Source organism: Artibeus jamaicensis, unplaced genomic scaffold (genome assembly GCF_021234435.1).
Source record: "Artibeus jamaicensis isolate MK-2021 breed Jamaican fruit bat unplaced genomic scaffold, CSHL_Jam_final contig_781, whole genome shotgun sequence".
Lineage (NCBI taxonomy): Eukaryota > Metazoa > Chordata > Mammalia > Chiroptera > Phyllostomidae > Artibeus > Artibeus jamaicensis.
The window spans coordinates 4,981,810-5,053,367 of NW_026521968.1; the positions used below are offsets into that span (position 1 = coordinate 4,981,810).

The 71,558-nt window shown below is 41.3% G+C and overlaps 3 protein-coding genes across 7 annotated transcripts; 2 read left to right on the forward strand and 1 right to left on the reverse strand.

The window, feature by feature from the left end:
- The first annotated feature begins 975 nt into the window (after positions 1-975).
- On the forward strand, positions 976-15,362 carry TMEM220 (transmembrane protein 220). The gene is made up of 6 exons (XM_037155076.2): positions 976-1,101; positions 1,825-1,854; positions 5,679-5,739; positions 6,872-6,995; positions 8,169-8,228; positions 15,227-15,362. Exons 1-6 carry the CDS (start codon positions 1,009-1,011, stop codon positions 15,360-15,362), a joined length of 504 nt encoding a protein of 167 aa, XP_037010971.2. The 5' UTR covers positions 976-1,008.
- A 529-nt stretch (positions 15,363-15,891) lies between these two features.
- ADPRM (ADP-ribose/CDP-alcohol diphosphatase, manganese dependent) lies at positions 15,892-39,283 on the reverse strand. Of its 5 annotated transcripts, XR_008392885.1 has the most exons (8): positions 39,179-39,283; positions 38,177-38,372; positions 30,898-30,964; positions 22,956-23,573; positions 22,011-22,127; positions 18,609-19,129; positions 18,230-18,276; positions 15,892-17,832 (listed from the first exon to the last, which is right to left on the reverse strand). XR_008392885.1 is itself a non-coding variant. In XM_037155071.2 (6 exons), exons 4-6 carry the CDS (start codon positions 23,554-23,556, stop codon positions 18,813-18,815), a joined length of 1,035 nt encoding a protein of 344 aa, XP_037010966.1. In that variant the 5' UTR covers positions 23,557-23,573; positions 30,898-30,964; positions 38,303-38,372; positions 39,179-39,283; the 3' UTR covers positions 18,440-18,812. The 5 variants fall into 5 exon arrangements, 3 of the variants coding, with proteins under 3 accessions (XP_037010966.1, XP_053528615.1, XP_053528614.1); XR_008392884.1 differs by having other exon boundaries at positions 15,892-18,276; XM_037155071.2 differs by lacking the exons at positions 15,892-17,832; positions 18,230-18,276 and having other exon boundaries at positions 18,440-19,129; positions 38,303-38,372.
- Positions 39,284-39,296: 13 nt separating this feature from the next.
- Positions 39,297-52,758, forward strand: LOC119056603 (protein SCO1 homolog, mitochondrial). The gene is made up of 6 exons (XM_037155074.2): positions 39,297-39,623; positions 40,551-40,641; positions 42,912-43,109; positions 43,893-43,985; positions 47,877-47,992; positions 52,390-52,758. Exons 1-6 carry the CDS (start codon positions 39,339-39,341, stop codon positions 52,522-52,524), a joined length of 918 nt encoding a protein of 305 aa, XP_037010969.2. The 5' UTR covers positions 39,297-39,338; the 3' UTR covers positions 52,525-52,758.
- Positions 52,759-71,558: the final 18,800 nt, after the last annotated feature.

Below are 71,558 nucleotides of genomic sequence, written 5' to 3' on the forward strand. Positions count from 1 at the left end.
CCACCTGCGGCCAGAGGGCAGGCTCCCTTCCCTCAGAGCACACCACAAGGCCATCTTCCCTGTCCCTACCTGTCGCCTGGGGCTAGGCACCCAGCCAGTGTGTTCCTGAAATAAGTATTCCTGGAAAGAAATGAAACCAAGAGAAGAAATTTCTGAAGAGTTTCAGGAGATTAATGAAAAGGAGAGGAGGCTAGATCTGAAGTGATGAAAACTCTAGAACAGCAAAAATGATGAGGCCCATGGATATGTAAATGAGCCTGGGGGAGAACTAATCAGAAGAGTAAATTACACAACAGAAAGAGTATAAAGCAAGAGAAGAACAGTGAATATTTCAGTGTCTTTAGTTTATAAGAAATTCATGAGCAATGCATGTGAAAATTCTGTTGGTTTTGGTGATGGGGAAGAATTGTAAATATGTATATTATGTAAATACCTTTTATAATAAAAACCCATGGAATTAACCGAGCCTGCCTGCAGAAAAGCTGTGAACTGTTTAAGATGCTAATATAGCTGTCGCCCCTGTAAAAAAAAATTACCATAATGCTTAGTGGGCTTTGAAAATCCCTGAGCTTTGGAAAGAAATGCATAAATACTAACCAGAAAACACACCCGAACACCCATGCATCTGTCTCCTTCTCTTATCTCTCTTTTCTGTCTCTCTCTCTTTTTAACGTGAGAAAGGTAGCTTTACTGAAGACAAGCATTGGAGTTGGACCTCTCTGGGGTCAAATGCGACGTCCCTCCACCACCAGTGAGCTGCGGGGCCTATGCAAGTCGTCCAGTCCCCTGGGGGATCACTTTGGCCTTCTGCTATGGGGACAGCGACACCCGTTTCGGGGCAGAGCGAGCGGGCAAACTCACAGCGGCTCCAGCAGGGCTACAGCCCCGCCGGGCGCGCACCCGAGGGCGGGGCGGGGAAGAGCCAGGGCAGGGCAGGGCGGGCGTCCGGCGGAAGGGAGGGCTTTCCTTGCTGGACTCCGGCCGCCCAGTCCAGTGCTCACTGAGCCCATGGCCCCAGACGCCGGGCGCTGGTCGCGGGTTCTGTGGAGGGCGTGCAATGGGCTGATGGCCGCCTTCTTCACGCTGGCGGCCGTGGTGCAGGTCAGCGGCCTGGCCCCCGAGGCGGGCGGTGGGGAAGGGGCCCGCGGAACCACAGGTGCCGGGGCCCCATCTGCGTCCCTATCCCCAGCCCGGCTTGCAGTGGAGACCTGGGAGCTGGCAGGGTCTCAGAGGCAGGTAGTGTAGGTGGAGGACAGGGATTGGGTGGTGCTTCTGGAACCCCACCTGCTCCCCACCGGGGACACGAGTGTGTTCCTGGGACCGCCACGCCCCTCTCTTTGCTTCAAAGGCTAGAGGGATCTGGTTTACCGTGTGTCACTTGGAAAGGGACCTGAGCAGAAGCAGCCTGGGCACCTTTCTTAATATTCTGCCTGCGGATGAGACCAAACACAGTTCAAGGTCTAGGCCAGGAATCAGAACAAAACCCTTTATTGCACAATCAGGCTTTCAAGTTCACTTTCCGCCCTCTTCCCAATAGCTTTCCTCATTCCCTGAGACTGGAGCGCCCTTTTCAGAGTTCCTTGCAGTTCTTTACAAAAATATGTGGGCTGCACGTTCAAACCATCTGCTGTGTTCAGCTAGAAGCCCCTCCTCCCATCACGATCTGCTAGACTATGTCTCACTCCTGTTTCCTATCCGCCTTGCCTATGGGCGGCTGTTGCAGCGCCTGGAATGTACCCATGACTGTGATGAATCGCAGAGCAGACCAAATGTGGGAACAGAACCTGAGTGTGTCTGCTAACACCTGATGTTTTCGTACTGCAGGTAAATGACCCCGATGCAGAACTCTGGATGGTGAGTATGAGCTGCTCCCCCTGTGTCTGAAAGGAACGTGGGCTGCACCAAACACAACACTATCTACTTGCTACCACCCCATCCACTTGGTTTTACTTAAAGACTTAGAGATCAAGTCCTCTGTGAGCTCTTTCTCTAAAATATTAGGGGGAAATGGGTCAGAGTAATAAGGTAGTGTGTGTGTGTGTGTGTGTGTGTGTGTGTGTGTGAATTCACACACACAGAATTTTCCACAGACATGGAGTCTTTCAGCAGTATTCCTCTTAAATAAATGCTCCAACTGAGGACACTGTTTCCACTGAAGACACAGACAGAACTCCCAAAGTCAATGGAACCACTTCGCATGAGTCTCTACCCAGATACTCCAGCATATGCCTGAGCAGAAAAAAGTAGGCGAGTTAGAGAAAGTAACTGAAACCCATAAAACCTACAGTACACATTGAACCAGTGCTCTGATTAAACCATTTGGGGGAGTGAGGAGTCATGCCACACACTTTCTAGATTTTGCCCAGTTTCTTTCAATGCAGATACACAAGACTGTACAATATCACTAATGAGATGATTTTAGGCTATGAAACGTCAACCATGTACAGATGCAACAAGTGAAAGCATTTGGAGTTATAATGCAAAATTCTAGTCAGTTTTTTTTTGTACAGTAGAATTACATTCTCGTATTGTCTAGAGTCACATCCCTGAATCAAGTGAAATTGCCTCTTGTTCAGCACTCTAGTTTGTCACCTGAGTCCAAATATTACTTCCCTGCAGACAAGTCCCAAATATACAACTTCATGTTGAACGTACAAAGGACTGCTAGATAGATCTACCTGTATGTCACAGTGAGTCTCAAATACACCCAAGGTCCCACGCAGCACCTTTCCTTCCAGAACCCCCTCCTCCCGACTCACCAATTCCTGTCATGAGCAGAATCATTCTCTGTGTCACCCTTGCTCAAAACCCCAGTCATCTCTAACATCTCTCTGTTCTTTGCCATTGTCTTTGAGATCCCTTCAAAAAATCAAGTAATAATAAAACAGAGCAATCAAACAACAAAAAACACCCCACTGTAGGTCTAATTGCTTGTCTATATGGTACCTGTGCATATTACCCCTCACTTCATGCTTATGTGACATAATATAAATAATAAACAGCAGGTCCCTCACTCCCAGTTCGGCTCTCCATTACTTCCCACGTGGACCTTGTAATAGCTTCCTAACTCTTCTAGCTGCCTCACCTCTTCTGCTGAGAACACTTCCTTTATTTGCTTCCTACTGTGAAAATTTTCGACATTTTTCAAGATGTCCAAATTGAAATTCTCCAACGAGGCATTCGAGGCCCATCACAATATGGCTCCAACCCAGCTTTCCAGCTTGGTCTTGGAAGCCCAGTCCATCTACTATGGCGATGGCCTCGCCCCTAGAATTCCTGTATGTCATACTCCACTCAAGCTTCAGGGTCTAACTCAAATGCCATCTCACCCACAAAAATCCCTGCCTCTTTCCTCTAGGCTCCAACCGTCCTCCCTTTGAGCCATTTCTATAGCACTAACGCATTTTTCTTTGTATTAGAGTGGACTCTGTACGTACCAGCTCCCAGGGGCACAGGGGCCAGTACCTTCTTGGTGGTTCTCAGGCACCCTAACATAGTGCCTTCTCTTACCAACTCTTGAACAAATGAAAGAATGAATGAATGTGCAGATGAATGAGTCCTAGGTTACTGGGCCTTGGGGGCTTCTACTGCACCTTACTGATCTCTGAGTTCCCTACTTCATCTTACTCAGGAAGCATACTTGCATCAAGATGCATGCAGGCGCAAATAATAGAAAATCTGACTGGCATCAGGTTATAAAAATACAGATTATCTCACTTAACAAGAAGTTCAGAGGCAGCTGCATAATGGCCAATGGCACTGTCAAGGATCTTTCTTTCTCATCTGCTCCTCTCACATTTACAGCCTGGCTGCTGCAGCTCCCAACATCTCATCCCCAGACAAGAGCACCCCATGTAGGAAGAAGCAAGGCAAGAGCAAATGGGGTTTTCTCCTCTGCATCCTTCCCTTTTATCAGGGAAGGACTGCTTCTCAAGAATCCCTTCAAGCATGCTATTTAGTTTGTACACACAAATAGGCTTATGGGCTGGGCCCCATGTATGTTGGGTTAAGTACTCTGAGTATCAGCTTTGCCCCAAGAAGACTTTACATTTCATTGCTGAAACATGCTCATCCCTTGCTGCTAAAATAGGCTGGGAAAACAAACAGGCTTTTCAGTGGTGAAGGGAAGAGAGCGGTGTTAGGAAGTACTGTCATGAAACTCAACAGTTATGTGCCCCATTAAACTCACTATCATAAATAAACATTACGATACCCTTAGTTTAAGAGTCCACCAACAGAAAGATAAAGGACTATCAAAGTGGGTTCTACTGAATTCACTAATATTTATACTGTGCGTTTTTCATACTTGTTTTACCAGAAACAATTGTTTTCAGTCTCTGCCCTCAAAAAATGATCTCATTCAAGACGGAAATTTTAAGTTGGGATTAACATGGCATGATTGCCATGGGAAACCATTACTTAGTTTTAAGGGGTTTTTTGTTCATATGTTTACAACATACTGAGATAAGATCTCAGATCCTTTAACCAGTGGTCTGTGTGTGTGTAACTTCTCCCCCTCTCCCTCTCTCTCAGTGACTGAGTCAGGTAGCTTTCCCCAGGGTAGGGAGGGGGAGCTAACACTGAATGGCTCTGAGTGGGGTCCTTGGCACAGCAGCAGCCTCCCCAGGGAGCTTGGTAGAAAAGCAGAGGCTCGGGCCCTACCCCGGAACTCTGGAATCAGATCTGCATTCTAATCAGATCTCCAGGTAATTCACCTGCACAGTGAAGTAGGGGAAGCCCTGCTCTATCCTGCAGCTGTGAGAGAGGACCTGCCTTGCGAGTGTCCGAATGTCATATTGGCCAATAAACCAGTAATCATTAGGGGTGGAGTGGGAAAGATAAACAGAATCTGAAAAATCCAGATGCTGTCTCCCCTGGGTCAAGACAGCAAATCCCTTAACTCATACAACTTTGACAACATTCAAATACACTAAACTTTTCCAACATAGGGTCACAATTAATGTGGTTATTCAACTACATTTCTGGGAAAGCCCCACGTTTCTTATAAACCCACCGTCTCCTTACTTGACCTCTTCCCAAAACACATGCAACCACAGCAGGTTTGGCTGGAGTCTGTTTCCTGTGAATGAGGCTTGAAAATAGGGCTTCTTCAGGGCCAGTCTTCCGAACACCAAACCCCCTTACCAACAGTTTCCAAGATGAAAAGCCCTGTCTTCTCGGGCACATCTGATCCTTTGTTAGTAAGCACTCTGTGGTCTCACTTGCAGAGATGGAAAACTGGGCTGGATGGTGCATGGCGCCAGACCCAGCAGGGCTATGCAGCTGATTATGGCTACTCCTGCTCTACTGTTCAAAGAGTGTTTTCTTTTATGCAAGTGGGGAAAGGTCATTTGGGCATGGGTGTTGCTCAGGAGAGCTGAGGAGGTCAGTGAGTCTTGAGACCCAAACTCTGCTCAATGCTAGGTCTCGGAAAGGCATGAGCCTTTCCTGGAATAACTTATAGTCTAGGATGAAGGCAGATAAAGTTACAGCTTGACCCAGTTAGGTGCCATAAAAACAGGTTACCACTTCAACCGTTTTGAATCCTAAGGTAAGTCATGGAGAGTGATGCCCTTACCCTCCACTGTCATCTTTCCCTACTTCCTCAGTGCTTCTGAACATCTCCTATGTTGTACTCACTCCTTAACCCACACAGCTTCCTCTCTGTTTGCTAACAGGTTGTGTATATGATTCCTGCTGGGCTGACTTTGCTCGTTGGACTTGACCCTCTTGTCACAGGTATGGACATTGGATTCTGAATGGAGATAGTAAAAGAATGCTAGTCAATGAATGAATGGATGGTTGTAAAACAGAGGCTTTATCATATATTTATTTTATAACTTGCTTCATGGACTCCTTACTTATGCATCTATCCCAGGTGAGTACAAACGTAAAAAATTAACTCAAAATAGCTGGTTTGCATTGCCTGTAGGGCACCTACCTCAGTTATGAACAAAATACAGCTGCTTTGCCTTTTATGACCCTAGAGATGCTCAGCAAACCTTAAGTTGGACAGTTTTATACTATAAAACAGTGCCTTAGAAAAAATGTATTTAATATTATTTACTAATACTTTCCTATTAATGGGGAATATTAGTAATGCAAGTTATTCTTTAGTTTCCTTAAAACAGCTTCTACTAGTAGGACTTGAAAGTTCTCGAAGCCTTAGAAGAAAGACTGGTTCCCACATGGGTGGGGCACCCCTGTCCTCTAGGTGCTTGTATAGGCCCTTAGAACTCTGCCTACATCTTTAGTGTATAGATCAGGGCTCCATTCATTGCAAGCAAGGAAGAAAAAACTAAACTCAAATGGCTCTAAGCTAAAAAAGAGATGTAATGGGATACTTTGCTGAAAAGGCGACAGTGGTGCTGGCCCTAGGCCTGGTGGGTGAGACCTTGAACTTGTCTGTGCTCTCAGTTCCACCGTCTGTTGTGATGACTGCAGTCCCAGGCTCCACATGGTTCCGTGCAGCTCAGCTCACGTCTTCCCCACACTAAGTCCAGCACTATATAGAATGCACTCCCCTGATGCCTCCACAAAAGGATCAAGAATTGAGTCGTTGGCCCTGATTTGTCATGTGTCATCTTAAGCTAAACTGCTGTCTGGCAAGGACGAAACACACTGATTGGCCTCACTTAGGTCCACATGACTGGAGTGTGGGAACGTGGATTCCCCAAAAAGGGTAGTCTCAAAAATAATAAATGTCCACTAAAGTTTATGACTGGTGCTTTACTGTTTTAGGATGTCCCTCAAAACAAAACAAGGCAACATCCAGACTGTTCTGAATGCTTTGCCTGAAAACAGACTAGACCAAAGCCCATATGTATAAGACCATTCTTCTCCGGGATAATCCTGTGATTTTCACTTTTAGGTAACTTTATTTGGAAGAGTGTCTCAGCAGTACACATCTTCCTTTGCACGGCGTGGGCTGTCTGCTTGGCACACTACCTGGTGCTTCACACACAGTGGAACGTCCTACACGAGGAGGAAGGCAGGTGAGTGCTGACTCTGGCTCTCAGGAAGGGGTGGTAAGCACTGAAACCTGCTCCTTTTCCACACCTTATCTGTGCACAGTGATTTTGTAATGACACCATGAAAAGCAGGGAAGGCATTATCTCCTTCACAACCTGAACCTGAGAAATGATGGAACTGAGATCACTTCTGTAGGCAGCCATTGCATTATTATGTAATTTGGCCATCAGGCACTGGGACCATGACTCCCTTATGAGCAAGGATACTACACAGTAATAGTCCAGTTGACTAAGGTGAAAACTCCATTAGCATTGATTTCGTTATGGTTCAAGCCAAAATCTGATCTTCAGATGTGATCGGCCACCTCACGGGTCAATCTCCCTGTCATGGCCATTCATTCTTTTAAACTCTTGGCTTCCTCCCACCCAGGTCTCACACTAATAGCCCAATTCCTTTCCTTTTTATCTCATTGCTAACATCTGCTAATACCAAGATTTAGAGACCTGTAAGTTAAGCATTACTGGTGAGGCGCTGCTACAGCACAGGCCCCCGTCCTTGGGAAACAGGATCAGGTTGGGTCAGTCAGTGGGGATGCAAAGCGAACAGGTTGAATCACCTCCACCAACTTGAAGCTTACAAGGCATGGTGAACTCAAAGTGGGGCTTCCAGTGGCACTATGGCCCAATACAGTTGCTTCCTACTCTGGGTGAAAGATGAGTTGTTCTAACACATCTAGCAGAAACCCATTCCAAATCATCAGTCTGGCTCACACAGCAAATTGTTTCTCTCCGGGAAAATGTGACCCAATCTCTGCAACTTGTGCTCAAATTACTGATTGGCACTAGCACTGCCTACTGCTGAATACCTAAAACAATGTTAAAAGAATATCTGCTCAAATCGAAGGTGTTTTCTTGGTTGTAGTATTCCACCCAGTGACATAATTTAGCTGTTTTTTATTGGTTTCCCGTTCATTTTTAAGTTAGGGAAGTTATGGAGTCCGCATTTGCTTCACATAGTGCTTATTTTTATGTAGGGATTTAAGCTGAGAAAAGTAATTTATGACTTATGCCAGACTTGAGAATATCTTGAGGGAAGTCATCCAACAATCAGCAGAATCGAGTATCATGGGGGTAGTGGGGTGATGTGCATCTTACCTGTAGCCGCTTCAGAAACATGAAATGCACGCTATTTTACAGGGAGCTGACTGGCCTGGTGATTACTGCAGCATGGATGAGTCTGTGCCACAGTTCATCAAAGTAAGTTTTCAAATCAGATGTGTTCAAGGTTGATCAGGCCAAGGAGGTAAGTGAGCTTATTGCAACACAAATAAAAACAGGGATTTTTTTGAGAGATATGCCATTCCTTAAGGAAAGCTATGAGCTGGTTGAAAACTCCATGATCACAAGCATTTCCACGAGTGCCCAGTTTCCCACTGAGTGGCCCCATGTGATCACAGGGAGTGGCCAGTGGAAAGGTATTCTTCAGGGAGAAGGAAAGCAATCTCTTTCTGCAGCTTGGAGACTGAGGGAAGAAGCAAGTACAATTTTTTAAAAAATGTGTGAGTATATATAAAAGAATATTAACATTATAAAATGATGTTTTGTGGGGCTTAAACATATAAAGAATTTTAAAAATACATGACAAGAGTAGTTTATAAGTTGGAAGGGGATAAACAAAGGAACGGTGTTCTAAGATCCTTAAGTTGTCTGGGAAGAAGTCTGCCAACCTATATTAGACTTTGGTAAGTCACAGACTCATGTGGTAATCCTTAGAGTAAACAGTAAAAGAGAAGAATGAGTACAGACAGCAGAAAAGGAGAAGAGAAAAAGAACAGGTTAGGAAAACTAGGAAGCAGGTGTTTAGAAAATAAGCCCAAGTATGTGAGAAATTGCATTAAATGCAAATGTTCCAAATATTCCAACTAAGAATCAAGTATCTTCCATGTGGGTAAAGACATTAAAAACCCACTAAACAAATGCTTACAAAATATACCCCTTAATTATGTAATACAGAAAGATTAAAAGTCAAAAGATGGAAAACATATACTTTACAAACACCAACCAAATGATAGTATAGCAATTTTAATTTAAAAAAGCAGACTTTAAGGCTAACATTATAGAAAAAGGATGTTTTGTGATCGTTTTAATTTTTTATTTAAAATATTCAAACATATACAAAAGCAGGGAGACTAATATAATGAATCAGACATACCCATCACCTAGCTTAAACAATAATCACTATTTGTTCAACCATGTTTAATCTATATCACTGTCCTCTCCATACTTAGATTACTTTGAAATAAATCCATATTGTTTTATGTCTAAATGTTTCAGTATATATTAAAAGAGAAGCACTTAAAAAAATAGCTGCTTTATCATCATCACACACAGAAAAGAATAATTCTACAGAATTGAGTGTTCCAATCAATGTTTACCTTTCCCCAGTTGTCTTGTAAACACTTACTCCTCTGGGCTGTGTATTTCCAATAAACTGGTGGGCAGATCTAGAGGCCTGGCCAGATTCTGGCATCATTACTGTTACTAATAAGTAAAACTACTTCATGGGTGGTATTAGGTACTTCCACCATAATATACATAATGTGTAGCTGTTTCTTCGAGTTTCAAAACAGTGCTATTCTAATTATACCATTCCTTGATCATTAGCTGGAAAACTTCTATAAAGAGAAACTTCCACTTAACAGTTCTTTGAGATACAGATCTTAAAAGGAAAAAAAAAAGAGCTGATTCGTAATTTTCCAAGTTTTCAAAATAGGAAGTCTTTCACGCCTGGGAATCTTCCCAAAGTGACCAAGGAGTTCTGTTTCTGCTCTGTGAATGGGATCATTATGAAGTCATGGGTTTCAACAACATAGCTGATTTTTTCAGTCCATGGAAGTTGGTCACCTTTATTGATGCTGCCACTGTCCCTCCTCACCAGTGGCACATATTCAGGTTTGAATCCTGAATTCTTTCTGACACAACCCCAGTTATCTTTTACTGCTTTCTGGTGAGACAAAGTATTCCAGACAGCGCCGTACACTTCACACCCCAGACTTACAATCAACCACGTGCCCACACAGCCTGGCTGCTGCTAGTGGCTTGTGGTGCGCAGAGGTCGCAATCCAGGCGTGGCCAGCGCTCAGTGCTGCAGGACTGGCCACTGGTTCTTTTCAGTGGACAGAGCTAGGAAATTCACATACATCTGTAATATGTATATTATAATATAAAGATTATCATTTTACATGTGTACTTAAAAATGAGTTCATACTGATCCTAGCAATTCAAAGAACACAGACTTTCATGTAACTTTATCAGCAGTCTTGTATTTCCTTTTAATCGTGTCAAAAACCTCTAATCTCAATGTCCTCAAGACAACTCATTTGACTTAGCCCACAACACAAGCACGATCTCAGAGTAGCAATGATTACTGAGAACAGATTTTGGGGGGTTTTGCTTGTTGTTCTTAGGGAACATCCCTCTGAGGCAGAGGTCAGTACCACCTGAGCTCGGCCTCCTGCCCACCCCACCCCGCCAACCCTGTGCCAAAAAGGCTGGGGACCACTGCTCTAAGGGATGTATACTCAAATTACTTGGGATGGTTAGTCTGTGTGCTACACTAACAAGTGAATACAGTTTATTTTACTTTCATTTCTAGGGATAACTTTATTAAAAATACATTGTTTTCTAACTGTGTAAAATAGCTACATGGTCCCCAAATCAAGTCTACAAAACAGTATATTCAGAGCACTCTAGCTTCTTGATCCCCTCAACCCTATACTCCCATCGGTCTACAAACTGTTTTCAATTCTCTGGTTTATTTTTGCATGGTTTCTTAATGGAGCAAGTATGTGCATTTATTTGTATTACTGCTTATCTTATAAGTACAGGCACATTATACACAACTGTCCTCTGTTGTAGACCGCTCTGCCATGGTTTTAGGAATTAATTGTATCTCAGTCTTTGGTGGCTAAGGGCGAGAAACAATCTCTGGAATGCAAGCCTGCGAGCTGCAGGAGACAAAGCTTGTCTCTGGTAGCAAACTCTGCCTCAGTTCCTCTCCTTGTCCCCAAAGCTTGGTTGGAAGTCAATGACGGGTAAGACCCCTCAAAGCGGGGGGCGGCAACCTAAGTTAGTATAGCAATTTTAATTTTAAAAAGTAGACTTTAAGGCTAACATTATAGTAAAAGGATGTTTTGTGATTGTTTTAATTTTTTATTTAAAATATTCAAACATATACAAAAGCCCCCCCCAAGTGATCAATGGGGGGGGCACTGGGAGGGCTGCAACAAAGAGGGAGCAATGGACTCTCACCTCCCCCCCCCCCACTTTGTCAAAGCCCAAGTCCCCATGTTCTCTGGGAGAAGCACTTCCTGGCTCTAATCCCCTTAAGCCTGAATACCTGATGGAGAAGGGTGCAGCTCCTTGCCTTGCTAAAGCGTGTCCTGGGGGAAAATCTGGCATCACAAAGACTTGCTGATAAATCTGTGAAATCTGCTCTGCTAAGAGTGCTTTCATTCAGGTGATAAGGGTCGGAGAGGAAATGAGTATGTCTCCCAAAGTTTCTGCAACTCTCTTCCTGACAGACACTGACTGATATTAAGCCCTCAGCTTTCTTTGAAATGTTATCTACTGTTTGATCCTTGCCGCCCTGTATTCCTGTGTATTACAACCCAATAAAAGGCTACGGAGAAAGGGGCTGGGGGGGGGGCCTTTTTCTCCTCAGAAAAACTGGCCACTGCTGGCCTTTGTCTGCCCTGAGAAACTGGCCACAGCCCACTTCTCCTCCCTAAATAGGTCACAACACATCTCAGTCACATTCATTTTCGTCCGTGGCACTTGGGGGGACTCGTGATAAAGTCGCCCCCACAGTCCTCTCTCTGATTTTCCCCTCACTACACCCAGGAGATCATCCTGTACATAAAGACTTTCCTTATTCTGCTGATAGGTCCACAGTGTCTCCAGTCCTTGTTTAGACTATATCTAATCTTTCACTATTAATACTAATACCAATAGTATATTGTCAAAATTTTGAATATTTACTAATCAGATGGTTGAGAAATGGGTAGCTTTAATTTGCATTTTTCTTATTAGGATCAAAAGTGAGCATATTTTCATATGACTAAGAGCCATTTACAGTTCTTTTCACTGTAAAATGTTGGTTCATCTCTGAGATCCAGGTTTTACCTGTTTCTAAGGTTGTCAGTCTTCTCTATTTTTAGAAGCTCTTTATATACTCTATTAACCCTTTGTGACATAAGCTGAAAAAAATGTTTTTGCAGTTTCTTATCATTATTTTACTTTGCTCATGCAAAGTACACTTTCCTTTGCCATGAAAATTTTTTGTTTTTAATGTAACCAAATACATCAATCCTTTCCCTTATTGCTTCCAGATTTGGAATCACAGGAAATTTTTCTTTCCTCTCAGGGTGTACAGTAAAGTAAGTTTTCTTCTAGAACATGTATTTGTATTGAATCTTTGATCTCATTAGAATTTATCCCAGTGTGACACTATAAAGAACTGATCCGAAATTATCTTTTTTTCCTTTTCACTATGTAGTGGTCTCAACACCACTTAATCAAAAGTGGATACCAAAGAAAGACACTTTTTAAGGACTAAAGATTCATTAAATCAGGAAGGTAAAATAAACCATTGTATCAGACACATGATAACCATTCTAAATTTGTATACAAAAAACAGCTTCAAAATAGATAAAAATTGACAGAACTAAAGTTAGAAAATCTACAATCATCTTGGGAGACTTTATCAGAATTCTCTTAGTCACTAATAGTGCAAGAAAACAAACAAAAAACCCAATAATGATACAGATGATTTGAGCTAACCAGCACATACAGAACGTTGGCACCAAGAATGGCAGAATTCACAATCTTTTCATGTACGCACTGAAGATTCACAAAAAGACTGTACGTTGGGCCATGCAATAAGGCCTCAGAACTTTCGGAGGATGTTCTTTGACCATAGTGCAATTAAGTGAGAAATAGTTGACAAAAATAATAATCAGACAATCACTGTACATTTGAAAATTAGGAAATACACTTCCCAATAATATCTGGGTAAAAGAAATCACATGATTTTAGAGGATATTTTGAATACAATGATAATACTACATACTAAAATCTGGGGACTGCAGCTAAAAAACATGCTTAGAGGGATAATAATAGCCTTAAATACATATATTTTTAAAAAAACAAGGAAGGGCAAAAAACAGTGAGCTAATCTTCTAAGAACTTAGGAATTCTCCAATTCAAGAAGTTAAGAAAGAACATCAAATTAAAACCAAAGAAACAAGAAGAAAGTAAACCTAAATAAAGAAACCAATGAAATGAAAATTCAGCCAATGAAATAAAAATTAGAGGACTAAGTAGGTCAAATATTCATTCTCTGAAGTGATTTACAACACTGTTAAGTCCTGGCAAGACTAAAAACAGAAAATAATTTGAGTGAACACAGATGAGGAGGTACAAATAACCAATCTCAAGAATGAAAGATCATTATTATCTAGTAGATATTGCAAATTCGTAAGAAAGTATGGACAACTTTTTGCCAATAAATTTGAAAATGTAGACAAAAATGAACAATTCATTAAAAAGTACAATTTATCAAAACTGACGCAAGACATACTCAGAACAGTCCCATAAATATTAAAGTAACTGAGTCCATACTTTAAACTTTTCCTAACCACCCCCCCCCCCCAAAAAAAACCCCTCTAGACCAAATTGGTATGACTGGAGAATTCTACCTCATATTTAGAGAAAAATAATTTTAAGCTTCAGCAAATTCTTCCAGAGAACAAAAAAAGAAGAAACACTTTCCAATTCATTTTATTAGGGCAGAATACCCTTGATACCAAAACTTGAGAAGAACATTACCAAAAAAAAAAGAAGAAGTTACGTGGCAATCTCACCTATAACCACAGATGGAAAAGGAAAAATGTGTTTACCCTGGGAACACAGCTAGTTTAATGTTCAAAAAGCAACCAATGTTTCCTACTGCAGTGACAGAATGAAAGAAGAAACCAAACTATCTTCTTAATATGTACGAAAGGAGCATCTGATAAAATTCAACATCCATTCATGATAAAAGCTCGTAGAAAACAGGCTTGTAGAAAACAGGGAACGTGACCAGATGAAGGGCATCTATGCCAAAGCATGACACCGAACAGTGAGCAGGTGAAACTTTCCCTGAGGTCAGGAATGAGATGAGGTTGGTCACTACTGACACTTCTACTCAATGCTGTCCTAGCTATTGTCCTCACCAGTATGAGAAGGCAAGAAAAAGAAAAAAAAAAGGCCCAAAGATTGAAAAGGAAAAATTAAATTTTCCTTATTCATGTGTGACATGATTGCATACATAGAAAATCAAAAAGGATCTAAAAAGTTATTTGAATAAATGAGTTTAGCATGATGGCTGGATACTAGGTCAATTTACTAAAATGAACTGCACCCATATTAGCTAGCAAGTAATAGAAAATAGTAACAGAAAGTTACCATTTATAATAAAAAAAAATCAACTCCCTAGGAATAAATCTAGCAGAGACATGCAAAATATCACACACAAAACTATAAAATATTATGGGAGAAATTCAAGAAGACCTAAATATTAAAATAAGGAAGAACTAAATAACTGTCCTATGGCAGTATACACTAAACCTATTACTGGCAAAAGGATACACTAGTGAAACAAAACAGAATCTAGAAACAGACTGATCCACCCAGAGACCTATGACATAATGGCACTGCAGGGTAGAGAAGAAAGGCCATCTTTATAATAAATAATGCTGGAGCATTTGAATATCCATGGGGGAAAAGGGCAAAACAACCTCTACCTTACAACTTTTAAAAAAATGAATTCCCTGTGGATTATAGCTCTTGTGTGAAAGTGAAACAATACAACTTTTAGAGAAGATTTTCAAGACCTTTGGGAAGGAAAATTCTCTCGTACAGGACACAAAAATCATTATAAAAAGATCGGTTTTAACATTGCTTAGTCAACAACTTTAGTTCCTCAAAAGACATGATTGAGTAGGAAAAGCTATTTGTAACATATATAAACAACAAAGATTTGCCTTTAGAATAAAGAATTCACAGTAAGTTATATTTCAATAAAAAATGTTTTAAAAAGGGATCATATAAAAAATAATTATGTATTTTACGAAATTCTATCTTTATACTTGTTTCCAAAGCAATCTGTAATTTTAATGGGATTTTTATTTGTAACAATTTTTGTGTTTTCATAGGCATCCAGTCGGTGGAAGAATTCAGCTGGCTGTGGCCATCATAATCGCCCTTTTCCCATTTTTTGCCTGGGTCTACATATATGTTAACAAGGAGATGCGCTCCTCCTGGCCAACTCACTGCAAGACAGTAATTTAAATGAATCCTGTTCTTAAAATGAAAAATTTCCGTTTTTTATAAACGTGGATTACATTTTTAATCTTAAGAACTGTCTAAGGCTGACCACAATACAGCACAGGGTTGCATGGGACTAGTTAAGAGACGGGTCTGGCATGCCATGGTTTCGGAGTGCAGTAGAAAAGGCAGTCAGAACAAAACTAAGAAATACGGATTCTAACTCCGTGTCCCCGCTATACAAGTGACTTGGGCAAACATTAAAAAACCTCCTGGTGGATGTTTCTTTATCTATAGAACAGGATTAATACTACTGATACAGTTGCAAGGATTAAACCAGCAATTTGAGAGCACTCTGTAAATACAAAGTGCTCAGAGAACTGCACATGGCTAAAACAGAGGGAAGCAGGGTTCAGTTAACACGATGGCAACAGAGCTTCATTACATTTAACTGGTTCAGTGCCATGAGCTAAATGAGAATTCCAGCTGGACCAGCAAGTATGTCTTGAAAAAAAAAGAACATTAGATAGAATAAAAGAATTTGGAACCAAAAAAAAAAAGAGGAACATTTATTACAATGAAAGTGAAAAATTAAGACCAAAATCGATAAACATTTTTTAAAATTGCAAATTTTTTCAACTGCAGATTTTATATCTAAATACGGAGCAAGTGTTTCCAATGAAGTTAGTGCCCAAATGGATAAGTATAAAATATATACAAGATTTTAAAGACATATCAAAAATGTAAAATATTTGATTATATGTTGAAATACTTTAGATATACTGCAGTAAATAAATTATACTATTAAAGTTCACTTTTACTGTTCCTATTCACTTTTTAACGCAACTGCTAATCCATTTAAAATCACTGCCGGGCTCACCGTATTTCTGTTGGCCAGCGCTGCTACGGTGCATCTGGAGAGCAAGAACACCGTTTGCACACAGGCCGCCACCCGACCCCACAGCCCAGACACTGCTTCATGAAATTCAAGAAACAGTTCACTCAAAAAGTATGAGCACCAACCATATGTCAGGAGAGTGAAAATGAGCCTAAAAAAATTTGCCTATATTTCTATTAAGTGTTCCATTATAAATGTTTGGAGAAGGTATGCATGTGTTTTGTTTGTTTTATGCAATAGCCACTGGTCAGAAATCCTTGATCAAGATTTAGATGAGGTGAAATGATAAAAAATCTTGTCGATATTAAAGCAATTAAAGTAAAATTTATTTTAAGGGTCAATAAAGGATTTTAGTGTTCCAGTATATATTTAGCTTGTATAATAGGCTTTTATACATTTTAGTATAACTATTAAGGTCATGTATAAAGAAATGGACTTAATCGCATATTTTGTATAGGACCTACCCATTCTCCAAGTAATGCTTGATTCTGTGCTTAAAAGATGGTAAAGTTCCATTTTGAAAAACAGAAATACTGTCTGAGACACTTTCATCACACTGGCGTTGCCCACATCACACTGAATCCTGTGAATATACAGTTCAAGTCTCTGTAAGTGTATAAAAGGAGGGTACCGCCTTTAATAGTTTTTAAACTCTCCTTTTCAGGTGAATTTAGGTATTACAGTAAGTTTAATATTCTATTATCAAAGCCTGCTTCTCACCCCCAATCTTTTTCTGCCATTGTTACTCTTCTACACCAGCCTCACAGTAGCCACGGCCTGGACTGAGACACAAGTCTCATCACACAGTGCCCAGCGCAGGAGCCCGAGGGATTAATCCCAAACCTGGGCTGGTCATTCATGCCTTTTTTCCACGTAGCCCAAGCTTAACCTTTCCTGCTTTATTACTTTTGGAGATTCATCATAGCATTACTTGCCTCTCCTAAATTCTGCATATCCTTCCATGCCTCTGCTTATGCTACTCTGTCTACTTGAAATATACTTCCACACCCATTTAAACCATTCTTCTTTCTTCTTCAAGTCATCCCTAATCCCTGCAAACAGACTTAAATTACTGCTCCACATTCGCACAGTCCTGTCTTCACACATTTGTACCTAGGGATCTGTCTCCTCACCACCAAAGTTGGCGAGTGCAGGGAGCAGATTACACAGCCACCTCTCTGGTAAACTGAACAACAGCCCTCAAAGGTCCAGGCCCTAATCCCCAGAGTGTATGAATGTTACCTTATACAGCAAAATGGACTTCACAGATGTGATCAGGTTGAGGCTCTGGAGATGAGATGATCCTGGATCACCTGGTGGGCCCTCAATGTGATCAGAATTGTGGGAAAGAGAGAGGAGACACAAAGACGACTACACAGACAGAAGAGGAAAAGGTGATGTGACAACAAAGCAGAAAGAGGTTTGAAAACGCTACCTTGCTGGCTTTGACAACAGAAGAAGGGGCCAAGCAAGAAATGCAGCTCCAGAAGCTGGAAAAGGGAAGGAAACAGCCCCTGCCCAGCCCCGAGAGAGCACGCCCTAACACCACCTTGATCTCAGACCAGTGACAGTAATGTCCGACATCTGACTCCAGAACTGTAAGAGAACAAATATGTGTTACTTAAGCCACCAAGTGTGTGGTAATTTGTCACAGTAGCCAAGACAATGAATATGCCCATTATGCCTAGATACGCAGCAGGCACACTCACTCATGTTGACTAGTATCAATTTATCTCCTACTGTTTTTAAGCCCTAAATCAAACTTTCTCTATGCTTCAACAGTCCCCATTTGCCATCTAGTGTGTGTTTCTGAGAATAAGCCTTAGCACACATGGCAACAGCATTAACAGGTCCCATGCATCTACGAAGGAAGTCAGGTAAATTCACTTGGCTGCAGTCCTCACCAGCACTAGCTAGTGGCCCAAAGGGAGCAGGCACACAGCTACATGGCACTTGCTTCTGCTTTGGTTGGAGTCACAAAAGGACCACATACCTTCAAAGGTCCTTCTCACAGCCTCCCATGGGAGGGCGCACATTCACCTGCGTGAAGGAGAGCACCACTGAGTCACCTGTAAAGCAACTTGATAGCTTTGGTCTACAAAATAGGAACACAAGTCTATAAAAGTACAATATGATGGATGCTCTGAGCAAAAATATGTCCAAAGCTCATTTGCATAGCAGGGTTAAAAGGAAAAGCTTTACCTGAGCTTATTTTTTTATTATGAATTTTAAGTTATATAGCTAATACATGAGCATATTCTCCTTGTACAAAGTAAAAAAAAAAAAATTTTAAACTCAGGTAAGGCTAAAGTCAAGTCTGATTTGAGGACTATATCTCACCCCCGCCCCCCAGGGTCTCCTCCCTGGCTCACGTTCATTCATCTTTTCCAATTTCAGCACTGGATTTACGGTCGAGAGATGACATTCAGATGTCTCACAAGCTGATACACACTGAAGTTGTGAACATGCTTTGGTATGCCGATGGGATAATAAAGAAGGACACTGAGGATTTCAGGGTAGGAAAGGGGAACAAAAACACAACCAAAGTCATCCTCTTCCTATAATGATAAAATGAATCAGACAGAAAATGGAAAAGGTTTTTCGCTCTTGTAATTCATAATCCTGTCTGTGACTCGGCCACTCCCTCTCAACACCATCCTGTCTGGATAGACATAAACGGTGCCGAAAGCCTGGCTGTCCGGGGCTGTCTCAATGACTCCTTCCACATTGACGTGGTGCACACCGAAAGGGTCCTCGGAGTAGCCGCCATCGTGAGTGTGACCGGCGAAGAAACACACCACACACTTGTGAGACCAAATGACTGCGAGGGCGTCTCTGTAATTCCAGGCCAGGCACACGGTGTCAGAGGCATTTGGGTAAATGGGAAGATGACCTGTTCATTAAGGAGAAGAAGAGTTATAGGCCAATTAGGATATACCCCTTTCACCAAAATTAGTGTCTAAAAACTAGCATTCAGAAACACAGTGTATGTTGTTCCCTCATGGACTGAGACCAGCCAGAATTGACTGGTCAGGTTGAGGGGGAGAAGAACCAGGTCATCTACAGCCACATCTCTGGAGTGTAAAGGCCGAGACAGTTCACACACAAGGGCAGAGAGGCCCCAGGAGAGACAGAAGCCCCGAGGGTCTCAATATGTACAAACATCAAGGGAGACTGAGGGCATCCTATACAGGGCAGTCTGCAAAGGCAGCCAGAGTCAGGCAAACGTGGTGCTAGAGTCCAGTCTTGTGGATTTCCTTAAATTACATACACATAAAGAGAGGCTCTTAGGTAAAAAACACACTAGGGATGGGCCAGTGAGTTATGCCATTTTTATAAACACTCAATGTTTTAATAAAAAACTGATTAATGCCACTTTAAACATCTCCAGGAGAACAAGGTAGCCACAGCCATTTTACAGATGAGGAAACTGAGCTAACGTGGGAAACACTCACACTAGGTCCCACAGGACGCATGTGGAAGTAGAGCCAGGAGACTTTCAAATTCTTGCTGCCAAGACATGAATGAGGCCCCGTCATAGATCAGGCCACACTTTCACTCTGAACTACAGGTACAGCAGCTCGTTGGGCTTTGCTTCCTCCCACTAAATCACTTTTCTCTGTTACCATGTATTTTTATTCTGCTTAATATCTACTCGTTTACATTACAAGTAAAAAAAGAAGGGGGCTAACAGTTTATATCTGCACGTGCACACACTCAAGTCACTCAAGCTGCGGCAGAGCTAAGTGTCCAAAGAGGCCATGTAACTTTCCAGATCTAGATGCCAGAATAGAATTATCTATCAAATCTCAGTTGCTCCCTTTTCCTTGAAACCCTGGACTTCCAGAACAGAATCAGCCCTCCAAACTTTCCTCCAACCTCAATGGCAACTAACTCTCACTCTCTTTTGCTTATTACTCATTTCCCCAGTATCTTATATGCTTGAATGTTCGGCTCTTGGACCTCACTTCTCTGATCTACACATAGCAACTTGGTGATCTCTTAAAAGTGTACATACATAGTTTTAAGTACCATCTGTAGTCTTTCAACTTTTACATTTATACATCCAGTCCAAACTTCTATTCTGAATTTCAGATTCATTATGTCCAAACTGCTTATTCGACATCTCCACTGATGTGAAACAGGCACCTGAAAGTTCATATTTTCAAACTTGAACTCCTGAGCCCTCCACCGAAAACCTCCTCCTGTTGCAGTGTTCCCTACTCAGCTCACAGCAAGTCTGTCCTTCCAACTTCATGGCCAGAAGTTTAGATATAGCCAAAATGGTATCTGAGTAGCCAAAAGGAAAGTGAAAAAGCAAATGAAAAATAGGTTTCTATTAAGTCATTTTATACTTTGCTAAAGAAAACCTGGGACACTCAGTTATTAAAGATTTGTTCATACAGTGTCTAAGGTTACAGAAAACAGAAGAAATTTAAGAAACTGATACTGCAGATAAGAGCACTGACATAAAAAAATAAGAATATGGGACAGAGTGGGAAAGGGGTGGGATACAAAACATGGACTCTTTAGTCTTGGTTCTGTCAGTAGCTGTGTGCTTTCAGTTTAAATCTCTTTTGGTTCAGTTTCCTCATCTTTAGAACTAAAGGTTTGCTACATGATCTCAAGGCCCCTTGTAGTTCCAGGGCTCTCTAAAGTAACAAGTACAAGCTAGCAGTAAAGAGCTACAAAGCATAGACAAGTCAGGAAGTGTCCCAGTTTTTGAGACACTCACTGTATCACACCATGCCAATAACCCCTGACAGTACCTTACACTTACCAAGCCTTGAATGACATTTGATACACCAGTGGTGGCAGAAACACCCCTAACTCCATCTACGTGTTCTTACTGTATCAGTGGGAGATAGTAAGTAAAAGACTACATATGTAGATAGAAACCTACTTTTATATCATCAACTATCTGGACAGCCTGTCATTTCCAAACAGTTTTCATGTTCACAATTTCATTGGTGCAATACTGAGAAAACCACAGTTTGTATGTTGGACATTTGCCCAGAGTCACACAGATCATAGATATAAGAGCCAGAATGGCATTCCATCCTTGGGACTCAGTCCAGTGTTCTCATCCATTACACTACATCAGTTAGAGCCCTGAAACAAGGAATCTAATCTCAGCCCTCAGAGCAAGCACACCAGCCACAATGCAAATTCAAGTCTTTGTGTATACAGGCATGTGCACACACTCACACCTGGGTGTATTTTAAGCACCTGCAGATTCCTACAATCTCTAATGGCAGCATGTCTGTAAAAATGATTCTGAATGAAAACAGTAATTAGGTCTGTTCCCGCTGCCAGCTGTGTCTGTAACACTCACTCCTGTTACATCTGCTTGGCTTTCATCCAGGCAGCAGGATCTGTCTGGTGGCCACTGCACTGCCAGGTACTTCTTCTAAGATTAAGATTTGGGATGGGGCCTGAACTGAATTTTTCATTCAAATTTTACTATGTAAATTGATCCCATTTGGGGAAATTCTACTATGAAACCTAAAAGGCCAACTCACAGGCTCTAGTGTCTGGCAAAATGCTTTTGTATTTTACAATTCAATTCTTCCTTTACTCAACTCAGAGTAAATCTCATACTCAGATTGTTTTTCTTGATAAAAAATCAAATTTTTTTCAATAAAAAACTTAAACCGAGCATTCATTTTATAGAAAGAGGCTATCACAATATAATAAATGTTTAGTATGTTTTAAAATTTAACTTTTTCTATTTTGTAAAATGCTAGTATTTAACAAATCATTTAAATACTTACTCACGATCACCACCTTCTCTTGGTTTCTGTCCGAGAATGTAAGGACTTCATTCAACCAGTTCAACTGTTCTTGGCTGAATCCTCCATTAAACTGGACAAACTGAGGCTCAGAAAGCCCTAAAATGAATTCTGCACGTTAGAGCCATCAAACATTATTTTCTTGTCATGAGGGCATTCGAACTTAGCTAACATGGGTACACTTCTCTTTAGGAACATTAGGCAGCAACTGAGTTAAAATAGGAAACCACCAGAATTTAGAGCAATATTCAAATAAATCATATTGTATCTTTTTTCTAGTCTTTGACATTCCTCTGCTTACTTCATTAGCTTATTACACTGAAAATAAAATAGGACTCTTTACTGTGTCCACTGAACTACTCTGACATCCTCCTGCACACTGGCTCTTTTCTGCATTCAAGAACGCTAGTCTTACTGTTTAGTGCCTCTGCATTTGTTTCTCCTCTGTCACAAGTATTCTTCCCAAGGTGGACTCCCTTGTCATTTAGGTTTCAGCTTCAATGTTTTTCTCCTTGGAGCAGCTAGCTCTGACCACCTGAACTAAAATGGTCCCTCCTTATATTTTCTTGGTAGCATGTATCACTGTGAAAATAATCTTGTTACTGTGTCATTAATAAACAGGCCTGCCTGCCTACTTTTGTTTCTTCTATGTGTTAAAAGAGTGATATTGCCAATACTGCTTACAGTTGTAAACAGCTAAGCTCTAGAAAGAGTGCTCAGCCCAGAGAAGGAATTCGGATATCTGTTAAAAGAAATTTTGAACCAAGTGCAACCAATCCATATACCACGAGGCTTGTGAGAAATCCTGACCCTGAACAACAGCGACAATATACTTTTACCTTAGTCATCCATCTTCCTGCTGAATAATAGGTAGCTGAAGAATTTAAAGACAATGTATTAGATTCTCAGCTCAAAGGAATAATTCACCTTGAGGACTATTCAATTCCATATTTGGATTGTGCTCCTTCAGCATCTTCAGACACTGCTGGTATTTTGGAGAAGTCTGATCCACGCCCAAGACACTCAAGTCATAAGCATCAAGTAAAATGAACCGGAATTTAGGGAACGGAGCAAAATGGTAAGCATAATAACTCCCTGTAGGCACAGTCTCAGGATGATGTACAATCTGGTCTTCTAGAAACTTTGTGTTCAGTTTAGAGTTTGTTAAATACTCTCTGCTGAAGTTATAGAATTCATGATTTCCCCATGTGTGATGAACTGGGACTTGAAGCATTTGAAACACATTCATAACAAGTTCTAGTGACTTCTCTGATGCTTTATACTGCGCATTATAGCCGTCAATGATATCTCCCAGCTGAAGCACACAACAGGGCCGGCTGCTTTCTTTATTCCAGTGTTCAATAGCATCCTGTAAGTGAACAAGACTATGTCTGTAGTATCTTCTTCTGTTTCCTTGGTAATTATAGCCGTCTTCTAAATTAGCATACTGAATATCTGCTATAACTCCGAAGGAGAAAAGAAGTTCTGAACTCTCACTTATGGTTCCAGAACTGGGCTTATCATCCATAACCTCCAAACAGGTTTCTAAATAAAGTAAAAAAGATAACTAAGTTATTAACACCTTAACTTTCTAGTGGTAAAGTGGATATTAAATGTAACAGTTAATCCACTAGGCAGTTTGGCAGAGAGGAGAGTACAGGGGCTTAACAAGGCTGACCGTCTTAGGTCCAATTACCAAGCCCTTGAAGTGCTTCCGTTTTATCTGTGAAATATGCAATAACCTGTATTTTTTAGAAGAGTAATAATTTACAAGAATATTATCCTACTAATGAATAGGCATTTTAATTCTAGTAAAGTCAATTTCGAATCTGGAATAATTTGTAACTTTTAAGAAATACACACAAGTTTTACACACACACACACACACACACACACACACACAGGCACCTTCTTCCACAAACACCAATAATTCTATCAAAACTTCAAGAATTTTTTTTGAAAGTCATACATTACACTCACTCATTGTACTTTATACATTAGACCCCCACTGTGGGTTATTTTGTATCTGGATGAATCCTTTCTCTTTGTTGATGTGTAAGTCACCTGAAATAAATTTCTCCTATTTTTATGTGGAATAACAGGGTAAAGATAGGAGAATAATTTTAAACAAACAAAAAAATCTGGCACAAAAACTATGTTATGATTATTTTCATTTCTGAGAGTTCCTGGTTCTTCAACAGTTGGATATTAATCTAAACCAGCTTTTTAAAACCTGAATATTAACTCTCCCTCCTTACAACCAAAAGCCATCTGTGCATCCTTAACAGAAGAGTGTCCTACCCCGGGGGTGTGTGTGTGTGGGGGGGGGTGACAGCTCCACAGCCCACAGAGAAGGCCAGGCTTCCGTTTGACTCAGTGGAGGAGGGGCTTCCTTCCTTTCTACAACTGTTGACTCTAAGGATACACTTTCCACCAGATCTACACAATTACAAGCTTCAGCTACTTTTCTTTCTTCCTTAATCTGGTTGGGTATAGTCATCCCTGAAACAGGTAAAACAGCACCATAGAGATACTAAAAAATGGCTTGGTGTTCTTATACTCGTTTTTTGTTTTTTTCACTTGCTCATTTTTTCCCCCTGTGGACCCTATTTGAAAAGCTCACTGGTATCAAGTCAGTCTACATACAGGAGGGGTAGTTTAGATGCGATCATCTGATTTGGAAGGTAAAGAACTCAGATGCAATTACAATAAATACAAAACTCACCTAAATCGGCTGAAAATCTCTAGTTCTATTAGATTTCAAGTATTTGCCAATTCCAAGTACAGATTAATAGAAGAACCAAACCAGAAGATAACTTAGCAAGGGTATCAGTGGAATGTTATTTCCAAAGCCTAAAAGAAAACTGTTTCTGCAAGTGCTTTTATCCCGGGTCAAATGAGCTTGTTTATCTTTAAACTCAGAGACTTTAGGGCAATAGTACATACCGTGGAGCTCTTGGAGAGCACTTAATCCCAGTTAATTACATCTTCTCTCCAGTAGAGGGTTACTTTTGCCTAACACAGTATCCATTCCTTATTCTGCTGGTAACAGCACCCCAGTGTCTCTTTAGGTACCTATCCACTGCCTCACTCTTACTTCATGTGATTTGAGAGGAAGAGAAACATGACCCAGGCTTGGTTTATACAAACCCAGTTTCTGGTCTGGTCAATTAAGGGAAGGCATATAACCTAAGATAGGCCAGGTCAGCCCTGGGACTTTTACAGGAACTACCAGCAAAATCCTTGGAACTATCTCTGCTAAGCTGATAACTAAGAGTAGAACCAGTTGGGGAAATTAAATGAGAAGAAATCTGACCAATGGAAAGTAGAGTTCTCAGAATTTGCTTTTGAAAAGAAAGGCAAATATCAATTTTTGTTCTGAAAGTTTTGCCTGTACCATTTACAACATGCTAAGCTATCAAAGTTTTAGTTAAGAGGAATTATAATGAACTGCTGAAGGCTTTTGAAACTGAAGACCTGGAATTGAACTGGGATCCCAGTTTTTCCTAAAGCAAAATAATTCTCATCAGATGCCGTGAGAAGTCAACTGAGTTATAACACAGTAATACATTTTGTAAATCATAAAGCACTGCATGTTAAGAATATTATTTTTTGACTACGTATCTGAAGAGATATCTGCCTGGTGAACCTCAAAATACATGAAAAGTTTTTATGGAACAGAATAATGTAGACAATTTTTCAAGTTCTCAAAAATTCCTGTAAGATGTCATGGTGCAGGATAAGCAACCAGAATGTTGTGAAAATCACCTGAGGCATCAATGATTCTTTAAGAACAGGAGAAAATACTTAGGGATGCTTAATTGCTGAAACCTTGCTCCAAAATGATACTAATAAAATGTCTGAATAATCAGGACTGGCCAGAAGGCTGAAGTTCCTTAAGCATCTATGATGAACTTGTGAGGACAGCCCTACACTGAAAAGAATATTTCCTTTAAACCATTATCAAAGAAATTGGTGGGGGTGACAAATACAAAAATGAGGAAGGGGGGACGTTGTTAAGGGGAACTACTGCAAGAGAGATGCTCTAGGTTACTGTGGGAAGAGGGCAGGGAGCGGGGTAGGCCTTGAAACCTGAGTTACACACTCCAGTAACGGAGTCTCACTGTGGTGGAAAATTTCTGTGGCTAGGTACATGGGGTGGATGTCTGAACTTGAGATGCAGTAAAAAAGTTACAATGCCAGGAAGGTTTTCTGAAAATAAGGCCTAACTTTCCCAGTCAAAATAGCCTAAAGTAAGCATATTAAATTTGACTGGCCTTGTTAGATGATAGGATGTGTCCTATCTCTTTCAAGAATCTTGGTGGTTTGATAGTAGTAATAAAAGTGATAGGTTTACACTCATGTTTTAGGTAATTCTTAACACTAAAAGTTTCACAGATCCATGAAATCAGGCTCAGAGAGGGTTACTAGCAATTCAATCCAATGCATAGTGAAAAACACCTGCTTTGAGTCAGGGACTGTTTTAGATACTATTTTAGTATTCTATTTAACATTATAAACTTGACATGAAGAGGTTGGACTAAAATGCTCTGGTAAACAAATAACGTTAAAGGTATTAAAAGAATCTCTCCAGTAAACAAATTTAACAGACCAGCTAAAAACACCACTGAATTCAATTTTAATTTATGATGTGTATTGATTAACCTGCAACTGAAAAGGATAAACAATTATTTTATATGCTCACTGCCTGAATAAGCAAGGTGCTTTTCTGGCTGTCAACTGGAGGAAAAATTTCTCCCTGGGCAAATACAGAAATATGAAGGTCAAAAACACCTACTACCCAAAGGCAACTCCAGAAAGAAAATTTAGTTTGATTAAAAACAATCTGAAGTGCTCAGCAAGCATTCACTTTGAGTAGAAATTCCAGAAATTTCAACTATGGAATCAAGAAGTATGGCTGACACCGGACTATAGCCTGAGAGTGTCCAAGAGGAGCACTCTTAGCTAGTCACACCAGCTCACTGAGAACACCTCCCACAGTCACAAACGCTGACTCTTCCGGTCTCATATCCTGGTGACTCTTGTGGGGACCTTCGGGACACTCCAGGAAGCCTGGTTTTGGTGAAGTCCAGTTAGCTACCTGGACTGGGAAGCTTTGGGGTGCAGATTTGGAGACTCCCTAGCAAATGCCAAGTGATTTCACTTGGGGACTCACCTCTGATTTCTGGCATTCCCCATTGCCTTCACTTTTGATCGAACAGCTGTGCTTTCTGGTTCAGAATTGCAGTCCCAGGTTAATTAAAGCGCCTTCTGGTTTGTGTGAAATTACAGATCTCTGGTAGAATTAAAGTCCTAGGTTATGACTTAAATAGTTGTAATTAAGGTGCTTTTGGTTTGTGTAATATGAGAGCTCTGTCTGGTAGAAGCCTCCATTCCAGGACACAGCCCTTTGGGGTAACTTCTGGCTGACTGGTTGGCCTATGCTTATGAACCTAAGAAAATGTTTTTTATTGTAATACTGCTTGGCTTATGTATAATTTGGACTCAGGAGAGAGCTGGCTCCTGAATGGGTCTTTAGACTACTGACTGTACTATAGTGCAATCAGAGTTGTTTTGTCAAAGATCAGGGAAATGGGAAAACGGTCCAGACAAGAGGGAATTTGCCTGTGGCAGATAACAAAAGCCCAGAACGGAGGGACCAGGAAAATCGGGATGGCTGCGGCGAGCATGGTCAGGGTTCCCAGGGGACTTCTCCTCCTTATTGAGCTGAGGAAACCAAAGGCGGTGAGCCTGCACTGGTCTCTCTGTCCCGAACCCATCAGGGAACCAAATTCAGTGGAGGACAAGCCCCTACTGGGCCAGGGCAATCATACTGCAAAGGAAAAGGGCACTGAAAAAATGAGAGCCAGAGTGGGGTAAAAGAAGGTGAGTCTGAGAACTTGGGTAAAGCTACGAGTGAGGGGGCAAATTGTACACTTTTTAAAAAATTGATACAGAGATGTATTCCGCTGTCAACAGACCCCTAACTGAACTGGAACTGGAACTGGAACTTCTGAAAGCCCTAGAAGCCAATTTTTCTTGAAGTTATTAGAATGTGCTATGGGAGATATGGTTTTCCTCTTCTGGGAAGGAATTTGTTGTCAAAACTCCGTGTTCAAATCACTCTCTCCCCAGAAGAACATTCCCCTACAGGTCCCTTCAGAGCACACTCGGCAGTTCCTCATGAAACCTCAGGAAAGAGGAAAGCAACACTGGACAGAAGAAGTTGTGAATCAGGTAAACCCCACTGCGTGGGCTGCTGGAAGGCCTGGGAGGGCTAGGTGAGCCTCCCCTGTTAAAGCTGACCTCAAGCCAGGACAGGGACTCTCAGTTCTGGCAGTATCTCTAGTAAAAGGAGACCCTGGAAGGAATATGTCCAGTAATTCAGAAGTTTCAGGAATATAGACTCATCTGGCACTGCTGCTCCCTGTACAAGGTTTAAAGGCCATAAATGACACTGTAGAAAACAGTACACTCAGGGACAGCCTCTGGTATTCACTATTGGACTTAAAAGATGTTTTCTTTTGCATTTGGTTGACCAACACTATCATCAACTGTTGTCTGCTTTTGAATGGCAGAACCTGGACAGTCTTATCACAAAGGTTCAACAACTCCCCAATTTTTGAGGAGACCCTGAGCCAGGACTTAAAAGACCTAAAACTAGAGGGAGGAACTTTGTTACAATAGGTAGATGCACCATTTAACTAATACTATAGCTACCTTGAACCATCTGGCAACTTGGGGCCATAAAGTATCAGCAGAGAAGACCCACATTTGCCAACAAGCAGTGAGGTTTCTTGGGTTCCTGCTTAAACCTAGCAGACGGAGTCTTGGCGGGCTTTTTAAACAAATTAGCTTATACTGTCCAGGGGTGAACAGTCTGCTTGAGAGCTGTGGCAGCTACATGACAGCTTTTACAGGAAACTGAAAAGTTTTTCTTGGGAAGGTAGAGCAGATGAATCACATTTTGAAGAAAAATGTTGCCAAACTTTCAAGAAACTCATCTCCATTGGGATCAAGTATTACATTCCATCCTACTCAGAACAAGGCTCCTTGAAATGGAAATCAATTGAGTCCTTACGAAACTGAACATAGGCAACCATTTCAGGCTATGATTGGGATGAAAGATGTGTATATAGACCAAGAAGTGAAGGCAAAGAACTATGTAAAACATTTAAGTCAGACCTTAGCTGTGATTCATGACCTTAGCTATATCAGAGATCTCTCCCCCATAGGTTCACTGTGATCCTTTGAGCCTGGAGATAAGGTGGTACTCAAGACTTGGAAGACAGGATTCCCAGAAGGCCAACTAGAAGAAAAGTAGACTGGAACCTATGCCAAACAAACTCATTTCATGTCTTGTAGACATCTGTGCTCCCTACAAAGATAACTGGGAACTTACGGTAACTCTAAAGGACACAGAAATGTTTTCTTTAAAAACACTAAAGTAGCCCCAACTGGAAAATGTACAACTTCTGTCAACTGTACTGAAAACTATTTTAGACGAACTGCAACACCACCACTAGTGCATCTTATGCCAAACTGCCTACAGAATATGTGCTTTCTAATATGTGGAAGGACTGTTTATTCAGCAACAAAATGATTTTTAAATGATCTTACCTGGTTTTATGTTGTTTTACTTTGTATTTCTTTAATTAAACGAATCTTATAGAAATAAAATGATCAAAAACTAACGAGGGAAATGATAGGGAAACACAAGAGTTAAAAGATTTTAGCCTTAGCTATAGTTGATAGGCTTAAGTGATTAATGCACATGGAAAGCTGTTGTTCTAGGAACTGGAATGGACAACGTTAAGTGACTCCAGGAAGTTGACCAGCAATTCAACCTTTGTGCCCCAGGGGTTCTGCAAGCCATAGTTGGTATCTGAGCCACTGTGTTCCAGGGAGGAAACACAGATAAAGAGTGGCCATACTGAAGATGGCCACTGAGCAGGTGGAAGCTGAATCTACTTGCTCCTGGCCTGAACCCAGATTTTCAACAGAACTTCCAACAAGCAACCTGAATAATCAACAGAATCTTAGCTGACATGAAGGTTTTTTTCTTTTAAAATTTTATTTATTTATTTTAGAGAAGGGAAGGGAGGGAGAAAGAGAAAAACATCAATGTGTGCTTGCCTCCCCTGCACCCCCTACTGGGGACCTGGCCTGCAATCTGGGCATGTGCCCTAGACTGGGAATCTAACCAGTGACCCTTTGATTCACAGGCCAGCACTCAATCCACTGAGTCACACCAGCCAGGGCTGACACAAAGTTTTGAAGCCGAGAAGTACAGAAGATGCTTTGGACCTTTTGGTAAGGGGATTTTATAAGTGGTAGAGGAAATTCCATGTGTGTGGCTCCTCTAGCAGCTGAGAGATCATATAGAAATTGTAGCTTTGGAGCTCCCTCCCCCATCAAAGCAAGGGGACTTAATCCCACAAAGGGATTTCCAACCCTAATTGGGGATACTTTGGGAGATCCACTGAATCTGAGAACCCCCAGCTGCACTCACAATGAGCAGAGCTTCCACTGTTGAAGCGCCGAACTGGAGAGCTCAGGACAGAGACTCAGACTGCAAAAGGGACCAGGTTGCTGTTCCCGGGTCTGTCAGAGGCACCTACAGGCTATAGCCAGCTATGACTTTGAGAGACATTTTGCTCCTTGGGCAGTAGGGAGGGATGGTGCACAAAGAGCCAGAGAGTAACTTAGTACTGCCGTGAGGGCACTACACACAGACTTTTTAAAAGGATTTGAAATGTGGCTGGACAAGGACCTCCTGTGTAGCTGCTCTGCCAGAAAAGAAGCCACATGGAAATCACAGCCACGGAGCTCCCTCCCCTTTGAACTGTGGGGCTGTAAAAATACTCACAGCAATAGAGAGGGAAGGGGAAGTTGTGGGGTCTCTGGCAGCAGGATACAGTGAGGTTCCACCACACCTGTGAAAAACAGAGATTGCAAATTCAGTATGAAGTGCATCTGTGGTTGGGGCACCAGGCACAGAAGAGTTCACTATACAAGCTCAGACTAAGAGAGAAACCATGATGAAACACAAGGGCTTCTGAAGGTGGCAGAGGGCAGTGGCATAAAGGGGATCTCTGACTGCAGTGGAGACTCAGGGGATACCAAAACAGAGAACTAGCTGAGTGGTATGAGAAAGAGAACCAGTTTTCCTACTCTTAAGTGTGTTGGCAGTGCCCAGACCACCCCTGCCCCCACCCCGCCACATTGTGAGCTACCCCTGCTGCTATAGCTGCAGAGAGGAACCTAGCAAAGTGGGAAAGTGGTTTTTTGGCCCATTTTGAACTTTTCTCACACATGCTAAAGCCTCGCTGGATCTTCAGGTCCTTTCTCACTGAGACCAGCTGAGCATTGAGATAGAAATTTGTGCAATGAAGGGTTTTCTGAGCTCTGCCCAGCTCAGCTTGCAAGCAAACCAGGGGTTACATGGAGCAAAGAGTTCTGGACTGTGTCTCCTGCAAAGACTGTAGAGGCTAGGAGTTAGATGGGTAGAGTTGAGTGCCTGGGATACTTTGCAGCAAGGCAAACCTACTCACAGGCTGCAATCCCCTGGGAAGGGAAGGGAGGGTCTGTCCTCCTCCTGCAGGGATGCAGGCACCACTTTTAAAAGGGAAACTATGCAATCAGCCCTGCCTGATCCAAGATTCCCCTGCTGGGTATATTTCCAAAGGAAGAAGAAAGAAAAACTCCGCACAAGGGGACTTTTAAAGTGTGAGACTTAGGATATCACCTGGGAACAGGACAGAGAGCTTTGCCTCCAACTGAGGTCTTGGAATGAGTGCGTTTAGCCCCCACCTGCTGTCTGTTCTTGCCCAAACCCCAATGGGAGGCTCTTTTGATCTATCCCCTGAAGTCCAGAGCTGCTGAGCTCACTCTTGCAAAGGGGAAAGTTGAATGTACTCATCCTGAATCAGCAATGAGCCCCCCCTGAGGAAGCAAGTGCCTGGCTCTCTGGCAAAGACTGAAGGGATTGGCTGTAAGTAGGTGCTACTCTCCCCTCACTGAGTGCCTTACAGACTGTAGGACCAACAAAGTGGAAACTTGCTAGTCCTGGTATCAGCTTACAAACCCTCATCAGAAGGCTGTGGAAAAAAAACCAGGCAACCTCAGGGTAGGGCAGAGTGGTTTAAAGAGGAGGCAGACCTCAGAAAGCCTTGGGTCCTTTCTAGAGCTGCCACCAGCTCCAAGCAGGAAAAGAGCTGACTCTTTATACAGACTGCCCCCTTGCATGCACAAGCAGGTCCAGGACACACAGACCCAAGCAGCAGTGGCTACAGAGAGATAGCCTAGGGCCAGATTCACACATCATCTGAAACTGACCTGTTTCTGAACTCCACCCAACCGGACCCAGAACCAATAAAACCAGTGGTGGACTTCAGCCTACACCAAAACCTGAACCAACTAGTCACAGGATCAGTACATCCAAAGGGGGATTCCTACAGGCGTCAGAGCCTGCTGGGAACACCACCTCATCAAGGGGAAACAACTGCACAGCACTCCACATATGGAAGTCTAGGGTTTCTCTTGAAGGCTCCCAAACTGAAGGGATAACTCTACCTACAAAAGAGCCACCAGTATTTAAAACGCAACTACAAGGGTGTCACAGAACCCACAAGAAACACTCCTGGACCACAGAATTCAGGTGTTCCTAAGGATTGGGCAACTAACCCCAGCAAAACACCTATATCATAACAGAAGTAAAGTAGGTTCAGGAGACATAGCACACGTACCCAACACAGAGATCAAATGAGGTGACACTGAAAAATGTCCCAAGCAAAACAACAGAAATTCCCACAAAAAGAATTAAAAGATATAGATAAAATGGAAGCAACACAAATACCTAGATGCAGAGTTTAAAATGGTTATAATGATGCTCAAAGACCTCAGGGGAAGAATAGATGACCTTAGTGAGAACTTAATGAGATAATAAGCATTAAGGATATAGAAACCATAAGTAAGAACCAGTCATAAATGAAGATTACAATATCTGAAATGAAGAATTTGCCTGAAGGAATCAATAGTAGGTTAGATGAAGCAGAGGATCCAATCAGCGAATTAGAGGACAAAATAACAGTATCCACTCAGAGAGAAAATGAAAATTAAAAAGAAAAGCGATTTAAGAGAAATGAGGAAAGCCTAACATACCCTCAGGATGACATCAAGTGCAACAACAGCCACAACACAGGAGTGCCAGAAAGAGATGAGTGTATGAGAGGAACAGAGAACCTGTCTGGAGAAATAGTGGCAGAAAACAGTGGCTCTTTTCCTCCAACCTGGTGAAGGAAAAGAGCACACAAGTCCAGGTAGGACAGAGTCCCAGTAAAGTTGAACTCAAAGAGACCTACACCAAGACTCATCAAAATTAAAATGGCAAAGCTTGAAGGCAAAGAAAGAATTCTAAAGGCAGGCTGAGAGAGTTACTTACAAGGGGACCCCCATTAGAATCTCAGCTGATTTCTCAACAGAAACACTTCAGGCCAGAAGAAACTGGGAGGAAATATTCAGAGTAATGAAAGCTAAGAACATGTAGTCTAGACTGCTCTACCCAGAAAGGCCATCATTTAAAACTGAAGGCCGAATAAAGAGCTTCCCACAGAGTGAGGTTAAAAGAGTACATTACCACAAACCAGCACTGTAAGCAACGTTAAAGGACCTTCTATAAGAAGAAGAAGAAAAATAGAGGGGAAAACATAGGTGTGATATAAAAAAATGGCAATAAATAAGCACTTATCTATAACCTTAAATGTAACTAAATTAACGCTCTAATCAAAAGACAGAGAGTAGCCGAATGGATAAGAAAACACAACTCATACATATGCTGTCTACAAAAGACTCACCTCGGAGCAAAAGATTTCCACAGGCTGAGAGTAAAGGGATGAAGGAAAATATTCTACACAAATGGAAATTTAAAAAAAAAGTGGGTGTAGTGATGCTTGTATCTGACAAAACAGACTTCAAAATGAAGGCCATAAAAAAGATAAAGAAGGTCACTTCATAATTCTTAAGGGTTCAATCCAACAGGAGTACATAACCCTTGTAAACAAACATACATGCACTCAATACAGGAGCACCTAAATATATTTTTTAAATCTTGGTGGATTTTAAGGAAGATATCAACAACAATACTGACATAATGGGGGGTTTTAACATCCCACTGACAACAACGGACAGATCTTCCAGACAAACTATTACAAGGATATAGCAGCATTAAACGACACACTAAATCAAATGGACTTAATTTAAAGAACATTTCACCCCAAAGAAGAAGTACATACATTCCTCTCAAGTGCACATGGATCATTCTCAAAAATAGACTACATGTTAAACCACAAATAAGCCTTAAAAAATTCAAGAAAACTGAAATTATATCAAGCATTTTCTTAGATCACAATGGCATGAAACTAGAAATCAACATCAATAAAAAAACTCAAAGACATTCAAATACTTGGAGGTAAATAGCACGTTATTAAATAATGAATGGGTAACCAATAAGATCAAAAAGGAGATCAAAAAATTCCTGGAAACAAATAAAAATGAACACACAACAACCCAAAATCTACGGGACACAGTAAAAGCAGTCCTAAGAAGGAAGTTCATAGTACTTCAAGCCTAATTTAAGAAGCAAAAAAAAATCTCAAATAAACAATCTAAACTTACACCTAAGAGAACTAGAAAATCAACAACAAACAAAGCCCAGAGCAAGTAGAACAAAAGAAACAATCAAGATTAGAGTGGAAATCGATGTCATAGCGACTAAAAAAATAATATAGAAGATTAATGAGCCCTGGCTGGTGTGGCTCAGTGGAATGAGAGGCAGCCTGCCAACCAAAGGGTCGCTGGTTTGATTCCCAGTCAGGGCACATGCCTGTGCTGTGGGCCAGGTTCCCCAGTGAGGGGCGTAGGAGAGGCAACCACACATTAATGTTTCTCTCCTTGTCTTTCTCCCTCCCTTCCCCTCTCTAAAAATAAATAAATAAAATCTTTAAAAAAAAAAAAAGAAGATCAATGAAACCAGGAGCTAGTTCTTCAAAAAGATAAACAAGACTGACAAACCTTTAACCAGACTCATCCTCCCCAAATAAACAAACAGGACAAAGAACCTGAATAAATAAAATAAAATTAAAGAGGTGAAAAAACAAGTGATATCACAAAACTACAACATATTATAAGAAATTACTAAGAATAACTATATGTCAAGAAATCAGTCAACCTGATTTGACTGGGTGAAATGCACAAATTCTAGAGACATATAATCTCCCAAAACTGAATCAGGAAGAAGCAGAAAACCTGATTAGACTGATAACAATGAATGAAATTGAAGGAGTAGTCAAAAAACTCCCAGGACACAAAAGCCCTGGACCAGGTTTCACAGGTGAATTCCGCCAATCAAAGAACTATCACCAATCCTTCTCAAATGATTCCAAACAATTCAAGAGGGGAAAGACTTTCAAGCTCTCTCTATGAGGTCAGTAGTATCCTAATTCCAAAATACAACAAAGAAAGTAAGTTATAGGCCAATATCCTTGATGAGTATGGATGCTAAAATCCTCACCAAAATATTAGCAAACTGGATCCAGCAATCTATCAAAAAGATCATATATCATAATTAAGTGAGATTTATCCCAGGGATGCAAGGTTGGCACAATATTCACAAATCAATAAATAGGATTCATCACATAAACAAAATGAAAGACAAAAACCACGATTGTATCAACAGATGCAGAAAAAGCATTCAATGAAATCCAGTACCCATTCATGATAAAAACTCTTAGCAAAGTGAGAATAAAGAGATCATACCTCAACATAATAAAGACTATACATAAAAGAACTACAGCTAACATCATTCTCAATGGGCAAAAACTAAAATGGTTCTGTTAACATGAGGAACAAGACAGGGATGTCTGCTTTCACCACTCTTATTCAACATAGTTCTAGAAGTCCTAGCCACAGCAATCAGACAAGAAGAAATAAAAGGCATCCAAATTGGAAAGGAAGAAGTAAAGCTGTCATTATTTGCAGATGACATGATATTGTACATAGAAAACCCCAAAGACTCCACCAAAAAACGACTAGACCTAATAAGTGAATTTGACAAAGTAGCAGAATGTAAAATTAATACCCAGAAATTGATGGTATTTTTACACACCAATAACAAAATATCTGAAAGAGAAACTAAGACAACAATTCCATTCACTATTACAACAAAAAAATGAAGTACTTAAGAATAAATCTAACTAAGAAGGTAAGAGACCTGTACTCTCAAAACAATAGGCCATTGAAGAAAGAAATCGAGGAAGATACAAAATAAGTGGAAGCATCTACAAAGTAAGTGGAAGCATCTACCATATTCATGGCCTACAAGAATTAACATCATTAAAATGGCTATTCTACCCAAAGCAATCTATACATTCAATGCTATTCCTATTAAAATATCAATGGCATACTTCACAGACATAGAACAAATACTCCAAAAATTTATATGGAACCCAAAAAGAACCTCAGTAGTCTCAGCGATCTTATGAAAGACTAACAAAGCTGAAGGTATCACAAATCTTGATATCAAACTACATACTATAAGGCCATCATAATAAAAACAGTACTGGCACAAGAACAGACATACAAATTAGCAGAACAGAACAGAAAGCCCAGGAATAAACCCATGCATGTATGAGCAACTGATATCTGACAAAGGTTGCAAGAGCATACAATGGAGCAAAGACAGTCTCTTCAATAAATGGTGTTGGGAAAACTGGACTGATCCACATAAAAAAAATGAATCTAGACCACCAACTTATACCATACACAAAAAATAAACTCAAAATGGATGAAAGACTTAAATGTAAGTAATGAAATCATAAAAAGCCTAGAATAAAACACAGGGAGTAATCTCAAATATTCAATGTAGAAATATTTTTGCTGATATATCTCACAAAGCACTGGAAACAAAACAGAAAATAAATAAATGGGACTACATCAAATTAAAAGGCTTCTGTATAGCTGAAGAAACCATGAGCAAGATAAATAAGGAACCCACTGTATGCAAGAACACTTTTGCCAGTGATGCTCTGACAAGGGTTTAATCTCCAAAATATAAAAAGAACTAATACAACTCAATGCCAGAAAACGAACAGCCCAATTAAGAAATGGGCAAAAGACCTGAACAGACACTTCTCCAAAGAGAACATACAGGGTGCCTATAGACATATGAAAAAATGCTCAATGTCAACATTCATCCGAGAAATGCAAATTAAAACCTCAATGAGCTATCACCTCACAACTGTCAGACTGGCTACCAACAATAAATTAACAAACAAGTATTAGTGAGGTTGTGGGAAACCCAGCGCACTGTTTGTGGGAATGCAGAGTGATGTAGCCACTGTGGAAAACAATATGGAGGTACCTCAAAAAATTAAAAATGTAACTCCCTTTTAACCAGCAATTCCACTTCTGGAAATATATCTCAAAGATCCCAAAATAACAATATGAAAAAATATATGCTTACATATATTTTTACAGCAGTGCTATTTACAAAAGCCAAGATTTAAAAACAGCCTATCAGGAGATGAGTGAATAAAAAAGCTGTGGTACATTTGCACAGTGGAATGCTATACAGCAGTGAAAAATAAAAAAACCCTTACGTTTTCCAACAGTATGGATGGACCTGGAGAAAAATCATGCTAAGTGAATTAAACCAATCAGTGAAAGAAAAATACCACATGATCTCACTTATATGTGGAATCTAATAAACACAATAAACCAGCAAACAAAATAGTAATAAGAGCTTAGATTCATAAAACAGACTGACAGCTGCTACAAAGGTGGTGTGGGAACAATATGAAAGATGTGAAGCAATTAACCAAAGAACATTTATACACAACCCACAGACAGGGACAATAATACAGGGATCGGCTTGGGGTTTCAAAGGAGAGGGGGGGGGCTTGGTGGCGGTGAGGAAAGGGAGAAAGAGTGGTAACAATCGTTAGGGCATAAACAATAAAAATAAATAAATTAAAAAAGGAAGGTAATTGATGGACATGTTAAAAAAAAAGAATTGCTGATCAACATAAATAAGTACTGGGAAAATCTCAGCAATTCTAATCCCATTAACCTTTTTTTTCCAATCCCCTTACCTACTCTTCTTTTCCTTATAAAAAGGTTGGCTTGAGATGAAATGTTAAGATGGTTTTTGAGGATATATAACCAGCCGTCTTCTCAGATCACTGGCATCTGAATAAAGCACCCATAAAGATTCAAACCTTGTCTCTGCTCATTGGTTTTGGTTGTGACTGGCAGCATGAACACCGACTTTTCTTGTTTCAGTGGGATCTGAAGTTAAGGAAGAGAATTAGAAAGGATTTTTTTCTTTTCCTGTATTTTGCAAATCCATCACAAAAGGAGGGAGGGGTTAAGATCACAGATGAGGCAAAAACAAAGGCAGACAAATAAATGCAAGTTAAACTTTCAGAAGGAATGAAAAATAAACTTCATAAGCTCTTAGCCTATTAATATGGGGCTGTAACCCCCCAAACAACAAAGATGAAAAACTCATCAACAAACTTTAAACCACAAAACTGAAGAGGACAGGGGAGTTAACGAGAAATTTTAAAAAACTGGGACCCAGGGAGGTGAAGTTAAGAGATGGAATACGACACAGGACACACACTACTGCGTACTGTGCTGTTATTTATAGTTAGGTTTCCTTATAACCTGGAAGTAACTGAAAGCGCTAGGCACATCAGTCATATTTGACTCGCCCTTGCTACGCCAATCACTCAAATTATCCCTTTTAGCAACACAACAAAAAAGTCAAATTATTTCAAATTATTTTAAGTGCAACGGGCCGGCCTGGAGGTGCAAAGCAGTCACCAGCCCTGCCGTTCCAAATGGCCGGACTCCAGACAAGGAAGAAGGAGGGCGCCAAGGATGGGGGTGGGGACTCCCAGGTCTAGTGGGTCTGCGGACAGCGTTTCGTTTTTTCCGAGGCTGGGGGTGCCCAGAGGAGCGAGAAGACCCCAACGCTCAGGACGCCCGGCCTAGGCCCCAAGGCGAAACCCGGACCCTTAGGGTCCCCTTCCTCTGGGTCCTGCTGCCCAGCTCGGGCCGACCCGCCTCAGTCGCGAGAAACCACTTACCGCGCGCCAGCGCCTAGGAGAAGAACTACCAGACTACCAGCTTGGCAACAGCATCACCAACGAGCCAAGCGGAGAGAGAGGCTCTTCTGACTTCCGGAGGAAGTGAAAACAGCACCGGAAGTCTAGGGACAGGTCAAAGGGGGTGCGGTCTCCTAAGCTAATGGCGGGCCTCTTGCTAGTGTCCGGCCGGATCTTGCGGATTCCCGGTGGTCAACTTTGGCTTCTTTTGCCTCGCAGTTTCGGGATTTGGGTCCCAGCAGATGGGACCGGGGGGGTCTTAGTGAGGCGGGTGTGCGCGCGGCGAGAGAACGGGTGGCGGGCCTTGGGGCTCTCAGGCAGCATCCCGGGATGCCGGCTGCTGAGCACGGACGTGCCGCCACCGCCGGGGACGTCTGGACCCGAAGGGAAGGGCCGCAGAGACCCCACGCGCCCCTCGAAGCCTGGGGTGAGTGCACACCTGTACCACTTCCTTTCCTCGTCGCGGCTGTCAGACATCCCTGTGGCCTTCCCATCCCACTTGGTCGTAACTTCAGAAATCACTTGGTCAGACCTAAAGTTGTGCGCGATTCGGCGTGGATCAAAGTGTCAGGTTTTCTTAGAGGTCTCAACCTGACATTTACCATTATTGAGGATTGGGAGTAGTTTTATAATTTCCAACACTTGAGTTTTCTTCAGGAATTCTGTGTATACGTTGAAATTATGCAAAATATGGGTCGTAATTTCATGCCGGGTATGCCCTTTTTTGGGTTTCTCTCAGCTTCTAATCCTGACCCGAAAAGAACCGAAAAACCACTACCTTTTAGTTGATAAGTAAGATAAATGATTTTTGGAGCTGGGAAAGGGTTAATGAGTTAGGCCTAGGTGTCCGACATCTTACCTTGGGATTGAAAAGACTACAAAGAAAAAACTTTATGCAATTTGCAAGAAGCTCCACTTTTAGATCTCATCTACGTTTCCTTTGTTGCTTTGGAAGCCAGAATGAGCCTAACTTCCCAAATTTTATTTGGTTTATTTATATTTACAATACCAACCCATGTAGGTAACTAACTGGTTTTTAAAGCAGCAATTGGGATCAGAGTCACACGTAGTAACAGTCAGGGTACTTGAGCTTTGAGTTGCTTTTTTTCACTTGAAAAGAAATTGACTTAGCGAACTTTCCCTTGGAAATGTGCCTTTGTAATTATGTTAGAGCCCAGGTGCAACTGCATCCACAGACCCTTCCAGTATTTTCTAACGCTGAATAACATGAAACATTCTGCACACTTAACAAAATCAAGGCCTCTGTGTATATGTGTTTGAAACAACAATAAATTTAGTATGAGTAAATGTCTGCATCATATTACTTTTATTTTTGAAATTTCTGACCCAGTAGCCCGTTTCCTGGAAGTCTTTAGCAGTCACATTTGCTATTGGAGGAGCTTTACTGGCAGGGATGAAGTACTTCAAGAAAGAGAAGATGGAGAGTAAGTAGATAATCATTTGGTCAGCTCTGAATAAAATCCTTCCTAGTGATGGACCAGCATCTTTTTGTCATTTTTAGACTTTTTGTCTTGAAATAATTTTAGACTTGCAGAAGAGTTGTAAATATGGTGTAGAGAGTCTCCACCTAGCTTCCCCTAATGTTAACATGTATGTAACCGTGAAAGCTAAGAAATTAAAATTGGTATAGCAGTACTTACTACAACCACACACTTTATTCAGATTTCACCTGTTTTTCCTGTTGCCTTTTATCTGTTCCATGATCTAGTCCAGGATAGCGCTGTCTAATAGTATGAAATGACTTATTTGTGGGCAGATACAAGAGTGGGTAGTATGAAGTCCAAAAGGTACAAAGATGACCAAGATGCAGTCCAGCCATTGAGATAGGGAAATAGATACAGAAGTAATATATTTTACTAGATGAGGTTCTGTCAGGTCAGGCAGAAGTTCAGGGGGTCTGAGGGCCAAAAGAAGGCCCAACCTTCACTGTGGACCACTGAGTATCAGCAGAGGGGAAAAGGCCAACGCTGACTGTGGAAGATGGGGAGAGAGGAACTGGGTGCAAGAATGCTGAAAGTGCTTTGGATAGACGCTTGGCAGTATTCAGAAACTGTTTACAGGAAGTTTATATTTTAGTGAATATTCTAGGACTTTTAAGATGTGGTTTAGAAGTTTTTAGTAAATCTTTATCACTTAAATCTGTTTTGATTTCTTTACTTTAGATTCTCTTCTGATGCCTTTATACAAAGGATAATGTTTAAATCTGGGAATGAGAATTCATAGGCTTTAGTACCTTAGCAATATAACATCCGTATTGGTCCTTTTTTATTGGTCCAATAACTAAAAGTATTTTGATAGGACTTTCATATTTTAATAATCAGTTAAGTTCCTTTAGTTTCACAATGAAACAAAACTGAACAACTAGGAAAGCGGTGATAGACACACTTATAGAAAATGCAAGCTTCTTTTGACTTTAGTTTGGAATTTCACCTACAATTAATATGCTTTATTAAAAATGTGTTATCATACAATATTAGTATTAACTTAGTGTTCTTAAATCATTTGACAATATTTGCTGACATGATGCCTCATCATTTCTAAATAGTTTATTGCAGGGGTGTCAAACTCATTTTTACCTAGGGCAACTTCAGCTTTTGGTCGCCTTCAAAGGGCTGAAATAATTTTAGGACTGTATAAATGTAACTACTCCTTAACTGTTAAGGAGTTGAAATTACATTCGGCCCTTTGTAGGCAACCACGTGCCTGAGGTGGCCCCTGGTGAAAATGAGTTTGACACCTCTGGTTTATTGTATATTTCTCCAACGTAATCGCAATACAGCCATCAAAATAAAGAAAGTAACATTGATATGTTACTACTGTTCAGTGTTCAGACCTCATTCGGAGTTTTACAGCTTGATGCCTTTATAGCAAAAGTTTTCCAATTCAGAATCACACCTCGTACATACCTAGTTAGTCTTAGTCTTCTTCAGCCTGTAACAGGTTTTCAGTCTTTACTTGACTTTTAAAACCTGGTGTCAGCCATTTTTCTAAAAAGCCCCATTTCATTTTTAATGGAGGATGATATTTAGAAGTTAGGGTATTAGTTCATTGTTATTGGAGTATGTCTGCTCCCAGACCCTCAGAACAGACAAAGCTATGAAGGATACACACACACACACACACACACATACACACACACCCATAAGTTCACACCATACCACCAGTTTTTTTCCCAGTACTACATGGTTCATTCTAGTTTTCTTTCTTTCCATTGGTCTACCTCCCTGTCAATTTGTAACTCCCTTATCTCTAATGTAACTAAGATCCCATAGCCACTGTCCCCTCCCCATGCAGCTGCCCTCAGCACACTCAGGCTCAGATGTCAGTGCCAGCCCCCCATCTTGCCACCTGGGCTCAGGCATCCTCCATGGCTCTGCCCCGGGTCCACCCCCATCATGGCACACCCGTTGGCTTAGGACTGCATTGTTCCAGAAGAATAATGCATTGTTTAAGAAGAAATATTTTTACCACTTTCTTTTTTTACGATGTTTACTATATAATACAGCATTTGATTTGATTTGATTGTTTTATGCTTATTTTCCTTAAAAGAATTTTTAAGCTTCTTGAAAACAGACTATTTCTTCTACATTTTACACAGTCATTAGCATAGTATAATCATATATCAGGCATTTGAGTACCTGTGGTTAGATTGACTTTCCTTTTATTTTGGCATGTGTATTTGTGTCTGTTTAAGAGCTAGAGAAGGAACGGCAGCGAAGCATTGGAAAGCCTCTGCTTGGGGGACCATTTTCCCTCACAACTCACACTGGAGAGCCAAAGACTGATAAGGACTACCTGGGTCAGTGGGTGCTGATTTACTTTGGTTTCACTCACTGCCCTGATATTTGTCCAGAAGAACTAGAAAAAATGATTCAAGTCGTGGATGAAATAGGTAAGAAAGCCATCACTTATGTATATGATAACTTCATGTTATGCTTTCCACATTCTTGAGTTACTGTTAGGTGGAGGGTCGTAATTATTTGGTTTGTGAGAACATAAGATCTCAGCATGAGGTTTGTTTATTGCATAGGTTCCCATGACCTATAAGTTCTCCACCAAAAGAAACTTGTTCTGATACTACATGTAATATTAGGTTGCTTAAAAATGTCAGTATAGTCTGGGTCTCCCTTACCTCTGCTTTGTGTCCCTTCCCTTTCTTGTGGCCTTTCATCACTGACACCACCATTGCCCTCTCCCAGGTAACTGGGTTAGACAGTGAAATCTGTGGGATGGTATCCGAAGTGTAGTCAGGGGCACTTATTAGGGCCAATAAGAAGATAGGGCACATCCTTCTTAAAATGAATTGTTCCAGGATATTCAGTTCTTATAAATAGTTTACCCTGCCCTTGAGGTATGGTTGGGGAGACGACCTACAAATACTGTATCGGGTTAGGAAACGAGACACCCATATGGTGTGATCCAAGTATTGGCATGTACTATACACTGGTGCGGGTGTTTGCTGGGTTATTTACCTGACTCCACCACAGGTAACACATGGACCTGTTCTTCCTGAGGGCCATCCCGTCCCCTTCCCTGTTGTCATGTAACGCCAGTGTTAGCTATGCCCTTGTGTTTCCTTAGTGCCTTGCTGTACCAGTTACTATACTGTATTTGTTGGTTTTCTTTGTCTTTTCCCTTAGAGTGTGAATAGTGACTGACAAGAACTTTCTTTCAGATAACATTCCAACTCTGCCAAATTTAACTCCACTTTTCATCACTATTGATCCAGAGAGGGACACAAAGGAAGCCATTGCAAATTATGTGAAAGGTTTGTTTCATTAATAATACCTTATATTTGTTTACCTCTACAGTTTGTGAAAGGTCAACTCATGCAAACCATCTAATGCTCTGTGAAATGGCGGGGGCAAATGTTGTTACAAGTTTCACAACAGATAAAATGATGAAGCTCAGAGTATGATTGTGGCTGATAAGTAAATAAATAAAAAACAGGTTTCTTAATTCCTGGTGCAGGGAGGGCTCTTTTTATTTTGTTACAGTGGAAGAACGAAACTTGGCCAACAAAGTTCATAGGTCAACAAAGTTAATTTAATAGAACCTTGAACTGAGAGCAAGGACACATCATTTCCAATTCTGGCTCCATGCCTCATTCTCTCCTTGTAAAATGAGTGTGCATGCATTCTGGGAGTGTGTGCATTGGGAGATTAAAAATGAATTCTGTGTACATACATTTTGAGCTCAGCACATGTTTTATTGTATAAACCCAAACATTCGTTATGACAGAAACACATTCCTGTTAATGGAAGAATTTCAATTCAAACATCTCACCATGTAGGTTAAAACCTATTAGGAGGTACTTTTAAAGACTGTAAATTATGGTAGAGTTAAAGATGAAAACTTAGGTCTCACGAGCTTCAGTGAGTTGCTTAATTTCTCTGGATTCAAGTTTTTTTTTCAGCTGGGTGCTTAAAAATCAAGAATTTAAATTTTAATTATGGTGAAATCGATTTAAAATATTGGACAGAAGGACTAGTGAATAGTTTTATATTTATTTTTATTATATGACGCATTCTAATGCACATATTCTCCAAAGCTTTGCAATTATTTTTAAAATGTACCTTTAAAAGGCTGGCTATATGTTTTACTATTTTAAAAAAATTATTGAAATGTAATTAACAAAGTGTACTTATTTAAAGTGTACAATTTGTTACATTTTGACATATGTATGCATTGGGAAGCAATCACCACAATAAAAAAGTGAACCCCCATCACCTCCAGCAGTTTCTTGGTGCCTTGCTAACCCTTCCCTCCTGCCCCTCCACTTCACCCATCACCTCCACTGGTCTGCTCTTTGTCAATACAATTAATTTGCATTTTCTAGAAGTTTATGTAACAGAATTATAGAATATGTACTTTTTTAATGGCTTCTTTCAGTATAATTATTTTGAGATTTTTCCATGTTGTGGAATAGTTCATTTATTTTTATTTTTGAGTAGTATTCAGTTTTTGACTATTACAAATAAAGCTGCTAAGAGCATTCAGATGCAAGTCTTTGTATGAACACATGCTTTTATTTCTCTTGAGTGAAATATCTAGGAGTGGAGTGGCTGGATCATGTGATAAGTCTATGTTTAACTTTTTAAGAAACTGACATTTTCTCCACAGCATTTTTTGTATTCCTACTATCAGTACACAAAAGTTCCAGTTCCTACACATCCTTGCCACACTGGATATGGTCGGTAGTCTTTTTAAGTTTAGCCACTTCAGTAGATATTTAGTGGTAGGTACCTCATTGTGGTTTTAATATGCATTTCCCTAATGTTAAGTATCTTTTTTAAAATAAAGATGTTATGTATTTATTTTTAGAGGGGGAGGGAGGGAGAAAGAGAGGGATAGAAACATTAATGTGTGGTTACCTCTCAAGCGCCCCCAATTGGGGACCTGGCCTGCAACCCAGGCATGTGCCCAGACCTGGAATAGAACCAGCAACCTTTTGGTTTGTGGGAGGATGCCCAACTCACTGACCCACACCAGTCAGGGCTAATTTAGGGCTAATTTCTCTTCATTTACTTATAGAGTGGAAGAGAAAGACAAACTCTCTTGCTTTTTTAGTATCTGAACAGTTTTTCAGTTTGGAATAAGGAGTGATAGAGGCTTCCTCTACCTTTAGTGGATGGTACTGCTGTTAAACGTCAGACTGTCATGTGAGTAGGCTGGTGTGTCCAGGTGTTGTGAGTTTCACCAGCTAACTTATATAAATTCCAAAAACTTAACCACAAATGCTATGAGATTGTTTGCTAGAAAATGAGATACAGATTTTTTGGCTTGGTATGAATTAGTTATGCAGCAAACTTTCCTTACATAGTAAAAACTATAGTGCTTAATTCATGATTATATCTTTAAACTTCAGCATATCTTAGAACTACATCTAAGTATTTGAAAAAAGCTAAATTAATTTAAAAAGTAATTTAAGTAATTATAATACATTCCCTCTTTACTAGATAATCATGAAAGGATTAGTGACAAGTGCACTGACCAAAAGTGCCCACGGCGTCATGGATGAGACAGGAGACAAATTCACACAGGCTACCAAGTCCTGTGGAGGAAAAGGGACAGCATGGCTACTCCCTCAAGGAGGGAGAGCCTCTGAATGGCTTGGCCACCCTCTCAAGGGGAGAGTGGCTTGGAGTGACTCTCTCGCTCAAGGAGAGAGAGAGTGCGCTGACCCTTGCCTTTTATTGGGTTTTTTGCACAGGAGTTCGGGTACAACTTATTAGTCATTGTCAGGCAGTAAACAGTAGATAGTATACGAAGAACCATTAGGGCTTCTCCTAAGTCAGGGTCTGTCAGCTTAAAGGCTACAGAACTTTGGGAACATAAACTCACTTTCTGCTTGGGCCTTTATCATTTAATTAAAAGCATTCTAAGCAAAGTAGGCTTCACAGGATTGTTAGGAATTCTTTCTCATGACAGATCACCCTGGGGACCGGGCTGCACCACTGTCTGTCATTGTTTTCAGGCTTAAGTCAGGCAGAGGAGGCAGATAGCCAAAAAATTCTCAGAGACTTCTCACGGACAGACTGAGGACTTAGGCTTCGTCAAAGCCAGGGGACGAGGGTCCATTACCTCCTTTCTCCATAGCTTCCCAAGTCCTTCCCTGAGGCCTCCACATGATCATACCTATCTTAGGTGATTCCCCTCTTGGGGAATCTTTCCCGTCATTGGCTAACTGATTGAACATTGGAGGCAAGTTATGGAAAAAGCAGCAGAAGTGGTGCTCCTGCCAGGGGGGTAAGCTTTATGTCCTTAGTGGCTTATGGCTCACTCAGCCTTAGCCATTGGGGAGGGGGGTTCAGCTCCTGAAACCAGGCAGGGCAGTCCCCAACAGATTAGACCGATAGATTACTAAGAACCAATTTTTGGTTTCATTGATCTTATTAATATGCTATTTTTAGTTCCATTGATTTCTGCTCTTAATTTTTTTTTCTGCTTACTTTGGGTTTAATTTGCTCTTTCATTTTCTAGTTTCCTAAGGTAGAAACTTACTGATTTTAGATCTATTTTCTTTCCTGCTATAAGCATTCAATGCTATAAATTTCCCTGTTAAGTACTGCTTTTGCTTCATCCCACAGATCTGGGTGGGTTGTATTTCTGTTTTCATTTTTCAAAATATATTTTACTTTCTCTTGAGATTTCTCCTTTGACCTATATGTAACTTAGAAGTGTGTTTATCTCCACGTACTCGGGGATTTTTCAGATATTTTTGGTTACTAATTTCCAGTTGAACTCCAATGTGACTTACATATAACAAAGGGGAACTTTCATTTGTTGTACAGGAATTTACTTTCTTTTGAATCATGAGGAAATGTTCAGGGACTCACAGGAAGAAAGCAGTAGTGCCACTGTAGAACTGATGTTGCTTTTAAAAAAATTATTTATTTTTAGAGAGAGAGGAAGGAAAGGAGAAAGAGTGGGAGAGAAACATCAGTGTCCGGTTGCTTCTCGTGTGCCTCCCACTGGGGACCTGGCCTGCAACCCAGGCACGTGCCCTGACAGGGAATTGAAGCGGTGACCCTTTGCTTCACAGGCCCATGCTCAATCCAAAGAGCTACATCAGCCAGGGCTGATGCTGCTTTTTGATATAGGCATGGTTGTTTTGTGTGCTTCTCATTTCTCACTGTCATTCTCATTTTTTATTTAGAATTTTCTCCCAAACTGGTTGGCTTGACTGGCACAAAAGAACAGATTGATCAAGTGGCCAGAGCTTACCGAGTATATTACAGCCCGGGCCCCAAGGACGAAGATGAGGACTACATAGTAAGTAAATGCCCAGGTTTCGGCCCACAGGCTGCTCTCAGACCTCAGATGTTCATACATCTTTGAGTGATGACTGACTGGCTTCAGTGATGAAGGAGAACCTGAGATTATTACAAATTCCTTAGGAATTACAGGTGTTTGAAAGTAGAGTAGAAGTATAATTTTTTTAAGGATGCTTGTTTAATATATATTCACTGTTCCCATAATTTAACTGCCTGTTCTTTTTTCTAGTGACACATAAAAGTATAGGGCAATATAAAATCAGTGGTGCCTTAAAATCCGTGGGATATAGTACCTTGATACCATGTTGGAAATAAAAAGCCATCATTTTGGAGCAAAGCTTACTTTAGTTTTAATAAGTATTGTATTGGTTGTCTCTTTGTCCCCTATGAAGAGGTCAAAAAACCATGCTCCTTTTGAGAAGCAGTGTTACACCGTAAATAACTATATTTTGGGGATGAATGAATAAGAATTCTGAACAGCAAGAGAAAAGATGAAAGCCATAGATAGGTAGACTCTCTGTAAGTTATATTTTCATATCAACTATATGCTTTGCATAATTAGGCATTTAACATGTGTTTTTTATGATGAAGAACAGAGATTCCATTAAGTGGCCCCTCTGCAGCTCAGGCATCAGCACTGCCCCTGGGCCCTCGGCTGATGCCCGGGCTCCTTTGTTCCTGCTGTGGTTAGAGGTTTTGCAGTGAAGCACCAACGAAGGGCATAAGCACAGCCCTGTGCCATTGTCTTCTTAGTGCAGTCATTCTTTCGCATCACATTAAGAGTCGACACTGTGTTTTAGTATCATTTCCGTTCTTTTCTTCAGTTATTGTGCTCTGGTTTCTGTATTACAGTGGCTGGACAAAGTGATGAATCAGAATAGCTTTTTCACCTGCAAAGCTAGTTTTATAGAAAGAAAGATGATAAGGACCCTGAGTCATAGGTCTGCTAGCTACACCATGGCTATTTTCCAAGAACAGCGTGTTGAAGAAACCTCTCACTGGGGTGCTTTGTCTGCACAGCGCCCTGTGGTTCCTCTGCCACCTTTGAGCCTGGAGCACACTGTGTGCCCTTGCAGCCAAGGCCTGCATTAGGATTCTGGTCCTTTTGATTTAAGCCTGCACCCTAATCTTGTTTTCCAGTTCTGGTGCCTCATAGATTTAGGGAAACTTGGATTCATGGGGGCAGAAGACAAAAATAAGCATCTTTTTTAAGACCTAAGTTTAAGGAAAGAGGAAACCCTACCGTGGGTTCCTCTTGCTGCACCAGCAGCATGAGAAAAATGAGAGCAGAGCAGAGGGTCTAGGGAGTAGGCCATGGGAAAAACTTTCCAAACTGCTTTATGCTTCTGTAAAAGAGAGTTGTATTAACTGGTTTGATTTTGGACACTGGTTTGATTTTGATTTGTACTGTGTACATAATCCAGAATGTGGATATTAATTTTTTAACCTTAAATATTGAGATGTATGTATTTAAGTCTTATGGAGACTTCTTGGACCCTCTAGAAACTACCCCAGACTCCTTTTAGAGAAATGGTGGTTGTCCACCTTAAGAATTTTTTTTTTTTAAAGATTTTATTTATTTATCTTTTAGAGGGAAAGGGAAGGAGAGAGGGAGAGAAACATCAATGTATGGTCACCTTAAGAATTTGACAATTGATAGGAAATAACATGGAGTTCATTGTTCTACATTTGCTGAGTCAACCAATAGGGGGAGACACCCTCCAGCCTCTTGGTTTATCATTAGTATCATTAGTAAGGGATTTTTGTCCCTTGAGGTTACAGATTTTCATCTACAAAATGGTGTGGGAAACGTGTGTTGAGATTTAAGGACTTGGAAGGAGTGAGGGAATACCTTGAAGGTTGAGAGGTAGTGGAATGAGGTTTTATTAATCTGAAACAACAGCAACTAAAGGTAAGCAAGCTTCTGCCTTTTAAACACTAGTGGAATCCTCAGACTGATAGTGAATGTCAGCTGGGCACACCAAGCATTTAGGATTCTGCTGAAAGTTAAATGGGCATGTCATTGCATTTTTTACGTGTGTGTGTGTGTGTATATATATGAATATATACAGAAGATTATGTTATTTTGTAAGCATTAATTAGAAATTATTTTTGACAAATACTACAAATGGTTTTCAAACCTAAAAAAATGATGTTCAGTTTCACTCGTAATAAAAGAAATATGATAATGTGATGCCATTTTTACTTTTAGATTAGCAAAGATCAGAAATTTGAAATATGTCGTCAAATCAAATTTGGGGAAAGAGGAGCTGCACAGCTGGAACAAGGCAGGCGCACGCACAGCCCTTAGGGACGCTGCCCACTCAAGGGCAGCTGGTCTGAGTCTGCCAGCATTTAAAGTGGAATACTTTTAGGTTAGAGATCCTACTTTTGGGAATTTATCCTATAGGTATAACCTACAACGTTGTTTATTAAAAAGACTGAAAACCAAAACAACCGTTTTTTAAAAGGTTACTCTGTATGTGCTGATGTAGTACAATGCCCAGCATATCATTACATGAGAAAACAAGTACAGTGTATTGTTACTTGTGTGCAAAAAGAAATAGGTGACAGGTAGTAACAGAAATCAGCAGCTGTAAGCTCACACTGGTAAGTGCAGAGAATTCCTCCAGGAGAATGCAGAAGGGCCTGGCAGCTGGGCATCTGGCAGGGGAGGAGGACTTTCATTGTATAAGTTCCCGGTGTATTCTTTTGTCCTTTTTTATAAGCATATATTACCTTTTCAAAAATTGAAAGTTGTGGTGATATCATAAGATTGTAGATTTTGAAATTGGGTAGATCTAGATTTTAAGTGTAGGTCTGGCATTGACCAATTATTTGACTACCTTCTTGAGCCTGTTTTATCATTTGTAGAAATGTACAATGGGTTAAGATGACACATGAAAGAGCTGGTCGGTAAGTGCTAGCTTTTCTCTGCAAGGAACCATGGGAACTTGAAAGAGTTCTAGATACTAGAAACAGAAGACAGTTTGCTCTGCCCACACCCCAGTGGACAGTGAGTCCTGACCATTGACAAGTTAGACATAAACAGAACAGTATTTTTATTATGTGTTATAAAGTAATTTATATTAAGAACACTGATAAAATTAGCCCAGTACACTGAAATTGCTTTCAAAGGAGAGAGAGAGTGGAGAAAAAGAAGAAAGAGAGATGTAAGCTACAGGGTAAAGTTTGAACATGAACTGGAGACCGAATTGCCGACATGTGGAGAAACACAGACCCCCGTCCTGCTCCGGCAGGAGTGATTCCAGGACATGAGCTCACCGGCTCTTTGAGCTCCAGTGTGCATTCTTTCCTTATGGGAGCGGGCAAGTGGCTCTTTCCATTTGCTATGTCTTTACGAATGTGTGTATATAAATAAATAATTACCTCACAGTCATCTGATGTGTGTTAGGGTCTATTTGGGGGATGTCTCCAGTTTGGCATGCACAGTCACATTTCTGTCTTTCAGTCTTGCCAAGTAGCAATCAAGCCTGCAGTGAATTCCAAGGAGTCTAAATTCCAAATCCTCTGCACATTTAAAATTGGATTTTGTGGAAGCATATAACTGGAAAAGACTGATGACGAATCTAAACTTAATGTAGAGCTAGGAATGTTTTAACTTTGCCTCAAAAATGGATAGTGGATTTCAGATGATTCCTTGGAGGTGTAGCATTTGGGGCTCCTCAGGAGTTTCCTGGTAATTGCTTTGGATAGGATTGTTCAGAGAAAAACACTTATTTTCATGTTTCCCTTGATATTACTAATATCAGGACCAAGTACTGTGTTAGGATTTATAAATTATATGTGTAGTAGGTGGTTTTCTGGTTTCTTCTCATCAAAGCAGACTTTAGGTGGTAGTGAATGACAGATAGCCATTGCTTCTCAAAACAAAGACCCACACCCAAGAACATATTGAAGAAAGCGGTTTCTTCCCAATGTATTTGACTCCGTGTGATGTGTCTCTGTAACATGTTAAGGGGTCAGTGAAATATTTGACTTACAAATGTCAGCCCCTCCCCACCAAGCATTGTTGTTCAGCAGCATTGACTGCTGCACGTAGGCTGGCAGCAGCTGTTTCCTAGAAGTGGCTTCTTTTCTCAGAGATTGGGTGGATGAGTGTGTTAAGGATTGAACACAAAGAAGGCCAAAATCTGGCTGCTGTTTCAATCAGTGGTCAGTGTAGGTTTTTAGAACACAAAAGATTTCAGATCATTTGTCACTGTAAATTTGCTATAATAGCTTTAGGCCCATTCCATAATTAATAAATGCCACAAAGATTATTTAAGCATTAATGTGAAGTTCTCTGATCTTGTAGCATTTATTCAGTAAACTAAGCAGTTTATTTTGGTAATCTTTTTATCATCCCATTCCCTCCCCCCCCTTTCTTTGCAGGTGGATCATACCATCATAATGTACTTGATTGGACCAGATGGTGAATTTCTCGATTATTTTGGCCAGAACAAGAAGAATGGAGAAATAGCAGGTTCAATTGCGATGCATATGAGGGAGCACAGGAAAAAGAGCTAGCCAAAGCAGCATTGCCAGTGTGGTGTTCTTCTGCTAAACAGGAAGGAAGCTTTATCTCCCACAGGAGACAACATATATGTATGCTTATATATGCAACCTACAGAATGGCCTTCTACAATGAGAACTGTATTTTGGATAGGGCACGCTGCCCTTGGGATCAGCCAGAATTGATTCTTGGAACTGTGAAGATTACAACCAAAAGTCTCCCAAAGCCACTGTAACACCAGAGGACCAAGTCAAGCCCATGGAGTAGACCTTGGGAAAGGACACTCCAAAGAGGCACAGCCCGTGCATTTCTGCATGTGAGCAGGGCCCTCGGATCAGCATCACTGCTTCTCCCGCGTCTTGGACCCTTGCTCATACAAGTTGTGGGGCTGAATTTCCAGGACTCTGATTTCCACAGTACCGTTGCTTCCCCTTCGAGGATCAGTGGCTGATACGTTAGGCTCTCTGAAGATAGGATTCTAATCCTATCCTGGGCACGCAAGTACTTGATGCGCCCAGCTGTCCATGAGGCAGCTGGTATCTCAGGCATAAGAGCCGAGATGCACTGAATACCATTAAGATGCACAATGTGAGTTCGGAGGCTCATGTGAAACCATTCACAGTTAAGGTTTATGCTTGAGAGCATGAGTCTGAACTTCCGTGTCAAAGAATGTTACTGTCAGGCTTGCATTGCAGTCTCCTATCAGCAGGTGCTGATTTGACTAATGAAGCAGCAATCTATTGTTTGGGGAAAACCATTAGGTTATTTTCTCTAGGGATCTTTTATGGGATTTTTGGGCAAATGATATGCTAGATTTTCAATGACATACCAAATGGGAACAAAGAGATACTGATCATGAGTGTGAGGCAGAGTACTTTTCTGTCCATACTGGATTGCATTGTGTGAAAAATAAATGTGTATTCAGTTTGCAACTTGGACAAGCATGACTTTTCTCGGGGGTGAAGAGTGGGTGGATGGCAGCACACAGCTCTCAGGGTGGACACCCACAGGTGGGAGTGGCTGGGGAGGTAGGTTCCCAGGCCCTGAGCTGGAGTGTCAGGATCGGGTAGGATACAGAGACCTGTGTTCCTAACAGAACATCCAGGGAGTCTTGATGCTGGTGGCCTGGGACTATACCTTGAGAAACTTGTGTGAGGAAACAATGTTTTGATCTGGGTGAGTGAAGACGATCCATCGTTTTGTGTAAGTAAAAGTGTTGTGCACACAGCCAGGAAGTGATTGTCGAGGGACGACTTGACTCTTTTTCTGAATTTGACTTTTTCCACCTAAAGCTGCTGTGAGAGCAGAGTTCTCTGAAAGTTTGTCAGTGGGTCCTACCACAGCAGGTCAGATCACAGATTCTCTGTGCACACATATAAAACCTTTGGGTTTTAAATGTCTTCTTAATATCTAGTTAAACCTACTATAAAGACATGTCAAAATATGTGAAAAAATGAACTCTATAGTAGTTACAGACTGCATTGTGTCTCTGAAAATTCATATGTGGAAGTCCTAAACCCCAGTGCCTCAGGACATGACTGTGTTTGGTGACGGTCTTTAAAGAGGTGATTAAGTTACTATGAGGCTGTTGAGTGGGCCCTAAGCCACTGTGACTGGTATCCTTACAAGAAGAGATTAGGGGACACAGAAGACCATGTGAGGCAACCAGCCTGCTTACATCTTGATCTAGGACTTCAGACTTCCAGAGTAAGAAAATAAATGTCTTGTTTAAGCCACTGGGTCTGTGGTTCTTTGTTACAGCAGCCCTAGCAAACTACTTCAGTGGCTGTCCTTTCTTGGGGGTGACCACTATATTCCTTAATAAATACCCTTAATAAACAGCTACAAGATTGATGGTAGTTTATATAAGCTTGAATGCCTCTCCTGAGCACCTTGTCAGGAAGAGGAGGAACTTAACTAAAAGACTAGTCACACAGTAGCAAAGAAGATACTAAGTATCTACAATGCCAGACATTTTGGAAGATGGTCTGTTTTAAGCCACCATTTGTATGGATCACTTCTGTAGCAAGCTGGCTTTCGATAAGATTGTCTTCATTCTCAGCTGCTGTAGAGCTTGTGTAATGGTCCAGAAAGGGAACAGCCGCTTTTGAAGAAACCTTTGATTTGTTCCTCATCCCAGTGTCAAGTTTAAAGGCTTAGGATCAGGATGTCAGAAGCAGGGAAGGGGCCTCTGAGGTGACGTCCAAATCGCTGTATGCATGAGAAGACAGTCCCAGGGATTAAGCGGTGGCCCTTCTGAACCGAGATTAGAATTTGGGTGCCAATTTCTAGTCAAGTCCCTGCTCATGCCACTGCTGTGGGACACTTAGATTACCATGTGCATCCCAAGTGGGGGTATTGTGTGCTGGTGGGGCATCTTTTCAACTGTGAGTGTTGGGCTGCCTTTCAACAAAGTCTCACGTGCACATCTTTCCCTGGCTGGGTTTGGGTTTTCTTTTACTGGACCCTTCAATGGAATTAATAAATGCTGTTTGCTTATTTGAGAATTACAAGAATCCTATCTTCAGTTGGCATGCAAGTACTTAATGCGCCCAGCTGTCCGTGAGGCAGCTGGTATCAGGCATAAGAGCCGAGATGCACTGAATACCAGTAAGATGCACAATGTGAGTTCGGAGGCTCATGTGAACCCAGTGAAGTGATTTGAAATTGTCAAGGCATCTGTATAAGATACTATAAAACCTTTTCTTGTTTTAAATATTAATTTTAAAATATTTCAAATCACCCATAATCCCCCAAATAAATTTTCTTTTTCTTTTTTTGCATATAGTACTATTTACATTGTGTGTGAGTTAAATTTAAAAGAGCAGTTACACAAGCCTATTTTGTCTATCAAGTTCACATTTTTTACTCATAGTTTTGAAGGGCATTACTGTGTAATGACGAATAGATTATTCCTACTTATTAATGACATGCAGTTAACAACCTCTTCACCCATGTGTTCCTTAACACCTTTAGAATTTAGGGGATAATTATTTTCTGTTCATTTAAAAATGTATTTTAAAGTATATTCATTCTTCTCCCATACTTGTAACATTCTCAGAGAAAATTTGAAGGAGGAAATTTTAAAATCTGCGTTGTTTCACTACCAGGAGACAATTTTTAGATGCATTTCCTTTTAATTTTCAACATTTAAAAATCTTTTATTACTCCAGAAATTCACAAAGTATTCCTTTAAACACATTAGACATGAGGAATCAAGCTCCAGTCTCTGCTCCTCACTCCCTACCTTCCTCAGGAACTGCTGTTCAGTGGTGGGTGTGCATCTGCTTGGGCTGTTTCTGGCTCAGAGTATACATGTTGAGTTAAAAGTTTTGTTTCCATGGCTAAAACAGATCTTGCTCAGTTTTTATGTGACTTATTTTCATTATATTTTTGTATATATATTCTTGAATCTGGTAAATATTGAAGGCATCCCCAAAATAACCCCCTTTTCCCTTGCCAAGGTTAGGTGGCTGATTAGAGAAAAAAATGTATCTGCAAGGCAAAGTTCAGTGGCCCCTCCCCCACCATGGACACACATCCATTGAATAATGCTGACATGTTGGATAAAATCTCTCTGAGAATGGCCGTGTGGGGCTGGGGAGCACACTGCCAGAGTCCTTGGAATTGGCAGGACACAGGTGCTCCCCTGCAGGGGTGGGTCGGTGAACGCCGTGCTCATGCAGCCTGTGCTCTGGACCATCGCACTGAAAGCAGCCTGCTGCCTAAGCTAACTTCTCGACGCCTCACTTAGTTTACCTGTAACCTAGAACACTATTAGTACTGTCGTCAGGGGTCAGTGTCATGCTCAGGCTTTGAAGCCATGTGAAGGAACACCAGTATGTGCTCAGTAAAGGATGGTCGCCGTTACTTCTGGTGATTTGGAGCTTGCTTAACAAAGGTCAGTGAGTGGGTTTGCTTATATCCAAACCCTGCCTGCTGTCCCTCCATCACTGTTCCTCTTCAGCCTGCCTTGAAGTGTGCCGATTTCTGATAGTCTCCCACATCTTCTGTGTTCCCACCTCCCGTACACATATCTAAGCCTGGAATTGTTTGGTCATCTTGCCTCAGTGAGCTATTCAAACCTGCTCTCATTGACCTGGCATTAAATTTAGAAACAAGTTTCTTAAAAGACACACAAAAAAAGTGAGGTTCAAACCAGAAACTTAGGCTTTTGGCTTTGAAGCAAGAACATCAGGGCAGGATTATAAACTATGAGCAGACAGCTTGGTGGGCACAGAGGCTTCATGAAGGCAGTTGATTTTCGAGCAATTTAATCTTGTTAAGGAGGAATGGGATGGAACGCTCAGGACGGCAGGTGGTGGGGAGGGCCGCTGCTCTATCGCTCTCTCCAGGACTCCTGACTTTGATGAGGGAGTGCCCCTCCGACTTTGATAGAGACCTGTTGCTCTCTTGCTGCTCCAATTTTCCAGGGCCTGGGTGCTGCTGCTCTGGGCCTGGTGGGTTTCATTCTGTGTCCACCTTGCCCTACGCTCACTGGCTCAAAAGGTGGGTGCTTAGCTTGTCTTTGGTGGGTTCAAGAACAGATGGGGGTGAGTTTTTCCTTCTCTCAGGCCAGGACAACGGGCCTGGAGAGGAGTGTGGCCCACTAGCCTGCTTGTGTGTTCATTCAGCAAGTATGCATTGCATGCCTGCTAATGGCCCGCCCTGTCCTGTGAGCTGGGGATACACGAGAGAACCAAACCAAGGCCCCGCCCTTGTGCAGCTGAGCTTTAGGGAGGCAGACTATAAACAAGTACTCGTATTAAATGAGGTCATATTGTAAGAAGTGCTGTGAAAAAAAAAGAAGGTAAGAGTTGGGGCAGTTATGGGAAGATGGGTTTTAGAGTGATTATTGGTCAAGGATGGACTCCTTCAGGAGGTGGCCATTGGAAAACGGGGTAAGCCATGGCAGTATAAGGGGGAAAGCTTCCGGCACCACGGCGGGGCCACAGTCCGTTCCCAGCAGGCTCTGCTGTGAGTGTTGGGAGCCCTGGGAGGGCTGAGAGCAGGCACCTAGCCTGGTCACCTGCCCCTGGTGTCACAGCGATCGTCGTCTTGGTCCACACAGGTGTCTGACGGTGCTGATGCTACCCATCCTAGGGGGTCTTAAAAGTCGCTCACACTGTGTCCACAGGAGAGTGTATCTGGACATTTAATTGAAAGAAACTTGCATTCTCTTTTTTTGTTGTAGAAATTTAAAAATATTTTTGGGGTAGAAATAGTTTAGTGAACTTGATATGCCCATCGCCAGTCATTAACAATCATCATCATATGGCTGAGCTTGTTCTACCTCCACCCACCCCACCCCACCCCAAGCCTGCATTTGATGTGTTTCTAAAAGATACCAACTCTATCTTTTAAAATCATAACTACAATTCCATCATTATATCAACTTTCTTCATTTTTTTGCTTATTGTCAAATACCCATCAGTGAAAAACCAAGTTTATATTTGGGTCCTTTGCTTTCAAGGCTCCACGACACTGTTCATTGTGGGGGGGGGGGTGTTCTGTCCATGGCACAGGGGAGACTTTGTGTCCACATTTGCATCTTGTTCAGGGAGACCGTGGGGGTTCAGGGGAGACAGCCCCACATGCTTCCCCTCCCTCCCCACTCACAGGGATGGTGGTAGTCAGTTTGGACTAGACCAGGAATGTTGGGAACCGCTCTGCCTGCTTTCAGGACTTGTAACTGCCCCCCATGGCTAAGGATGAGTGAGCAACCTCTGGAATGCGAGCCACAAGGAGACAAAGCTTGTCTCTGGTAGCAAACGCTGCCTCTGCTTACTCCCCTGTCCCCAGTGTATGGTCAGATAGTCAGAGACAGGTAAGACTCCTCAGAGGAGGGGCAACCTAAGCCAGACACGATCATTTGGGAAGTCTTAATGGAAGGACTCAGGAGGCTGCAACAAAGAGGGAGTGATGGACCCTTGCCCCCAGCTATTCTGACATAGCCCAAGTCCCCACGTCCTCTGGGAGAAGCACTTCCTGGCTCTAATCCACTTAAGCCTAAAAACCTGTCATGGGGAAGGTGGTGCAGCCCTTTGCTGGCTAGAGCAGGACCGGGGTGATCAGGAATAAGAAAGAATTTCTAAAAGTCCTGTGCAGCCTGCTCTAGACTAAGAGTGCTTTCATTCAAATGTTAAAGGTCTGAGCAAGAAATGAGTATGTCTCCCAAAGTTTCTACAACCCCCTTACCTGACAGACACTGACTCAAACTAAGCCCTCAGATTTCTTTGATATGTTATCTACTGTTTGATCCTTACGGCCTGTATTCCTGTGTATTACAACCCAATAAAAGCCATTGAGGAAGGGGCTCTGGGCCTTTCTCCTCTGAGAGATTGGCCACCTTCCCTCAACATGCAGATCATGTCTTGGTAGTGTTACTTCCATCAGTGGAGGACGGAAAGTCACCCACACATAGGAAGACCAACCAACTTGTCTTGTTATTTTGTTTTGTGTTTTTAATTTGTAAGTGGATAACAGTGAGGAGAAAATTAGATGCCAGGAGAACACAGAAAATTAATCTTTCATCATAGTCCAAATATTATAAACCTTTGGCAGTAATTGGGTGGCTATTGATTGAAAAGCCTTTGGAGCCATGGAAATGTTCTTTTAGTTTGATCTGGGTTGTAACTCACATATCTAAAAATGGATTGAGCTATAAACAAGATTTATACATTTTACTGTATAAAATCTGTAACAAGAATAACAAAAACTGTGGAAGGATAAAGAATTCCTGTGGAAGGTGGGCTTGAAAGAAAATAGTGTGTGCTGTGGTGGAGGCTGGGCCCTCCCTCAGCAGCTTGCTGTGGCTTGGACTGGTGATACTGCCAGGTCCCCAGGTAAGTGACTGCCCAGGGGTGAGAGTCCCAAAGCTTGAGCAAGGTCAGAGGAGTGATGGTAGTTGGTAGTCCAGGGTCTGAGGAGGGCAGTCAGCAGGCTAGCTGCACTTATGCCCCGTGTATAATATCCTTCTTCTCATCCCCACTTGAGGGGACAGGAGCTAAGTGGCTCTGGTGACACCCAAATCAGAGGACAGGGGCTAAGCCTGGCACAGCTTTGAGAGAGAGGTTTGCTCAGAGGCTTTCTGGCCCAGGACATGGGAGTTGGGGACGAGGGCACAATGAAGGAGAGAGCAGGCATGTTCCTCCTTGGCTTCTACAGGAAGCGGCAGCTGGCCATTGTCGGTCAAGCCGTGTGGCTGCTCTGATGGACGATTCTTGTGCCTGGTTGAGTTCCTTTTTAGGGAGTAAGCCAGGACAGTGCCCTTTTTGGGGAGGTCTGCAGTTGGCAGCCCATTATCCACTTTCCATTCAAGATGACGCAAAGGTAAGGGGCCAAGCTGAACTTCCTAGACACGTGTGAGAGCCTCCCAGTCTCCAGAGGTCACATGGAGAGCCTTGGGCTCTGCCCCTGCTGGGCACCAGGGTTTTGACGAGGAACTTGAGGTGGTTCTGCCATCACAGTATCAGACATGCAGAGACCAAGTGGTATGTCTCACTGGTGGGAGAGGGAGGGTCCAAGTGAAGACTGGCCTGCAAGCTTGTCGCAAAGCTTAGACTAGAGTGTCCTGCTTCTGCACCAGCAGCATCACGTCCCCTGGGGTCTTACTGAAATGCAGGGTCTCAGGCTCCACTCTCGCATCAGAACCTTTAACAAGACCCCGGCAGCTCTTACACACACTGAGGTTTGAGAACCACTGCTCTACCTACAGCAGGTTGACTCCAGCCCCGTACCACAGAGCCTGCCAATTTTCCCCCAAGGGACGGGGCAAGAGTGATAATAATAAAATAATTCCTCTTCCCCTGACCAGGAAGTTCTTTAATTAATTTTGCTTCCACGAAACATATAATTTCAGTTTCCCAAGGAAAAAAATTCCATTTTTTGATAAATGGAATTTATTTTAAAAATAAATTCCATTAAAAAAATTAAATCCCATTTAATTGCCCCATTTAAAAAAATTCTAATCAAAAGCATACATCACTCCCTGTCAGATCTTCTGTTCAACACAGGAAGCCAAGGGTTTCTCCAGTGAGTTGACAGAATTCCAGCAAACAGCAAGGAGATGGGCTGTTTGGTTTGCCTGGGAGGCCTTATCGGCTCTAAATGAAGTGTTTCCATCTGGTTATTTTGAAACACTGCTGAATTGAAACCGGACTGAGGACTGTGTGAGCACCAGTCGTCTTGAGTTCAGTGAAGCCGAGAAGGGCAGATGTGATTCAGTGAAACTGGGAGGAGCTGAATCTGCCTGTGGGCTGCTCAGCACAGTCTAGGAGCTTTTGGTCAGGCTCCCTGAGTTACAGAAGGTGGGCGGTGGAGCCCTGTGAGATCAACCTCCATTCTTAACAATGACAGGCATTTCATGTCTAAAGCAGGCTGGGCCTTCCAGTGGGTTGCTCCTCCCCTAACTCCCAGGCTCCTGCTGCTGTGAGTGCGGAAGGCACCAATCCCAGCCAGGCAGAAAGCCCTGTCTGGGACAGGGTCCCAGCTGTGGGGCAGTCATTCGCTGATCACCGATTAATCCAGTACCCTTGGACACCCATGTTGGGCTCCGTACTAGGGACATGGAGATGGACTCAGTCACTGGACAGCCGAGATGCAATGACCACCCACAGTAGAAACAAAGAACGAGACAGTTGTTACTTCATTCTGCCCTAGCCAGTTTGCCAGCCCTGCACCTACCATTATGCTTTTGAGTGTTTTATGTATTTAATTAGTTGCCTGTTATACAGCTACAAAAATATATGTTTACTGTATATCATAAGAGTCATATAGGAAATATAATAAAAACACAATATATTGATATAATAAAGATAAAAATATAATAATGATTTAGGATTCATAAGAAGATTATAAAATTTTGGGAAAAAATAAGATATTAATTAAAACAGTTTATTTTTTATAAGAAGACTTGATGATGCAAATATGTTAATTTTCTTCTACTTAAATGTTCAACATGGTTTCAATATATTGCAATGATACATGATTGCCAGAGACACGAGGGAGTTTTGGGGGGTGATGGAAATGATCGATGTCTTGACTGTAGTAGACTGCACATATTTGTCAAAACTCATCAAACCGTGTACTTAAAAAGGACGAAGTTTAATGTTTATTCCTAAAGAAATAAAAAACACTAATTCCAAAAGACATATGCACCCGTATGTTTGTTGCAGCATTATTTACAGTAGCCAAGATATAAAACAACCTAAGTGTCCTAAGTTATCAATACATAGCCAAGATATAAAACAACCTAAGTTATCAATAGATAACTGTGTAAAGAAGATGTGGTACATATATACAGCCGTAAAAAAGAATGAAATCTTGCCATTTGCAACAATGTGGTGAACCTAGAGGTTATTATGCTAAATACAATAAGTCAGAGAAAGACAAATACCATATAATTTCACTTCTATGTGGAATCTAAAAAATAAAACAGAAACAAACAGATAACATTTTGATAGTTGCCAGATAGGAGGAGAGTTGTTGGGGATGGGTAATGAGGGAGGAAGGGACTGATATGTGCAAACTGCCAGTTATAAATATCAGCTGGATGTCAAATGCAGCATAGGAAGCACAGTCAATAATACCGTAATAACAGTGCATGGTGTCAGATCGGCACTAGATGTATTGGGGCGATCACTCTGTAAATTATATAACTGTATAATCACTATGTTGTACACCTGAAACCAATACGATATTGTAGACCAAGTGTAACTGAAAGTTTTTTAATTATAAAAAAGAAAGAAAAAGCAGGTTCCTACATAATATACAAGACTTGAGCATGTGAAAAATCCCATGGAAATTTCTTGGCCCACACTGATAAGTGAGTAAAAGAAAAATTAAATTATTCTTTAACTTACCAGTAAAATTTAAATTTTGGAGTACTTTTAAATGCTTTTATAAAGAGAGAAAGGAACCTGTTTATAAATAACATCTACTGCACCATATCATCCCACCCACCATGGTCCTCTCTAGAATGTGAGTGGAGGACTTGTGTAATTTTTCTTTTCTCCCCAAATAGTTAATAGGTATGTATTCTTACCCGGTGTCTGGGTCATACCCTAAGTAAGGAGTTGGCTGAAAATAAAATTCCTGTTAAAATATTTTTCAATTGCAATGGTGTTTTTAAATTAATCTGGAAAGATAAATGGGAAAAAAAGGTAGTAGAAAAAAGAGAAAGGAGAAAGGACTTGCCTTAGCAATATTAAATATGCGACTAAGCCATACAAATATCTTTAAAGTGTGCTGCGCATACAACATTTAGCAGGTCAAATCATAAAACTGTGAAAACAGACCCATGTTTATGAAACTTTACTATATAACAAAGGTAGTATATTGTATTGGTGAAGATTACTAAAAATTTGTATTGAAATACTGGTTAATAAAATGAATAAAAAGATTCTTGTACTATATCTTCCATTAAAACTCATAACAATAAATGCACCAGCAAGAAACATTACAAATCTGCACGGTTGCCCGGTTTGGAGGTAGGTTTACCCGAGGCCTTACGGCACATGTCCTGTCCATACGCCTAAGGACAGCACCCCCTCTAGCGGGTTACAGAGCATCAGTGGCCATCTCCTGTACTGTATCATCCCACCCACCATGGTCCTCTCTAGAATGTGAGAGGAGGAAAACTGTGCTAATGAGCAATGGCAGCTGAAGCAAGGTCATGATGACAAGGGGCCAGAGCTGGGCCAGAGGTGGCCACCATGAGCTACATGCAAAATGAATGGGTGCGCAAAGCAGGAGACAAAGGAGGCCTGTGGGTGGAGGAAGAAGCAGGGGGGTGGAGATAAGCAGGAGCCCTGAAAGAGAGACAGCTTCCAAACTATTTGATTCCAACAATAAATTTGAAAAATCAAAAATTTCACATGCATCTACTAATATATGTACATATACCTATTTATAAATAACATATCCTACTGCACAAATATATTTGTCAAGTGGTTGTCAGAGGTAACCCATAAAAAAAAAAGCAGAAATTTGAAAAGGTGAGGTAGCAAGTAAGTGGTATTATTGGTCTGGGTAAGGGATACATGGGTATTTGTTTTATTCTATAAACTCAACATACATATTTTTAAATAGCTTATGTATGTTTGCTTCATTTTCCTATAAAAATTAAAAGTGAATATGCATATACATAAAAGAGGTAGTATTTTTTTCACACAGGCCAATGTCCTGTGTGCTCCTGACTCTGGAAACCAGTGCTCTGGAGTCCCTGGGCATCCAGTTTCACACCGCATCTCCATCTATTCTCGGGACACTCGCCTTCCCCATCCCACTTCCTTTCTCTGGAGGTTCTGAATCAGCCTGTTTCTCGCAACCACAAAGGCAAGCTAAAATACTAGAGAAATTTTTGTAAACATGACACTAAACACAGAAAGCAAAGAGTAAGTCATTGCTAGGCTCAGTCAAAACCATGTAATAAAAACTTACGGTCACTAATATAAATGTAAGGTATGCTTACAATTCCATAAGGAAACAGAAGATGAACACCCTGAGAAGAAGCTACACAAAGGACATAAACAAGCAGGTCAGCAACAAAGAATATTAAATAGCCAGAACTCTGCCCCACCCTCAAAAACCCATTGCTAGTGATCAAACAACGCCAATTAAAACTTTGGAATTTTCGTGTCGAGGGGTTGACAAAATGCTAAAAGGAAGGTTACCTATGGAAAATGAGCATGTAGAGAAATGGCCCCTCGTAGGGACCTGGGAGAATATCAAGTGGTTTTGCCTTTCTGGGTGGCTATTTGTCAACACAGAGCAGCCTGCTGCTTTATGGTTCAGCACATGTGCTCAGACAGAACTGAGCTGTGCATAGAGATCCATTCACTGCAGCATTTTTATGGTGGATAATGGAGGAAGCAACCTGCATATCCAACTATGGGATCCGTGAGATGCCCGACTCAGAAGATAAACAAACGTGGCACGTCCATAAGTGGAGCACCAGCACCATGGGGCCATTAAAATGGAGCAGTTGATTAATGTTTAGTGGGTATGGAAATATATCCAATATCTACTTTAACTGAGTAATCTGCAAAAGTTCGATCTCATTTTTTGTATAAATAAAAAATACACACCAAAATGTCATTAGCAACAGTTGTATGTTTGTGGATGATTTTTTTTAATTTCCTTATTTTTAAGGGTCTATTTTCTAAACCCATCTAAAGGAACATACATTAATTTTATAATAAGGAAAAGTCATTCTTAGGAAAAATATCCCAGTATCAGAAAGACAAAGAGTAGTTTATCCTCGTGTCAATTTTCATCTAACAGTACTCATTTCCTATAAACACAGTGCTGGGAAGGATCACACGCTGTGAGCAGGCTCAGTTGGTGTGTGGGTGGCGCACTAATGATGTCTCTGGGATTCTGGGAGAGGTGGCAGCTACCTTGATCCAGGACTCCAGCCACGATGTAGAAATTATGGGGTTTACCCACAATGATGTGCGTGTTTGATTGCTCTTGACTGGGGAGAGGCACACCCAGAAGCAAGCTCCTGGTTCCAGCCTGGGGAAGCGAGGAAGGAAATGCTCCCAGGAACGCACTCGTGGACATTCACCACACACTCCATGCACGGAGGACACCCCAGCCATGTGACCCCAACCCTCACCCCAAGTATGATCTCTAAGGATGAAGACAATGCATTCATCCAAATGGGTCTGTCGTGCCTCAAATCATAGAACTGAAAGATTGTAGAACTGAAGAGAATGAACATAAGGGATCATTTGATTCTACTCTATTTTTTTAACAGAAGAGGAAACTGAGGCCCAACATATAAGATGTTTTGTTTAGGGAAACGTTCCTTCTCCCATAACCCTAATGGGTGCCATCAGGGCCCAGGGGAGCAGTAGGACAGCTCTGGGCACCATGCTCTGTGAGGAAACAGATGTCTTCCTGCGGCCCTGTTGCCCTTGGCCAACATTCCCCTGGGTCACTGTTTCCACGTCAGTTAAGTGGGGATAACTCCACCCACTCTGCCTACCATCTGGGGATTGTTGTGGGGCTCGAATGAAATAAGGAACACATGAGAAAACATTTGCAATTTATATGAGATTACTAAAATCTTTTATATGTGAAAGTTTTTAAAGTAAAGAAACATGAACATCTCAAGAGAAAAAAGACAAAGGTTATGAAGACTTCATAGAAGAACTACAAATGACCAGCAGCATTTGAGGTGAGGGTCAACCTCATTCATAGAAGAAAAGCAAACTAAAACATCAGGAAGTCACATTTGTCACCTTAGGGCAAAAATGAGAGCAGCAATGCCCAGAGTTGGCAAAAAAAATCACCCTTTTCTGGTGTGGGAGTCAGGGGCAGGGTTGGAAAACAGACATGACCCTTCTGGAGACTGACTGGTTATATGAGCCAAAAGCACTAATTCACTAACCCTACTCCTAGAATAAATTACACTAAGAAAATAATTAGATAAATGCACAAAGTTATAAGGACATTTGCCATTACGATGTTTTTAAAAATAGGATTTATTAGGTTAATGGTGATGGTCAACCTGCATGATGGAATTGTGTGGTGCTTTAAAAATGATGATCTAAGTCTGAAGCTCTGAACACAGAAAGGTGTTCACAATCCATCACATAAAACAAAGTCATTTCCAAATACTTGTTTACATACTATGGTTTTATCTTTATAGTCAGCATGTGTTGCCATAATAAAAAATATATAAATGCCTCCCCTTTTTATTTTGAAATGAAAAATATGACTAGGCATACAAAAATATAATATAAAAGTAGTGGTTGTTAGCTCTGACTGGAGACTATGATTCAGCTTCATTATCTTATATTGTCCTGTAAAATTTTATATGAATATTAATTTTATAATCAAAAATATCTTGGGAAAGGAAACATTTTCCCAGAAGGCCTGGTTGCCAAATCATTTTAAAATTATTAACTCTTCTTCATTGTCATTCCCAGTTTCCTGAAGAACTATCTCATAGTCTACTTTTCTAGAACTGACTGCTCTCCTAGAGGGGTGGCAATCTCTGTCTCCACTTTGGATTTTTGACCACAGCCCCAGCCCAGCCCAGCCCAGTGCTGAGAAAAGCCTTGGTGCTTTCCATTTGGAAAACGGAGCGGGGCAGGGCGAGGGGGCGCTTTCACTCTGCATCAGTGACATGCTCAGCCTACAGTAGACCACAGTCCGTGTAACAGTTAGCATTTCCTGTTAGAGAGAATGTTTGGGAACCAGAGAGGTTATTGACAAACTGACCAATGACATGGAAACAGGAGGTCACAGCAGGGCAGAGTTGACAACCTGCAGGCCCCCAGTGCCATTTGGTGCCTGAGGGCAGAGCAGTAGCACCTGGCGTTCTCTCTGGAGTGTGATGGACAGGTTGGAGGTGGGGTAGGGGGGTGTTGTGTTGAGAGGCATCTGTGGAGAGACCGTCTCAGTCCTCTGGCAAGGAAACACCTTACTCCCACTACCTGGGAACCCAGGTCCTTGGTAGACTGGCATGCAGGTTGGAGAGCAGGAAAAGCTGCTGGGCAGAGAGGTGTTTCCAGCTCCATGGTGGGAGGGCAGTGAGTGGAATCTAGGAGGGGAGGCTGATAAAATGGAGAAAGGTGATGTGCCCCAATCTCCCCTCCCATCTTTACTGACATCCACACGAACCACAGAGGTTCAGTGCAACTGGATTTCCTTCAGAAAACAGATGTGTGTGTAAATAGAAGCAGCATTGAGGTGCCGGAAGTAGGGAGCCCCCTGGCCTCATCCGGGTGACTCTCTGAGCTCCCTGCTTGTATGTACCACAACGGTAATTAATTAATTAATTAATTGCACGATGTATGTCTCATGTCCATCCTACCCCCATGGGGCTCCCATTGCTTGGCACAAACCTGGTACATCCACAGGGGCATCTATTTCTGCGGAGGGGGTGCAGTGAATCCACCTGCCTGAGGTCTGCCAGCCTCCATGAGGGTTCTTGGATAGGCAGGCACACCTCCGGAGAGATCAGAAGCACCTTCTCCTACCACCACCCCCAAGATGAAACCTAAGGGGTCCTCCTCCCTGAATTTAAAGCAGGTTTAGGGGTAGGGAGAGGAAAAGGGGCAAAAGGCAGCACTGAGAATTTAATGTTTATCCAACAATACTGAAAAAATGCTGGAAGCAACTCAGTTACCTTGAAGTGGGCAAACTTTAGCTTCCTCTTTTGGGAAAGTGGAGGTTTGAAATTGAAGACAAAATCAATTAAAGAGAAATGATGATGTGTGGGGACAGGGGTGTGGGCAACACCATAGAGGGCCGACACAGACTGGGACCACCTGGCGAGACCGGCTCTCCTCCCACCCACGGGGCTGTGTTGGTAGAATGAGTATCGCACACTTTGCAGCCCAGCCAGTCCTTTTTAGGTACCTGATGTGAATGGTAAAATCGGAGAAAGCAAAGGCCAAAGGGGGCCTAGGAGACTGGAGAGACATTTCTCAGATGAGGAGACTAAAGCCTGGTGAAGGGGAAGGAAGAGCTGAAGCTCAGGCCAGGGCTGCGGTGGCCCAGCGGGGACCTGGTCCACTTCCTCCCCCATTCTAGTCTCTCTCCCGAATACCCCTTGGCCCAGTGGTTTCAGCATCATTGATGATCCTTACCTGGACTGACTGTTATAATGGGGGTGGCAAAGTGATGATTTTTCTCCTTTTCTCATTTCGCCTACCTTTGTTAGTGGCATTATTCTACAAAGAAGAGCTTTCCTTCCTCACTGCCCTGCCCTTCAACGTGTGGATATTCAAATATAGTCATTATTCTTTCAGATGCTCAAAATGATTCATAATAATAGATCCGATTCAAATGAACATTACAGGATTTTCTTACCTTCTTTTATACTTGTCTTTTTTTATCTTAGAGTGAAATTATTTGCTTCTCATATGATGGATGTATTTATTTAGTTATTTGCATTATCCAGAAAATATAAATTGTATTAAATTATAATCCAGTATTATGACTAACCATAAACCTACTGATAAAAGTTCCCAGTTTCTTTGCAGTTTTATAATTTTAATCCATCACCCTAAGAATGTTCAGAGCACTTTTCCAAACTGACAGAAATTAAGTCTTTTTTAACTGTGGTTATATTATCAATTCAATGTACTTTAGGTTTATTTGTTTGGTTTGTATTCAATTTTAGGAATTTCTTTTTTCTTTTTTTAAAATGTAAATTTAGTTTTGAATAAATATATAAATCATTTCCATCGCTCAGGACTCAAAACCACGTAAGAAGGCAGAGAGCCCATGGTTCTCATTCACCCTCTCCAGGTAATCATTTGTATTAGTTTATGGGTTATTCTTGTTTCTTTTTGCAAAAATCGGCAAATATGTATAGATACGTATGTCTCCTTTTTTATACAAAGGGCAGAATTCTATATATACTGTTCTGGACCTCTCTTCTTTTACTTACAATATATCCTGAAAATTGTTCCATCTCAGTTCATAAAGATCTTCATAATTCTTTTTTTAATGGCTGCATAGCCATCCACATATTCCATCATCTGGCTATACATAATTTATTCAGCAAGCTTCCTATCAGTAAACACTTTGGCCATTTGCAATGATTTACAGTTACCAATAGTGCCACAATACCCCAGTGCTTACAATGTTTTAGTGTTTGTGGACATGTATCTCAGGGGTAGATTACTGGAAGAGGTTTTGCTGGGTCAAAGGGAAATTGCATATTTACTTTTATTAATTTTTCCTAAATTCCCCTCCACAAGAGTTGCACAAGTTTTCACCCACCAGAAAAGTATGAGAATATGGATTTCATTACAGCTTGCCAACAGAACATGTTACTTGGATTTTTTTCATTCCAAATGGCAAGGAAGTATGCTTTAATATAAATTTCTCTTAAGATAATGAGTATTTTTATATGTTTAAATACCACCTGTATATCTTTATCTTGAGCTGCCTGCTTTGTTTGCTATTTATTTCTATCTCAGGTTTTTATGTTTCTCTTCTTAACTTTTAGGATTTATATATAAGGAGATTATCCCTTTCAGTGTAAACTGCAAATATTTTCTCCCAATTCGTCATTGATTTATACTCTGCTAATTTTTATTGCCATAAAGTTTTAAAAATTATTATGATGTTGACTATTATTATTATGATGTTTGTCTATTTTTTTATTTGACTGCTCTGCATTTTGAGTCGCAGTGTTATAGAAGACAACTCAGCCGCTTTTGGGTATACAGAATAGAACTTATTTATGCACGTGGACCCAGAGGAGACAGTCTCCAAATTCTGGGCCCCGATCAGTGGGGGAACAATTGTTTATATAGGGTGAGGGGGCCATCTGTCACTCGGACCATTACTTCTGGCCCGAAAGCAAGAAAGTGGAACTACTGATAGGAGTTAGTACGAAATTCTTTGTTCTTACTTCCCAGTTACTTAGTTACTTGCTCTCCCTGATCCTGTTGACTCAGCTGTGAGACCCCCTCCTGGGCAGGCCATTAGCCATTACATTCATCCCATTGATTCAGTAGCAAATTGCCCCCCGCCTGGGCAAGGCCACTACAACAGTAGGTCCTCTCCACTCCCAGATTGTGAAGGAATTCACCCATATTTTCTTTTAGTACTTGTTTCATTTATTTGTATTGGAGCTGACAATTGTTATTTATTCTGGTTGTGGTGTGAGATATGGATCAAATTTATCTTTTTCCAAATGGCCATCCAGTTGTCCCACTGTCACTTAATAAAGAATCTATCTTTGCTCCAATGACTTGAGATGCTATCTTCATCCTAAGTCAAATATCCTTGGGTACCTGGGCCATTTGCTGGAGTCTCTATCACGTTTTTTGGTCAGCCTGTCTCTTCAGGCACCAGCAAATGCTCTCCACTGTTGACTTTATAGTGTAGGTTTTAATGTCTGGTGACCATTCTGTCTGTGACTTTTCTTTTTTCAGGATTTTCTTGACTATTCATATATGAAATTTAGAATCAACTTTCTAGCTCCAGAAAAGAAACTGTTGGTATATTTTTAGGGATTGCATTAAATTTGTAAATTAATTTGGGTGTAACTGACATCTCTATAACATTGAGTCATCCTAGCCAGTAGCAAAGATCAACTTTTGTGTCTGCCAGTATCACTTTCAGGTCTTGCACATAGCTTGTCAAGTTTATTCTGTAATATTGTATCTTATTTACTGCTGTGGAGCCTTTTCTTCCACATGATATTGTATCTTCCAACTGGTTATGCAAAGTGTTTTTTCTTTTTTAACAGCTCTTCCGGTGATTTTGGGGCACAGCCAAATTGAAAACCACAACTTTCCATGAAAATTCAGTGTTATCCTTCAATTTGCTACTCTTCAATTTGTTTCAATTGGCTATAACTCAAATCTTAGTCAATTCCTTCCCCCCAACACTGGTCACCTTTTTTCCAGAGGCCCTGTGATCATAGTGCTATTTGTTCTCCACTTCATCCCCCACCCAGCCCCACCCGCCCTGCAAAGCCCTGGTGATCTGTAACCTTTACCTTCCACACTCTCTTGCAGCCAGTAGATCAGTTTACCTGTTTTGTTTTGTTTTGTTTTGTTTTGTTTGTTCTGTATGGCATTGTCCAGACTCATGCATTACATTTCATTCTTGTCCCCAAATCCCCTGGCAAGGCCCAGGACCATATCCACCTCTTTACCACCTCTTTCCCCTTGGAATGCCCATCTTTTCCTGTCCTGCTCTGAGCCTTCTTCCCTGCTTCCATCATGATGCCCCTCGCTCCCAAGCACAAGGGGCCATCGGTCATCCAACAGAGTGCAGGTTTGGGAGCTGAGCTCCCGGGCCCCACCTTAGGCCTGGGATTTAGCTCCTCCCTGCCAGCCAAGTGTCAAACAAGCCCTTGCTCACTCCCATTTTTAATCCTCTCCTTAATTTTCTGTGTGTGTGCAGCATCTCTTTACCAGCTGTTCCTCTCACTCACAGATTGAGGTTTGCCATTTTCAGGAAATTTGTTCTGATTAGCCTCACAAACATCTGGCAATTCCTGACAAAACACATGGTAATTCCTGACATCACTCCTGGAACTCCTTTCACACAGCACGGTGGT

Excerpts from the sequence above, each read along its gene's own strand:
- TMEM220 (XM_037155076.2), top strand. The coding sequence starts at position 1,009 with ATGGCCCCAGACGCCGGGCGCTGGTCGCGGGTTCTGTGGAGGGCGTGC. Across the intron at positions 5,740-6,871 it reads ACTTGACCCTCTTGTCACAG|GTAACTTTATTTGGAAGAGT; the intron begins GTATGGACATTG and ends TTTCACTTTTAG. Across the intron at positions 8,229-15,226 it reads CTGTGCCACAGTTCATCAAA|GCATCCAGTCGGTGGAAGAA; the intron begins GTAAGTTTTCAA and ends GTGTTTTCATAG.
- ADPRM (XM_037155071.2), bottom strand. The coding sequence starts at position 23,556 with ATGGATGATAAGCCCAGTTCTGGAACCATAAGTGAGAGTTCAGAACTT. Across the intron at positions 22,128-22,955 it reads GGAATTGAATAGTCCTCAAG|GGCTTTCTGAGCCTCAGTTT; the intron begins GTGAATTATTCC and ends AATTCATTTTAG. Across the intron at positions 19,130-22,010 it reads AGAGAAGGTGGTGATCGTGA|GTCATCTTCCCATTTACCCA; the intron begins GTAAGTATTTAA and ends CTTAATGAACAG.
- LOC119056603 (XM_037155074.2), top strand. The coding sequence starts at position 39,339 with ATGGCGGGCCTCTTGCTAGTGTCCGGCCGGATCTTGCGGATTCCCGGT. Across the intron at positions 40,642-42,911 it reads CAAGAAAGAGAAGATGGAGA|AGCTAGAGAAGGAACGGCAG; the intron begins GTAAGTAGATAA and ends TGTCTGTTTAAG. Across the intron at positions 47,993-52,389 it reads ACGAAGATGAGGACTACATA|GTGGATCATACCATCATAAT; the intron begins GTAAGTAAATGC and ends CTTTCTTTGCAG.